Source organism: Triticum aestivum, chromosome 3A (assembly GCF_018294505.1).
Source record: "Triticum aestivum cultivar Chinese Spring chromosome 3A, IWGSC CS RefSeq v2.1, whole genome shotgun sequence".
NCBI lineage: Eukaryota > Viridiplantae > Streptophyta > Magnoliopsida > Poales > Poaceae > Triticum > Triticum aestivum.
This window is the reverse complement of record NC_057800.1, coordinates 585024659-585096747: the sequence shown is the minus strand read 5'-3', so window position 1 is coordinate 585096747 and position 72089 is coordinate 585024659.

The following is a 72089-nucleotide window of genomic DNA, read 5'->3' as shown; positions in this document are numbered from 1 at the left end:
CATCCGGTAATAGCCCTACATGTTGTTTATGGCTAGATCTCATTATGCTTCATGAGAGAGTCGCCGCATAAGCCCCCCCTTGTGTCTAGCCATAGAGATTATTGCTTGTTGCCTGTCCCTCTTGGGGTGCCCTGCCCCTCCTTATATAAGTTGAAGGGGCGGGTTACATGTGGAGTCCTATTAGGATTAGGACTAGTCTATTACAAGTGAAATCCTAGTCTGCCCCCTTAAGGGAAAACTTCTTATGCCTTTCCTCGTAAACCGGCCCCCAATAACACAAGCCGACCTTCTGGGCCTTGGGCCTAGTCTTCTATCTGACCCGTCGTTGGGGTCATCAGTAAATCACCAAATACGTGACGGGTCTCTGTGAGCCGCCAAGTCCGGCCGGGTCATACCGCGGGGTATATCCCCGACACGTTCCCTCCTTCCTTCTCAAAGGAATACATAATTTTGTTCATGTCACCTATAATCATCCATGGCATATCATATTTCAGCTCTCTCAATATCTCCCAGGATTTGTGTTTATCTTTCCACCTGGGTTCACCATAAAACCCAGTCAACCTCCAGAGATTTTCAGCTCCACTACCCACAAACACGCCAATAAATTATCCTTTTGTCTCTTAGAGAGACATCAACCTCCTTTCTCCACAACAGAATCAAACCACCACTCCCGCCATCACTCCAGACAAGTTGTGATCCATCTTAGTCTGACGACGTAAACACTCTAATGGGAACTCATCTAGGTGTGTTTCCATTAGACAGATCATGTCTGGACTTCTCCGCTTCTGCACGTTGATGACCCACAAGTATAGGGGATCAATCATAGTCCTTTCGATAAGTAAGAGTGTCGAAGCCAACGAGGAGCAGAAGGAAATGACAAGTGGTTTTCAGCAAGGTATTTTCTGCAAGCACTAATAGTTGGTAACAGGTAGTTTGATAGCAAGATAATTTGTAACGAACAAGTAACAGTAATGGTAACTAAAGTGAAGCAAGGTAGCCCAATCCTTTTGTGGCAAAGGACAGGCCAAAACGGTCTCTTATAATAAGCAAAGCGTTCTTGAGGGTACACGGGAATTTCATCTAGTCACTTTCATCATTTTTGTTCGATTCATGTTCGCTACTTTGATAATTTGATATGTGGGTGGACCGGTGCTTGGGTGCTATTCTTACTTGAACAAACCTCCCACTTATGATTAACCCCCTCGCAAGCATTCGCAACTACGAGAAAAGTATTAAGATAAAATCTAACCATAGCATTAAACATTTGGATCCAAATCGGCCCCTTATGAAGTAGCGTGATGTCGCTTAAAGCTACGTCGATATTTCCCCAAAGAGGAAGGGATGATGCAGAACAACGGCGGTAGGTATTTCCCTCAGATATGAAACCAAGGTTATCGAACCAGTAGGAGAACCAAGCAACACAACGTAAACAGCTCCTGCACACAGATAACAAATCCTTGCAACCCGACGTGTTAAAGGGGTTGTCAATCCCTTTCGGGGTATGGCGCCTCAAGATAGGCAAACAGACGTGTGATAAATTTGTAGTAGATTGATAGATCGAACGCCAAATAAAATAAATAAGGGAAAATTGCAGCAAAGCATTTTTGGGGTTTTGGATTAGTAGATCTGAAAATAAATGCAAGAGAAAAGTATATCGCAAAGGCAAATATATGAGAAGAAAGACCCCGGGGCCGTAGGTTTCACTAGTGGCTTCTCTCGAGAAACATATCAACGGTGGGTAAACAAATTACTGTTGGGCAATTGATAGAACCTCAAATAATTATGATGATATCCAGGCAATGATCATTATATAGGCACCACGTCCAAGATTAGTAGACCGGCTCCTGCCTGCATCTATTACTATTACTCTACACATCGACCACTATCCAGCATGCATCTAGTGTATTAAGTTCATGGAGAAATGGAGTAATGCAATAAGAACGATGACATGATGTAGACAAGATCTATCTATGTAGAGATAGACCCCATCATTTTATCCTTGGTAGCAACGATACATATGTGTCGTTTCCCTTTCTGTCACTGGGATGAAGCACCGTAAGATCGAACCCACTACAAAGCACCTCTTCCCATTTCAAGATAAATAGATCAAGTTGGCCAAACAAAACCCAAATATCAGAGAAGAAATATGAGGCTATAAGCAATCATGCATATAAGAGATCAAAGAAACTCAAATAACTTTCATGGATATAAAAAGATAGATCTGATCATAAACTCAAAGTTCATCGATCCCAACAAACACACCGCAAAAGAGTTACATCATATGGATCTCCAAGGGACCATTGTATTAAGAATCAAGAGAGAGAGAGAGAGAGATATGAAGCCATCTAGCTACTAACTACGGACCCAAAGGTCTACAAAGAACTACTCACGCATCATTGGAGAGGCACCAATGGAGGTGGTGAACCCCATCCGAGATGGTGTCTAGATTGAATCTGGTGGTTCTGGACTCTGCGGTGGCTGGATGAATATTGCGTCGACTCCCCTGAGGTTATGGGATTTTTGGGGTATTTATAGAGCAAAGAGGCGGTCCGGGGGGCACCCGAGGTGGGCACAACCCACCAGGGCACGCCTGGGCCTCCTAGCGCGCCCTGGTGGGTTGTGCCCCCCTCGGGGCACCCCCAGGTGCAGCTAGGGCCTGTTGTGTTCCTTTTGGTGCATAAAAATTCTTCGTAAAGTTTCGTGGCATTTGGACTCCGTCTGATATTGATTTTCTGTGATGTAAAAACACGGAAAAACAGGAACTGGCAGTTGGCACTATGTCAATAGGTTAGTACCAAAAATGATATAAAATGACTATAAAATGAATATAAAACATCCAAGATTGATAATATAGCAGCATGGAACAATCAAATATTATAGATACGTTGGAGACGTATCATAGCGCATAAACTAGGGTTTAAGCTTCTATCACTCTAGCAACCCATCATCTAATAACTACTCCACAATTCATTCCCTTAGGCCCAAAGATGGTGAAGTGTCATGTAGTCAACATTCACATGACACCACTAAGGGAATCACAACATACATATCATCAAAATATCGAACACATATCAAGTTCACATGATTACTTGCAACAAGGTTTCTCCCGTGACCTCAAGAACAAAAGTAACTACTCACAAATGATAATCATGCTCAAGATCAAAGGGGTATTAAATAGCATAATGGATCTGCGCATATAGTCTTCCACCAAATAAACAATATAGTAATCAACTACAAGATGTAATCAACACTACTAGTCACCCACAGGTACCAATCTGAGGTCTCGGTACAAAGATTGAACACAAGAGATGAACTAGGGTTTGAGAGGGGATGGCAGTGTTGAAGATGTTGCTGGAGATTGGCCTCCCAAATTGGAGAGGGTTGTTGGTGATGACGATAGCTTCGATTTCCCCCCTTCGATAGGGAAGTCCCCCCCGCGGAATCACTCCACCGAAGGGCAAAAATGCTCCTGCCCAAGTTCCGCCTTGAGATGACGACGCTTCGTCCTGAAAGTCCTCTCCTTATTTTTTTCTAGGTCAAAATGACCTATATACCAGAAGATGGGTGCTAGAGGTGGGCTAGGCTGAGCACAACCCACCAGGGCGTGCCTGGGAGGCCTGGCGCGCCCTGGTGTATTGTGCTCACCAGGTGGCCCCCCTCCGGTAGTTATTTGCTCTAGTATTTTTTATATATTCCAAAATAATTCTGCGTAAATTTTCAGCTCATTTGGAGTTGTGCAGAATAGGTAACTTTGACATAGCTTTTTCAGGTTCATAATTCCAGTTGCCGACATTCTCCCTCTTTGTGTAAACCTTGCATATTACGAGGAAAAAGGCATTAGAATTACTCCATAAAGCATTATCATGCATTAAAACATTATAAATAACAGTAGGAAAACATGATGCAAAATGGACCTATCAACTCCCCCAAGCTTAGACCTTGCTTGTCCTCAAGTGAAAACCGAAAATCAAAAAACATGTCCACATGCTTAGAGAGAGAGAGAGAGAGAGGTGTAGATAAAAACAAAATACGGACATAGAAGTGGCATGCATATTATTATAACAACAACAAACTTTATCATATAACTTCTCATGAATAAGTAAATATTCATCACAACATTGAAGTAAAAAGCATAAACTTTATTGAAAACTAACAAACTATGTTCTCAGTCAACTTTGCAACTACAATTCATCATCTTTTCAGGAAGGGTCTCGTACCGGAGCCTTTTTGCAGGTCCACATACTCAACCATCATTTAATCTTCTATGATTGCTAACACTCACTGCATACACATGACCAAAAAGTTTGAACCGGACACATAGAAAGATAAAGACTTATAGTTTCGCCTCCCAACTCATTCACATCAAGGATGATGTCAACAATAATAATAAATGTCTACTCATATTCAACTGGATATATGTGCCTAGATCTTTCCCCACCACATGATGCTTGCCAAAGAGAAAAATAAAAAGGAATAGAGGAAAATAATTTGACTCTTACATAAAAGTAAATACATGAAAGTGAAAGATAGGCCCTTCGTAGAGGGAAGCAAACATTGTCATGTGCTTTTTGGTTTGTATGCCAGATCCCTTAATGAAAAAGAATGTCACGTTATATTGCCCCTTATGATGGCAACCTTTATTATGCAGTATGTCACTTTTATTACTTTGCCATCACAAGTTCGTACAACGCTCAATTTTCTCTTACACTAAATGATCAAACACATTTAGAAGCAATTTTTATTGCCTTATTGCACCGATGACAACTTACTTGAAGGATCTTACTCAATCCATATGTATGTATGGTCGACTCTCAAAACATGAGTTTGGGTTTAAGGGTTTTTGGATGCACAAGTAGTATCTCTACTTAGTGTGGGATTTTTGGCTAGCAAAGATATTGGGCAAGCACCACATGTTGAAGGATCTATGACAATATAACTTCTATGTGAATATGAACAAACATAAATCATTACGTTGTCTTCCTTGTCCAATGTCAACAATTTTGGCATATAATATTTTTATGGGGGCTCACAATCATAAAAGGTGTCCAAGATAGTGTTTTTCCATGTGAATCTTCTCTTCCCTTATTAATTTTTCATGAATTGCATCATTGACCAATGCTATGTTTGTCAACTTTCAACAAATTTTACCACTTGTACTTTTCTTTATGTAATGTCATTACTTAACATAAGATTAGCATATGATCTTTTTCATTGTTTTCTTTTGTTTTGTTGAAACAAAAAGGTAAAGAAACAAAACTCAAACTAAACTTTAATAAATAACTTCCACTCGATTACATGGAAAGAAAGATCATTAAACTAATACTCGAGAATAGATCGAACTAAACTTTTATTCAACTAAATCACATGATAACCAAAGATCGAACTAATATAGATAAAAGCAAAGAAAGTGGTGGTGATATGATATCAGGGCACCTCCCCCAAGCTTGACACAAGCCAAGGGGAGTGCCCATACCTGTTACTCAAGTCTCCTTTGGTGGGGAAGATGATGATGGTGTGGACTTGTCCCCCAATATATCCATGAGTGCTAATGACCCACAAGTATATGGGATCAATCATAGTCCTTTTGATAAGTAAGAGTGTCGAACCCAATGAGGGGCAGAAGGAAATGACAAGCGGTTTTCAGCAAGGTATTCTCTGCAAGCACTGAAACTATAAGTAGTTTGATAGCAAGATAATTTGTAACGAGCAAGTAACGATAATAGTAACAAAAGTGCAGCAAGGTAGACCAACCCTTTTTGAGGCAAAGGACAGGCCAAAACGGTCTCTTATGATAAGAAAAGCGTTCTTGAGGGTACATGGGAATTTCATCTAGTCACTTTCATCATGTTGGTTCGATTTGTGTTTGCTACTTTGATAATTTGATATGTGGGTGGACCGGTGCTTAGGTGCTCTTCTTACTTGAGCAAACCCCCTACTTATGATTAACCCCCTCGCAATCATCCACAACTACAAGAAAAGTATTAAGAATAAATTCTAATCATAACATTAAACTGTTGGATCCAAATCAATCCCTAACGGAATAGTGCATATACTAGGGTTTAAGCTTATGTCACTCTCGCAACCCATCATCTAAGAACTACTCCACAATGCATTCCCTTAGGCCCGAATATGGTGAAGTGTCATGTAGTCGACGTTCACATGACACCACTAAGGGAATCATAACATACATACCATCAAAATATCGAACACATATAAAATTCACATGATTACTTGCAACAAGATGTCTCCTGTGACCTCAAGAACAAAAGTAACTACTCACAAATGATAATCATGCTCAAGATTAGAGGGGTATTAAATAGCATAATGGATCTGAACATATAATCTTCCACCAAATAAACCATATAGTAATCAACACTACTAGTCACCCATGAGTACCAATCTATAGTTCTGGTACAAAGATTGAACACAAGAGATGAACTAGGGTTTGAGAGGAGATGGTTCTTTTGAAGATGTTGATGGATATTGCCCTCCCCAAGATGGGAGAGTTGTTGGCGATGATGATGACGATGATTTCCCCCTTCGGGAGGGAAGTTCCCCCGACAGAATCGCTCCGCCGGAGGGCAAAAGTGCTCCTGCCCAAGTTCCGGCTCGAGACGGCGGCGCTTCGACCCGAAGTCCTCCTCTTATTTTTTCTAGGACAAAATGACTTATATACCAGAAGAGGGGCACCAGAGGTGGGCTGAGGAGGGCACAACCCACCAGGGCGCGCCTGGGCTCCCTGGCGCGCCCAGGTGGGTTGTGACCACCCGGTGAGCCCCCTCTGGTACTTATTGGCTTCAATATTTCTTATATATTCCATAAAATTTCCCCGTAAAGTTTCAGCTCATTTGGAGTTGTGCAGAATAGGTAGCCTGTCGTAGCTTTTTCAGGTCCAGAATTCCAGCTGTCGGTATTCTCCCTCTTTGTGTGTACCTTGCATACTATGAGAGAAAAGGCATTAGAAATACTCCAAAAAGCATTATTATACATAAAAAATATAAATAATAGTAGGTAAACATGATGCAAAATGGATGTATCAACTCCCCCAAGCTTAGACCTCGCTTGTCCTCCAGCGTAAACCGAAACCGAAGAACATGTCCACATGCTTAGAGAGAGAGAGAGGTGTCGATAAAAACAAAATACGAACATATAAGCATCATGTATATTATTATAATAGAAACAAACTTTAACATAAAACTTTTATCATATACTTCTCATGAATAAGTAACAATTCATCACAACATCGAAGTATAAAGCATAAACTCTATTGGGAATCAAAAAACTATGTTCTCAGTCAACTTTGCAACTACAATTCATCATATTTTCAGGAAGGGTCACGTATCGGAGGCTTTTTGGCAAGTCCACATACTCAACCTTCATATAGTCTTCTATGATTTCTAACACTCACCGTATACACATGAGCAAAATGTTTCAACCGGACACATAGAAAGATAGGGGCTTATAGTTTTGCCTCCCAAAACACATTCACCTCAAGGGTGATGTCAACAATAATAACTGATGCTACCCACATCCAATTGGATATATGGGCCTAGATCTTTCCTCACCACATGATGCTTGCCAAAGAGAAAATAAAAAGGAATAGAGAGAAAAACTTTGACTCTTTGCATAAAAGCAAATACATGAAAGTAAAAGATAGGCCCTTCGCAGAGGGAAGCAGAGGTTGACATGCAATTTTTGTTTGTATGCTCAATCTCTTAGTGCAAAAGGACGTCACATTATATTGCCCCTTATGACAGCAACCTTTATCATGTAGTCTGTCACTTTTATTCTTTGCCATCACAAGTTCGTACAACGCTCAATTTTCTCTTACACTAAATGATCTAACACTTTTAGAAGCAATTTTTATTGCCTTATTGCATCGATGAGAACTTACTTGAAGGATCTTACTCAATCCATAGGTAGGTATGGTGGACTCTCAAAACAAGATTTGGGTTTAAGGGTTTTTGGATGCACAAGTAGTATCTCTACTTAGCGCGGATATTTTTACTAGCAAAGATAGGGGAAAGCACCACATGTTAAAGGATCTATGACAATATAACTTCTATGTGAAAATGAACAAACATGAATCATTACATTGTCTTCCTTGTCCAACGTCAATTTTGGCATATAATAATTTGATGGGGGCTCACAATCACAAAAGATGTCCAAGATAGTGTATTTGCACGTGAATCTTCTCTTCCTTGGTTAATTCTTTCATGAATTGCATCATTGACCAATGCTATGTTTGTAAATCTCCAATGAAATTTTCTACTTATACTCTTCCTTATGTGATGTCATTACTTACCATAAGATTAGCATATGATCTTTTTCATTTATTTCCTTTCTTTTTATTGAAACATGAAAGTAAAGAAAGCAAAACTCAAACTAAACTTTATTATATATCTCGCACAAACGATTACAAGGATAGATCATGATACGTCTCCAACGTATCTATAATTTTTGATTGTTCCATCCTATTATATTATCTGTTTTGGATGTTTAATGGGATTTAATATGTTCTTTTATATTATTTTTGGGACTAACCTATTAAACGGAGGCCTAGTGCCAGTTTCTGTTTTTTTGCCTATTTTAGAGTTTCACAGAATAGGAATACCAAACGGAATCCAAACGGAATGAAACCTTCGCGATGAACTTTCTTGGACCGAAAGCGAACCAGGAGACTTGGAGTAGAAGTCTAGAACTCCATGAGGCAGCCACGAGGCAGGAGGGCACGCCTAGGGGGGTAGGCGCGCCCCACCCTCGTGGGACTCATGTAGCTCCACCGACATACTTCTTCCGCATATATATACTCTTATACCCTAGATCGATCGCAGAGAGCTATGAAACCACTTTTCCACCGCTGCAACCTTCTATACCCGTGAGATCCCATCTTGGGGCCTTTTCCGGCGATCTGCCGAAGAGGGAATCAATCATGGAGGGCTTCCACATCAACACCATAGCCTCTCCGATGAAGCGTGAGTAGTTTGCCACAGACCTTCGGGTCCATAGTTATTAGCTAGATGGCTTCTTCTCTCTCTCTTTGATTCTCAATACAAAGTTCTCCTCGATGTTCTTGGAGATCTATTCGATGTAATACTCTTTTGCGGTGTGTTTGCCGATATCCGATGAATTGTGGGTTTATGAACAATATTATCTATGAATATTATTTGGTTCTTCTCTGAATTCTTATATGCATGATTTGATATCTTTGCAAGTCTCTTCGAATTATCGGTTTAGTTTGGCCTACTAGATTGATCTTTCTTGCAATGGGAGAAGTGCTTAACTTTGGGTTCAATCTTGCGATGTCCTTTCCCAATAATAGTAGGGGAAACAAGGCATGTATTGTATTGTTGCCATCGAGGATAAAAATATGGGGTTTATATCATATTGCTTGAGTTTATCCCTCTACATCATGTCATCTTGCTTAATGCGTTATTCTGTTCTTATGAACTTAATACTCTAGATGCATGCTGGATAGTGGTCGATGTGTGGAGTAATAGTGGTAGATGCAGAATTGTTTTGATCTACTTGACACGGATGTGATGCCTATATTCATAATCATTGCCTAGATATTCTCATAACTATGCACTTTTCTATCAATTGCTCGGCAGTAATTTGTTCACCCACCGTAGTACATGCTATCTTGAGAGAAGCCACTAGTGAAACCTATGGCCCCCGGGTCTCTTTATTATTATATTGCATCTCTTTTATTTACATCGCATCTCATTTACTATTTTGAAATCTTTACTTTCCAATCTATACAACAAAAATACCAAAAATATTTATCTTACTATCTTTACCAGATCTCACTTTTGCGAGTGACCGTGAAGGGATTGACAACCCCTTTATCGCGTTGGTTGCAAGGTTCTTGATTGTTTGTGCAGGTACTAGTTGACTTGTGCGTTGTCTCCTACTGAATTGATACCTTGGTTCTCAGAAACTGAGGGAAATACTTACGCTACATTGCTGCATCACCCTTTCCTCTTCAAGGGAAAACCAACGCATGCTCTAGAGGTAGCAGATCACTAAGCAAACTCTCAAAAAAGGAAGGATTAATGAAACCTATGAGAAGTATTAATGATGTTCTTATTGTTGCAAATAGGAATTATGTGCCCGTAGATTTCATTGTTCTTGATATAGATTGCAATCCTACATGTCCTATTATCCTTGGTAGACCTTTCCTTAGAACGATTGGTGCAATTATTGACATGAAAGAAGGAAATATTAGATTCCAATTTCTGTTAAGGAAAGGCATGGAAAAATTTCCTAGGAACAAAATTAAATTGCCTTATGAATCTATTATGAGAGCCACTTATGGATTGCATACCAAAGATGACAATACCTAGATCTATTCTTGTTTTTATGCCTTGCTAGGGGCGTTAAACGATAGCGCTTGTTGGGAGGCAACCCAATTTTATTTTGTTAATTACTTTTTATTCCTGTTTAGTAATAATAATTCATCTAGTCTCTGTTATGATTGTGTTTTTATGTTTTAATTAGTGTTTGTGCCAAGTAAAGCCTTTAGGATCTTCTTGGGTGATTGATTTTTGATCTTGCCAATAAAAACAGAAAGTATGCGCTCATGAAAATAATTTTCATTTTTTACCAAAGAGCGATAAAATGCCAAATCCAAATGCAGTAGATCAATATACAAATTTTACTGGTTGTCCTAACTTTTCAGAATTTTTGGAGTTAAATAAGTATTAGAAACCTACAGATTGCTACAGACTGTTCTGTTTTTGACAAATTCTGTTTTTCGCGTGTTGTTTGCTTATTTTGATGAATCTATGGCTAGTATCGGGGGGTATGAACCATAGAGAAGTTGTAATACAGTAGGTTTAACACCAATATAAATAAAGAATGAGTTCATTACAGTACCTTAAAGTGGCGGTTTAGTTTCGTATACTAACAGAGCTCATGAGATTTTCCGTTGAGTTTTGTGTTGTGAAGTTTTCAAGTTTTTGGGTAAAGATTTGATGGATTTTGTAATAAGGAGTGGCAAGAGCTTAAGCTTTGGGATTACCAAGGCACACCAAGGTAAAATTCAAGGACAACCAAAAGCCTAAGCTTGGGGATGCCCCGGAAGGCATCCCCTCTTTCGTCTTCGTCTATCGGTAACGTTACTTGATGTTATATTTTTATTCACCACATGATATGTGTTTTGCTTGGAGAGTCTTGTATGATTTGAGTCTTTGCCTTTTAGTTTACCACAATCATCCTTGCTGTACACACCGTTTGGGAGAGACACGCATGAATCAGAATTTATTAGAATACTCTATGTGCTTCACTTATATCTTTTGAGCTAGATAATTTTGCTCTTGTGCTTCACTTATATCTTTTTAGAGCACGGTGGTGGTTTTATTTTATAGAAATTATTGATCTCTAATGCTTCACTTATATTATTTTTAGAGTCCTTTAGAACAGCATGGTATTTTGCTTTGGCTATAAAATTAGTCCTAATATGATAGGCATCCAAGATGGGTATAATAAAAACTTTCATATAAAGTGCATTGAATACTATGAGAAGTTTGATTCCTTATGATTGTTTTGAGATATGAAGATGGTGATATTAGAGTCATGCTAGTTGAGTAGTTGTGAATTTGAGAGATACTTGTGTTAAAGTTTGCGATTCCCGTAGCATGCACGTATGGTGAACCGTTATGCGATGAAGTCGGAGCATGATTTATTTTTTGATTGTCTTCCTTATGAGTGGCGGTCGGGGACGAGCGATGGTCTTTTCCTACCAATCTATCCCCTAGGAGCATGTGGATAGTACTTTGTTTCGATAACTAATAGATTTTTGCAATAAGTATGTGAGTTCTTTATGACTAATGTTGAGTCCATGGATTATACGCACTCTCACCCTTCCACCATTGCTAGCCTCTCTTGTACTGTGCAACTTTTGCCGGTACCATAAACCCACCATTTACCTTCCTCAAAACAGCACCATACCTACCTATTATGGCATTTCCATAGCCATTCCGAGATATATCTCCATGCAACTTTCCACCGTTCCGTTTATTATGACACGCTCCACCATTGTCATATTGGTTTGCATGATCATGTAGTTTGCATAATATTTGTGGCAAAGCCACCGTTCATAATTATTTCATACATGTCACTCTTGAATCATGGCACATCCTGGTACACCGCCGGAGGCATTCACATAGAGTCATATTTTGTTCTAAGTATCGAGTTGTAACTCTTGAGTTGTAAGCAAATAAAAGTGTGATGATCATCATTATTAGAGCATTATCCCATGTGAGGAAAGGATGATGGAGACTATGATTCCCCCACAAGTCGGGATGAGACTCCGGATGAAAAATTAAAAAAAAGAGGCCATAAAAAAGAGAAAAGGCCCAAATAAAAAAATTGAGAGAAAAAGAGAGAAGGGGCAATGCTACTATCCTTTTTCCACACTTGTGCTTCAAAGTAGAACTATGATCTTCATGATAGAGAGTCTCCTATTTTGTCACTTTCATATACTAGTGAGATTTTTTTCATTATAGAACTTGGCTTGTATATTCCAATGATGGGCTTCCTCAAAATTCCCTAGGTCTTCGTGAGCAAGCAAGTTGGATGCACACCCACTTAGTTTCTTTTTGAGCTTTCATACACTTATAGCTCTAGTGCATCCATTGCATGGCAACCCCTACTCACTCACATTGATATCTATTGATCAACATCTCCATAGCCCATTGATACACCTAGTTGCTGTGAGACTATCTTCTCCTTTTTGTCTTCTCCACAACCACCATTCCATTCCACCTATAGTGCTATGTCCATGGCCCATGCTCATGTATTGCGTGAAGATTGAAAAAGTTTGAGAACATCAGAAGTATGAAACAATTGCTTGGCTTGTCATCGGGGTTGTGCATGATTTAAATATTTTGTGTGATGAAGATAGAGCATAGCCAGACTATATGATTTTGTAGGGATAACTTTCTTTGGCCATGTTATTTTGAGAAGACATGATTACTTTATTAGTATGCTCGAAGTATTATTATTTTTATTTTAATATTAAACTTTTGTCTTGAATCTTTCGGATCTGAACATTCATGCCATAGTAAAGAAAATTACATTGATAATTATGTTAGGTAGCATTCCACATCAAAAACTCTGTTTTTTATCATTTACCTACGAGAGGACGAGCATGAATTAAGCTTGGGAATGCTTGATACGTCTCCAACGTATCTATAATTTTTGATTGTTCCATGCTATTATATTATCTGTTTTGGATGTTTAATGGGCTTTAATATGCTCTTTTATATTATTTTTGGGACTAACCTATTAACCGGAGGCCCAGTGCCAGTGCCAGTTTCTGTTTTTTTGCCTATTTTAGAGTTTCGCAGAAAAGGAAGACCAAACGGAATCCAAACGGAATGAAACCTTCGCGATGATCTTTCTTGGACCGAAGGCAATCTAGAAGACTTGGAGTAGAAGTCTGGAACTCCGTGAGGCAGCCACGAGGCAGGAGGGCACGCCTAGGGGGGTAGGTGCGCCCCCACCCTCATGGGCCCCACGTAGCTCCACCGATGTACTTCTTCCACCTATATATACTCTTATACCCTAGATCGATCGCAGAGAGCCACAAAACCACTTTTCCACCGGCGCAACCTTCTGTACCCGTGAGATCTCATCTTGGGGCCTTTTTCGACGATCTTTGAGAGGGGGAATCGATGACGAAGGGCTTCTACATCAACACCATAGCCTCTGCGATGAAGTGTGAGTAGTTTACCACAGACCTTTGGGTCCATAGTTATTAGCTAGATGGCTTCTTCTCTCTCTTTGATTCTCAATACAAAGTTCTCCTCGATGTTCTTGGAGATCTATTCGATGTAATACTCTTTTGCGGTGTGTTTGCCGAGATCCGTTGAATTGTGGGTTTATGAACAAGATTATCTATGAATATTATTTGGTTCTTCTCTGAATTCTTATATGCATGATTTGATATCTTTGCAAGTCTCTTTGAATTATCCGTTTAGTTTGTCCTACTAGATTATCTTTCTTGCAATGGGAGAAGTGCTTAGCTTTGGGTTCAATCTTGTGGTGTCCTTTCCCAGTGATAGTAGGGGTAGCAAGGCACGTATTGTTGCCATCAAGGATAAAAAGATGGGGTTTATATCATATTGCTTGAGTTTATCCCTCTACATCATGTCATCTTGCTTAATGCGTTACTCTGTTCTTATGATCTTAATACTCTAGATGCATGCTGGATAGCGGTCGATGTGTGGAGTAATAGTGGTAGATGCAGAATCGTTTCAATCTACTTGACACGGACGTGATGCCTATATTCATAATCATTGCCTAGATATTCTCATAACTATGCACTTTTCTATCAATTGCTCGGCAGTAATTTGTTCACCCACCGTAATACATGCTATCTTGAGAGAAGCCACTAGTGAAACCTATGGCCCCCGGGTCTCTTTCTTATTATATTGCATCTCTTTTATTTACATCACACCTCGTTTACTATATTTCAATCTTTACTTTCCAATCTATACAACAAAAATACCAAAAATATTTATCTTACTATCTTTATCAGATCTCACTTTTGCGAGTGACAGTGAATGGATTGACAATCCCTTTATCGCATTGGTTGCAAGGTTCTTGATTGTTTGTACAGGTACTAGGTGTCTTGTGCATTGTCTCCTACTGGATTGATACCTTGGTTCTCAAAAACTGAGGGAAATACTTATGCTACTTTGCTGCATCACCCTTTCATCTTCAAGGGAAAACCAACGCATGCTCAAGAGGTAGCAGATCACTAAGCAAACTCTCAAAAAGAAAGGATCGAACTAAACTTTTATTCATCTAAAGCAAAATATAACTATGGATCAAACTAAGATAAGTAAAAGCAAAAGATAGTGGAGGTGATACGATACCGAGGCACCTCCCCCGAGCTTGGCACAAGCCAAGGGGAGTGCCCATACCCGATACTCTATTTTATTTTGTTGATGAAGAAGGAGGTGGTGGTGGTGGTGAAGTAACGATCTTATCCTCGGGTTTCCATGGCAGAGGCTCGCCATCATAAGAGGAGGAGTGAGTCTCACGGGTCCTGCAACTGGCAGCCAAACTCATACCTTTAAACCTTGCCTCATATTCAAAGACTTGGTTTTGGAGATCATAGATCTGAGACACTGTAGTTTGCCATCGAGGTTTGCTCATGCATGGTCCTTTCGCTAATAGCACATTATTATGTAGTTGCACGAATCATTCTAATATTTAGGTTTCTTACAATTTGGTCTTGCACATGTAGGTCCTGTTGTCAGAGGCTTATACCCACTGTTCGACCCATTTTGCATATGGGGAAATGAGATGTCCACAAATATCAGTCAAGTCAAGAAACTCAGAAAGATTGTTAGGATGAAGAAACCTGCGACGAATAACATCAAGATCTTTGTTTGCACAATGAAGAAGACATTAATAAACTATAGGATGGTTCTAACTCTTTTACCTTGTCTTTACCCCTTGCATCATTTCAAAATTTATAACAGTGATTTATGCATATCTTTGTTTTCAGTACTTTTGAAAGCAGTTCACCGATGATTAGCTCTCAAACCACCTGCATGGTCAAGAGGCGAGGAAGGTATTCATTCAACACCCATGGTACAATATTGAAGTCTTCCTGGAGAGGACGAAGGTTGGGCGGGCAATTATCCATAGCCATTACCCTAAAGTTGCAAGGACATTCAACATCATTGAAGGCTCAATATTTGCCTTCCGCTTCTGCAGTTTCCTAGATGAGATTCACCTGTCTATTTACCGTATATGATGCTACTTTCCAAAGGTTTCGATGTTGCATGTGAAACTTGGTGTTGTTGTGTAATGGCGTAACTGAGTGCCGAAGCTATCTCATATAATTCGGTTATGAAATCCTGGTTGTCCTTATATGAATATGATATATCTGGTGTGGTTTATAAGAAATATCAATTTGATTACTACATGGATTATCAATAATAGGCTAATTATCCTACTTATTGGGGTTTTCTATTGCAGTCGGTTACTCAGACAACACTGTGGGCGATGAACTCAAACAAACCACATGGTTTCTAGAAAGTATGCGTGTTCGATCAACTAACAATCACACACAGCTTTTGGCAGAGAACAGTTTGCGTTAGGCCACCTTGCACAAACGTTTCCACACACAAAAATGTGTGTGATATACATACGAACGAAAATGTTTTTCTGGGATTCACCGTGTGGGATGTACATACGAATGAAAACGGTTGGGTTTCGATGCCTCGCTAGATCGCACACGAGCTCATTTTGCCCCAGCCTGTGTGCTAGGAGGGCCTATCCCCGACGGTTTCTGGGTCGTGTAGGAAGGACCCCCCTATCTCCCACACTCACTTGGTGACGGTTCCAAACGCCGTCGCGGATAGGGGTTAAAAACCATTTGTATATAGCAGGTCTCTACACCAGTGTAAGACAAACGATAAAGGTAAAGATGTGATGGTGGTACGATACTAGGGCACCTCCCGCAAGCTTGGCAGTTGCCAAGGGGAGTGCCCATACCCATGTATTTATGTATCTTTCTTCGGAGGTGGTGATGAGGGAGTTGTTGATGTAGTAGGCTTGTCATCCATCTCCAAGGCATAGGCTCACCATCATAGAAAGATGAATGAGTCTCCGGGATCCTCAAATCTGCAGCCAAACTCATCCTCTTAAATCTGTATTCATACTCATAGTTTTGGTTTTGCAGGTCATAGATCTGGGCTTGGAGATGCTCGATTTTCTCATGAAGTTTGAAGATGGCCTCCCAGATGTTCTTGGCATCCAGCTTGTGATTGTTGGTGAACTCTGTGATCATCAAGTCATTGGCGTTGAGTCCATGTTCCACCATCCCTTGACACTTGAAAACTTGTTGCTCCATTGCTTCGAGCCTTATCTCCACGCTTCCGGTCTTCTTCAACCCCTCAACATCGCGGATGTGCAACACCCTCTCACGCATCTCAATGGTTTGAGGGTGTCGCAGCACCTCCGCAAGGTAGGGGTTGTTGACCTTCTCGAAAAACTTATCCTTGGGGGCGCTTGGAGATGTCATGGCAATCTAGATCTGTCAGAAAAACAACTCGAAACAAGAATAGAGGATTTTATCATGGTACGGTGGTCAAAACCTTTGGGAGATTATATAATGAATTTTTACCAACCAAAAGAAGTATTGTGCAAGAAAACAGAGTCCGGAGGGCACACGAGCTGGTGACAAAGCATAGGGGCGCGCCCAGGGGGGTAGGGCGCACCCTCCTCCCTTGCCGCTTCCTCGTGCACTCTTCGAACTGCTTTTAATTTTCCTAATTTTTTAAATATTATAAAACGGAGAAAAATTGCCATTAGAACAGTTTTGGAGTTGGTTTACTTACCGTACCACATACCTATTCCTTTTTGGAGTCTGAAACGTTCTAGAAAGTATGCCTTATGTACTCCTCCGGTGTTATGGTATTAATTATATTGGTCTCAACATTCATGGGAGTACCTGAGATATAATGTTGTATTCTTTGACCATTTACCACCTTCGGATTTGTGCCTTCGGAGTTGTTGATTTTGATGGCACCAGAATGATAGACCTCCTCGATAATGTAAGGACCTCCCCATTTAGAGGGAAGTTTTCCTGCAAAAAAAATCTTAAATGAGATTTTATAGCAAAACATGATCACCTATATTAAACTCACGCATTTGTATCCTTTTGTCATGCCATCTTTTAACTTTTTCTTTAAACAACTTGGCATTCTCATAGGCTTGGATTCTCCATTCATCAAGTGAGCTAATGTCAAATAAACTCTTCTCATCGGCAAGTTTGGAATCATAGTTGAGCTCTTTAATAGCCCAATAAGCTTTATGTTCTAGTTCAAGAGGTAAATGGCATGCTTTTCCATAAACCATTTTATACGGAAACATACCCATATGATTTTTATAAGCAGTTCTATAAGCCCATAATGCATCATCAAGTTTCTTAGAACAATTATTTCTAGATCTATTAACAGTCTTTTGCAAAATCAATTTAATCTCTCTATTGCTCAATTCTACTTGACCACTAGACTGAGGGTGATAAGGAGATGCAATTATATGGTTAACATCATATTTAGCAAGCATTTTACGGAAAGCACCATGAATAAAATATAAGCCACCATCAGTCATTAAATATCTAGGGACTCCAAACCTCGGGAAAATAACTTCTTTAAGCATCTTAATAGAGGTGTTATGATCAGCACTACTAGTTGGAATAGCTTCTACCCACTTAGTAACGTAATCAACATCAACTAAAATATGTGTATACCCATTAGAGGAAGGAAAAGGTCCCATATAATCAAAGCCCCAAACATCAAATGGTTCAATAACAAGTGAATAATTCACAAGCATTTCCTGACGTCTACTAATATTGTCAATTCTCTGTCATTCATCACAAGACAAACTTACGAGCATCCTTGAAGAGAGTATGCCAATAAAAACAAGATTGTAATACCTTGTGTGTAGTTCTATCTCCAGCATGGTGTCCTCCGTAAGCCTTGGAGTGACACTTGTGTAGGATATGTTCCTGTTCATACTCAGGTACACAACGTCTAATAACACCATCTACTCCTTTATAAAGGTGTGGTTCATCCCAAAAGTAATGTCTTAAATCATAGAAAAACTTTTTCTTTTGTTAGTATGTGAAACTAGGTGGTATAAATTTAACAATAATGTAATTAGCATAATAAGCATACCATGGAGTATTATGAGAAGCATTTATGACAGCTAATTGCTCATCAGGAAAGCTATCATCAATAGGTAGTGGGTCATCAAGAACATTTTCTAACCTAGACAAGTTGTCTGCAACAGGGTTCTCAGCTCCCTTTCTATCAATAATATGCAAATCAAATTCTTCTAACAAGAGAACCCATTTATAAGTCTAGGTATAGCATCTTTCTTTTCCATAAGATATTTAATAGCAACATGATTAGTGTGAATAGTTACTTTGGAGTCAACAATATAAGATCTGAACTTATCAAAAGCGAATACAACTGCTAAAAATTCTTTTTCAGTAGTAGCATAATTTCTCTGGGCACTGTCTATAGTCTTACTAGCATAATGGATAACATTTAATTTCTTATCAACTCTTTGCCCTAGAACAGCACCAACAACATAATCACTAGCATCACACATAATTTCAATCAGGTGGTTGAACAAAAGGTGTAGAAATCAAGGCTTTCTTAAGTATTTCAAATGCTTCTACACAATCATCATCAAAAACAAAAGGAACATCTTTTTGCAAGAGATTAGTGAGAGGCCTAGAAATTTTAGAGAAGTCTTTAATAAACCTCCTATAGAAACCAGCATGACCAAGGAAACTTCTTATACTGTTGGGGATATAACTATTAAGTATAAATCGCCCACGAGGGGCCAGATTATACTTATGGTAAGCTATTCCTATTAAAGCCCACAAAGGCAAGGCTCTAGGCCCGAAGGCGGATTAGGGACCGTAGATGTAAACTGCCATAAGATGTATAACTTGTATTGTAAGATAAGAAAGGGTAGAAACCGAGCCATACATGATTATGAGCCGGCCGGGATTCTGTAAACTGCCAGGTGTCAACCGGTGTATATAAAGGGACGACCCGACGACGGTTTAGGGACATGAAACAGAAGATTGAGAGCCAGGCAAAGCAGATTCGCTCCCTGATCATAGAAACCTTGGCAATTCCATTACAACTGGATTACACTTTACCTTCACCGCAAGGGGCCGAACCAGTATAAACTCCTTGCGTCCTTCGTCCCGCTTTAACCCCTTTAAGCTAACTACGTTGCGATGGCTCCACGACTAAGTCCTCACACTAGGACATCTGCCGTGACAAAACCACGACAGTTGGCGCCCACCGTGGGGCTATCCCACAATGGTTTCAAGTTCTTAAAGGGCAGTTTCGAAGGGCTCAAGGGATACGTTGTGGGCCGGATGACTAGGAGTCATCGCGGCAAGCTCTACATCGACGATGCTGGCTGGGCCCCCGAGGCCGGCTCTATTGAGTACGGGTACCGGGTCCCCTTCGGAGGAATTCACGTCTTCATCGGCAAGATCGGCGAACCGGGCCCTGAGCCGGACATCTACACCGGCATCATCGAGATGGCTCAGCGTGCAAGACCCGCCCGAGTTCAGCCCGCCATGAATCGTGCTTTTGTGGGATTCATCAACAGTGCAGAGTCTGAACCGGTGTCTAACGGTGAGACGGTTATCTATTCAGATGATGAATCATCCATCGGAGAGACCGAGTCAATGTACCAGTTACAAGATGGCCGGTTTGGGGGCTGTTCCGATGGCGACAGTATTTCGGACCCCCTTGAACCGCCGAACTGGGTTGCAATTTTCATGGCCGGTACACAGCCCGTGCTACAGTCATCAACGACAGCAGAATTGATTTCCGGGTCAGTGGCGGCGACGGCTGCCGGGGCAGGAGGCCCTGTGCGCCCATCGACCCAAGTTTTGACGGACTTGGTGGACAAATTAACCACGTTGGTGAGACGGTGGTTAACCCGGCTGATCAGGATCAGCATAATGCGGCAATTGCGAAATTGTGTCATGAGATAGCGCAGGCCAAGGAAGAGCTAAACGCGGAAAACACCAGGATGGCTGAGGAGCGGTCCGCTTTGGATGCTTAGGCACAACGGGTTCAGGCGGAATCTTATCGGCTTATGCTAGATCAGAACACGTCAAATGATATCATGAGGAGAAGGCATCTGTCCCGTCTACCTTTGGTTTATGAAGCGAGAAACCTGTTCAACACGCCTGGAGCAGGGACCAGTAACCAGCCAATAATAAACCGGACTGAAGTACCAGGGACAGGACCGCCGGTTCAACCGCGCATGACGAACCCACCTCGACAGGATAACAACCCGCCGCAGCGTGTGATAACGCCGTAGCATGTGCCAACACCGTCAGGACATTCTAACCCCCTGGATAACATGGTCACAGATATGTCTCTGTCGTATCTATAATTTTTGATTGTTCCATGCCAATATTCTACAACTTTCATATACTTTTGGCAACTTTTTATACTATTTTGGGACTAACATATTGATCCAGTGCCCAGTGCCAGTTCCTGTTTGTTGCATGTTTTTTGTATCGTAGAATATCCATATCAAACGGAGTCCAAACGGGATAAAAATTGACGGAGATTTTTTGGAATATATATGATTTTTGGGAAGAAAAATCCACGCGAGACGGTGCCCGAGGTGGCCACGAGGCAGGGGGCGCGCCCCTGACCCTCGTGGGTCACCCGTAAGGCGGTTGGTGCCCTTCTTTTTCTGCAAGAAAGCTAATTTCCGGATTGAGATCGTATCAAAATTTCAGCCCAATCGGAGTTACGGATCTCTGGGAATATAAGAAACGGTGAAAGGGTAGAATCTGGGAATGCAGAAACAGAGAGAGACAGAGAGACAGATCCAATCTCGGAGGGGCGAGATGCCATGGAGGCCATGGACCAGAGGGGAAACCCTTCTCCCATCTAGGGAGGAGGTCAAGGAAGAAGAAGAAGAAGGGGGCGGGGGCTCTCTCCCCTCGCTTCCGGTGGCACCAGAGTGCCACTGGGGGCCATCATCATCACCGCGATCTACACCAACACCTCCGCCATCTTCACCAACATCTACATCATCTTCCCCCTCTATCTACAGTGGTCCACTCTCCCGCAACCCGCTGTACCCTCTACTTGAACATGGTGCTTTATGCTTCATATTATTATCCAATGATGTGTTGCCATCCTATGATGTCTGAGTAAATTTTCGTTGTCCTATCGGTGGTTGATGAATTGCTATGATTGATTTAATTTGCTTGTGGTTATGTTGCTGTCCTTTGGTGCCCATCATATGATTGCGCGCGTGGATCACACCCTAGGGTTAGTTGTATGTTGATAGGACTTTGTATTGGAGGGCAAGAGTGACAGAAGCTTCAACCTAGCATAGAAATTGATGCATACGGGATTGAAGGGGGACCAATATATCTTAATGCTATGGTTGGGTTTTACCTTAATGAACATTAGTAGTTGCGGATGCTTGCTAATAGTTCCAATCATAAGTGCATAGAATTCCAAGTCAGGGATGACATGCTAGCAGTGGCCTCTCCCACATAATACTTGCTATCGGTCTAGTAAAGTAGTCAATTGCTTAGGGGCAATTTCGCAGCTCCTACCACCACTTTTCCACACTCGCTATATTTACATTATTGTTTCTTTATCTAAACAGCCCCTACTTTTTATTCATGTACTCTTTATTATCTTGCAAACCTATCCAACAACACCTACAAAGTACTTCTAGTTTCATACTTGTTCTAGGTAAAGCGAACATCAAGCATGCTTAGAGTTGTATCGGTGATCGATAGAACTTGAGGGAATATTTGTTCTATATTTAGCTCCTCGTTGGGTTTGACACTCTTACTTATCGAAAACTGTTGCGATCCCCTATACTTGTGGGTTATCAAGACCTTTTTCTGGCGCCGTTGCCGGGGAGCAATAGCGTGGGGTGAATATTCTCGTGTGTGCTTGTTTGCTTTATCACTAAGTAATTTTTATTTGCTGTTCTTAGTTGTTTTCTATCTTTACTTATGGGTGTCGGATTTCGGGTTCCGACAGACCCTTGAGGTTTGAACACTGGGGTGCGCGTGGAGATCTCTCCCCTATCGATCTACGTCCAATCTCCTCGCGTGATCTAAGCTGGAAACAACGAACAACACAAGGGACACGAGATTTATACTGGTTCGGGCCACCGCTGTGGTGTAATACCCTACTCTAGTGTGTGGTGTGGTGGATTGCCTCGGGGGCTGATGATGAACAGTACAAGGGAAGAACAGCCTCACGAGAGGTGTTCTTGAGCTGGTGCGATGAACTGCTTGGGTGAGTTCAGTCGCCTCTCTCTTTCTCTCTGCTGGGTTCTATCAGATCTCTAGCCGTCTCTCTTTCATCCCCCTAGGTGTCTCCTTCCTTCTGTGGTGGCTAGCTCTATTTATAGGGGGCCTGGGCCTCTCCCCAAATAATGAGCGGGAAGGGCGCCAACAATTGGCCATTTTGAAGGGGAATGTCTAGTACAAGTTATCCTGACCAAAGGTGGTCTTCGGCTGCCAAAAGCTCTGGTGATGACGCCGTCTTGGGCTCCACGGTGACCTCCGTCCTGCCGCTCTGCTGGTCTTGGTATCGTTGCACCGGAATGGTAACCTTTGCCCGATGCCTTGGCCTGTGCTTTCCCCCTTTGCACCAAAGGGGAAACAAGGACACCGCGCAGGCCGGCGCCCGCCGGGAGCCCGCATGGTCTCGATCATCATGGCTTGCATCATGGGCTCCTCGCGAGGTACCCCTGCCTTGATCTCTCCGCCTCCTCGCGAGCCTGCCTGATGAGGCTGCCTCTGAGGAAGCTTTCTGTCGTCTGCACCGCGAGGCTTGGCCCCTCGCGAGGGTCTTGAGCTTGAGCTGATGAAGAGGGGCCGTGCTAGGCTCCCCACTTGAGCCACACCGCAGACAGGCAAGTCTGGGGACCCCCGTTCTGAGAACGCCGATAGTAGCCCCCGAGCCCAAGGCGCACCCGGGCTTGGCCTAGTAGGGAAGCGAAGGGGCAAGTGCGAAGCACCGCGGGCCCCAACAGCCTGCGGCCTTGGGCGCCGCGTGGCAATTGATTGAACGTGGGCGTCTATGCTTCCCACGATGCTTCGGCAACTGTCAATCTGACAAAAGAGGTGCCCGGTCCAGACTTACTTGCTTTGTTCTCGTTTGCCTCGCCCCAGACTCCCTTTCTCGCTCTCCTCCTTCTTGCTTCCGAAATCCTCCAGATTTGTCTCAATCCTTCTCGCCCGGCACGCCATGGCGCCTCGCAAGTCCCCGACCGAGGCCTGGTACTCGCCGTCCCTGGATTCCCCGAACTTGCCGGAGAAGAACCTCGCCCTCACGCGCCTGATGACGATGGTGCAGGGCAGCAAGGGGGCGACTGTGCTCAAGGCCGGCTCCGACCAGCCTAAAAGCAGGGGGAGCACCTTCTATCCGCTTTTTGTGAGCGCCATCGTCGCCGGTCTGGTGCCTCCTTTCTCTGAGTTCTTCTTTGCTGTTCTCCGCCAGTACAACTTGCAGGCTCTGCATCTCCACCCCAACTATGTTCTTCTCCTGGCGATTTTTGCTTACTACTGTGAGGCTCATGTCGGGGTAAAGCCCTCGGTGGCCTTGTTGCACCACTATTTTTCCCTCCGGGTTTCTGGTGGCCATGTCTCCGCATGTGCGAGCTTCATCGCATACTCCATTTCCAATGCTATCTCGAAGCCTGGGAAGAGAATCGAAGGCTTCCGGAGCAAGTGGGTCATGGTGTACGTCGGGCGCCTCCACCCCCGTCTGGTGTTGCTTACGGGGCAGCCCAAGGCTGTCGACGCATGGTCCCACGCGGAGCTCGTCGACCCTCGTGCGAGGGCGGTGCTGAAGAGGATGAACGTGGACCTGAGGCCGAGCAACTTGGGGACGACGAAGCTGACTGGAGCCACACTCCTGAGGGAGTTCTTGGAGCACCGGGTGGCTCCACTCCAGGAGCACTCGCTCCCGTTGTGGAGGCTTGGGGAAGCGGACGCCACCTTGCGCCTAAGCTCTGAGGCCCTGACCGATGAGAATCTGGTCGCGACCCTCCATTCCTTGGTTGGGGGAGACGTGGCAAAGCCGGTGGGTGCCCCCGTCCCCCTGTTCCTTCGCAACGACTGGGAGCGGGTGGTGAACGCCATGCCCACCTTTAATGGCGATGGGCTGATGCCCGCGGAAGCTCCCGAGGGTCTTGCGGCGCTGGCGATGGTGAACGTGTCCTCCGACAGCTCCAGCGAGAGCGAGGGGGAAGAAGAGGCGGAGGAAGAAGAATCTGACTCTGAGGCGACTGGCGAGGAGTCGAGGGAGTCTTTCCCTCGGCGCAGGTCCCAGGTCCTCCGCTCCATGCCGGACGATGACGAGGCCGGCGCTAGGCGAGGAGGGGAGGACTCTCCCTTTGTCGCGAGGAAGGGCAGGTCGAGGCTGGTTCCCCCAGGGTCTGCTCTGGTCCCTGAGCGATCCGAGGCCAGCTCCAGCCCTCCTAACGTGCCTTCTGCTTCCGGGCCTCTCGAGGCTGACCCCAGCTGCAGGCTCTCGGGCTTCAAGTTTGGCCGGAGGTTGCTTGGGTCCGCGAGTGACGACCAGTAAGTGCTCGATTCGTGCTTTGCTTGGTTTCTGCCGCCGAGGCTTGACGTCCATATTCTTTTGTCAGGCTGGCGCCTGCGGCGAAGAGGTTGAAAGGGGCTTCTGCGGCCCAGCTTGGGGCGAGTCCACCTACCGGGATGGCGCCTTCGTCCACTGAGGGGAAAGACAACGCGGCTCGCGCCTCCCCTGCCCGGTCGTCCTCGCGAGGCCGACCTAGACGCCTCGGCGAGGAGTCAGCCCCCGTGGCTCCGCTGACCCTGGAGTCGACTGCGCTCGATGCTGCAGCCGGGGCAGCCAAGGCCCAGGGGGTTCCTTCCTGCCAAGCCGTGATCACGCTGCTGTCTTCTTCACCTGCTTCACCGGTTGCTGCTTCTTGTGTTCCCTTTGCCGCCGTCCTGGACCAGGTCACCAGCGAACTGAGTCAGCTGCGGGAGGATCTTCTGAGTGCGGACCCTCGCCTAGCAGTCGGGCGCCTGGAGTTAGCTTTTGGCTGGGCCCGTTTCGCTGCCTCCATCCGAGCAGCGCTGAGCCAGGCCGTGGCGGCCTCCGATGGGGAGAAGCAGGCCGCCAACCAAGACAAGGCCGCTCGCAACGCTGCCCTGGGCGACGCTGAGGCTGCCAAGGCTCGCTACGAGGCGCTGGAGACCAAGCTGCAAGGCCTGCGCGACCAGCTCACCAAGGAGGTCCACGGCCGCTAGGAGAAAGAGAAGGAGATGAAGGCTCGGGAGGCTGCCGTCAAGGACCGGGACGTCAAGCTTGATGACCGCCACGACCGGTTGGAGACGCTGGAGCGGTCGTTGAAGGCGGAGAGGACCGAGCTAGACGCCAAGGCGAAGGTCCTATCGGAGGATCGGGTGGCCTTCGCGAAGATGAAGAAGAGGGCTCGTGCCGCGCTGAAGACGCTTTATGAGAGCGGCTTGGAGGAGCCGCTGGCCGGTGCAGAGGACGGCCCCGCCGAGCTACTTCCCTTCCTGGTCCGTGCGCTTGAAGATGCCGTAGATGGCCTTGGCCCCACGGCAGAGGCCGAGGCGCGTGCCCTGTCTTCTGCGGTGCTGATGCATGTCCTCAGCCACGTCTACCTGCACGACCCCGACGTCGACTTCGGTAGCCTGCTGGAACCCGTGAGCGGCGACCTTGCCGCCGCTGCCGCTGAGGCCGTGAAAGGCCGATTCAAAGCTTTGCTGGGGAGGTTCCGTGCCTTCAGCATCTTGCCCGGGCGCGGTGCCGCTAGCTCCGCAGCCCCAGGAGGCAGGGTCGCCCAACACGACTCCACCACAGGCGGCGACGCCACTGGAGTGTGATCCCTTCGCGGCTTCTATCCTGTTTTTATTCCTGCAACATGCACCATGCCTCACGGAGGCGTTTAAACTTGTGTTTGACGTTGTGAAACAATCTATGGCTTGTAATATTTGCTTTGAATTTCCTGGAATTTGCATTTTTCTCCCCTACTTGCTCGTGCTCTACGTCGGCTGGGCCCGGCCCCGCGCATACCTCACCCAGCGTTAGCCCCGCCGGAAACCAGGACGGGACTAAGGAGTGAGGGGCTACGTGGCAAGTTAGGCTCCTGAGTCGCGATGCTCAGGAGTCCCCCTTGACGCATAAGCAACTAGTAGAAAAGGGGGGAACGAGGAGTGGATTGATCATTCTGCGTCGGCAGGGCCCGGCCCCGCGCATACCTCACCCAGCGTTAGCCCCGACCGGAAAGTAGGACGGGACTACGGAGTGAGGGGCTACGGGGCAAGTTAGGCTCCTGAGTCGCAATGCTCAGGAGTCCCCCTTGACGTTCAAATGGGTTTCCATACCTTGGCTTCGCTCGAGGAGGGGCGCGTGACGACCAGGTCCGAGGGACCTGGCTAGGTGGCGTGCGCTCGGGCAAGACCCGGGCGTAGCCCCTGTGTCCAGCCCCCTCGCGCGGCGCTCCCGAGGGGAGGCATTGCGATGGTGCCGAACACTGAGCTCTGGGCTCCCTGAGGTTGGTACGGTCGTAGGCTGCCCTCAGTTGTTTATCGCCAGCGCGGAGCATAGCGCTTCCTTATGTGTACGGGCATAGCCGCTCCTCGGTAGTGTCGTCAGCCAGCGCGGAGCATGGTGCTTCCACTGGTACGTGGGAGGGGGCTTCCCTCCGGGAGGAGCCCCCGGGGCGTGTACATCCCCGCCCTGACACGTGGCCGGCACGGTAGGGCTAGGAGAGGTGTATCTGGGCACTCGTGAGCTAGCGCGGGACTCACGAGGCCATACTTTGAGGCGGGTTGCGCCTGGCTCTGGGCCTTTATCAATGGTGTGTTCCTGCAGGGTGGTTAGAATGCAAATGCTCTATGTCCTCAGGTCCCGGCCCTCGAGCGAGCTCAGCCGCCGCTGGTATGACAGGTCACGATGCCATGGGTCAAGGCCAGTGGGTGAGGGCTGGAGAGCCAGTAGGAGCCCATGAGTCGCGATGCTCAGGTACCCCCTTTTAACGTGCAAGCGTTTTGCATGAAAGCGGAGAAGTCCGCGATAAGTAGTAGGTGACAATTAAGCGCGAAAGAGCAAATTCATATTAAGTAGACGCGGGAAAAGCAAACGCCGCAGGGCCAGGCCTGAGCAGCTCGGGGATGATGCAGCCCGAGGGGCGCCCCCAACAAGGTAAGTAAAGAGCGTAAGCAAAACGGATACATGCCGCAGGGACGGACCCACGCGACCTGGGAATGATGCGGCCCTGTGGGCGCTCCCAGCTAAAAACGGAACTTAGAGAGATGTCACCTGGCGTCGTTGAAGTTGAAGTGATGCTGAAGAAGCGGTTGATGCGCGATGAAGACGTCGATCCTTACGAGCCCCCAGGCCCAGGAGCCTCGGGACGCTCCGGGGGCACTGGTGGGTTTCCGAGGGCCTTCTCCATCTCCGCCAAGACCGCACCATGTCTGACCTCCTGAGCCTCCAGAATGCTCCTCAGCAGGCGCTGATGAGCGGCGACCGCGTTCGGCAGGCCGAAAGGCGTGCGAACATAGCTGTGAGGTGGACCCTCGCAACGCCCCGCGCGCGAAGGCTAGAGGCGCTCCAGAGACGCGGCTCGGTTGAGCCCTGGCACGTCAATGCAGACGCGCAGCCCACCATCCTCGCCTGGATGTGGGGTTACAGTGGGCAGGCGGTGGCTACCGCGCATGACTCTCGATTCCTGTAGCTCCTGGGTGTTTCTTGCGATGAACTCCTAAGGGTTTGGTTTTCCTTGCCTTGTACCTTCCTGAGGGAAACGTGTCTCGAAGCACCCCTCCAAGTGGTGCCCGAGCGCCTCCCTCGTGACCTCGGCAAGGTCGGTGGCTCTCCAAGAAAGAGCCCCCGAGCCCTGCCCGAGGAGGGCGTCGGGCGCGCCTTCCTATGCGAGAGAGGGTGGCGCTCCCTGATTGGGCGCAGATCCTGACGCAACACCTCCAGAGGCGCCTGCCTCCTTATGGCTTGGGCCAGGCGAAAACTTCTTCTTCTTAAGGGTCGCCTCGAGAAGTCTTCCGTTTTTGTGGTCCGGGTCTTTGATTGCTGCGGCTTGGAACACGCGCCCAAGTGAACACACTGCGTCCCTTTCTTCACAGGGTACGGTGATGACTCTGCCGCCTCCTGGCATCTTGAGGACATTGTACCCATGGTGAGTCACTGCCATGAACTTGGCCAGGGCTGGGTACCCGAGAATGGCGTTGTATGGCAGACAGATGTGGGCGACGTCGATGTCGATGAGCTCGGTGTGGTAGTTGTTGCGCTGCCCGAAGGTGACTGGAAGGCGAACCTGCCCTATCGAAACAGTGGAATCATCAATGACTCCGGAGAAGGGCTTGGTTGGCTGAAGCTGATCGTACGACACTTGGAGGTTGTCGAACGTCTCGACGGATAAGACGTTGAGTCCTGCTCCGCCGTCAATGAGGGTCCTGGTGACCTGCACGTAGCTGATGACTGGGGAGCAAAGCATAGGGAGGACTCCGGCCGTTGCCGCACACTTGAGCTGATCCGCTGAGCTGAACGTGATAGTGCACGCAGACCACCTGAGAGGGCGCGTGGCCTCAAGCTTGGGGAGGACTGCATTCACCTCGCGAGCGAACTGCTTGAAGATGCGCTGTGAGGCTGGGGCCTGCGCGCCACCCAAGATGCAAGCGATTGCGTGCGGCTCCTGGAAGCCCCCAGCCCCCTCGTCTTGATGTTGGTCTTCGTTCCTCCTTGGCAGTGGTGGCAGAGGAGGAAGGCCTGCGTTGCCGTGCGGGCGATCCTCACGAGACTGGTCTCTCCAGCCTCCCTCGCGAGGCTGGTCCTGCCAGCGATCCTCGCGAGGTCGGTCTCGCCACCCTTGGCGAGGGCCACGGTCTTCCCATCGTCCGCCACCTCTTCCTCCTCCTCGGCCATAGCCCCTGTCGTTGCGCTCGGGGCGACGGTCGGCACGTCCATCCCTCACGGCCCTGAGCTCTTAACATTCGTTAGTGTTATGGGTGTGGAGGTCGTGGTACACTCAGTACCGACTGCCCTTGGAAGACTCGGGCTGATCCCTGCCTCACTTGGTGTCTGGTTCCGCTGCAAGCACGGCAGCCCCCTTGCGCTTCACGTCCTTGGCCTTGGGTTTCTTCTCTTCTGGGTCGGCAGCCGGGAGTTCGAGGAGGGAAAGGCGCCCTTCCTCAGCCCTGGTGCACTTGGTCGCCAAGTTGAACAGCTCCAGGGATGTGCACATGTCTTCATGGATTGCTAGCTCCTCCTTTATCTTGATGTCGCGTACGCCATTGGAGAAGGCCGAGATGATGGCTTCTTCAGTCACCTTGGAGATCTTGAGGCGAGCGTTGTTGAAGCGCTGGATGTATTTCTGCAGGGTTTCCCCTTGCTGCTGCTTGATGCGGTGCAGATCGCTCACGGCCGGGGGCCGATCGCGAGTGCCCTGGAAGTTGGCGATGAAGCGAGTGCGCATCTCGTCCCAGGAGGAGATTGTGCCAGGAGCCAGGTTCAGGAGCCAGGTGCAGGCCCCGTCCTAGAGCGCCATGGGGAACCAGTTCGCCATGACCCTTTCATCTCCGTTGGCGGATTCGATACATAGCTCATAGAGCTGCAGGAACTCCGCAGGGTCCGCCATGCCATCGTAGCGAGGGGGCAGGTCAGGCTTGAACTTGTCTGGCCATGCGACGCCGCATAGCTCGGGGGTGAGGGCACGGCAGCCTGCTGTGGCCACCGGTGCCTTTTGCTGGTATTGAGCTTGCTCTTGGGGATTACCGCGCGCCGCCGCTTGGAGCAGTGCGGGGTCTTGGCGTGGAGGTGCAGGGACGCGATCTTGGCGTGCCGGCGCTGGGAGCGCGCGAGCACCTTCTTGGGGACGAGGGATCTCTTGGCAGCTCCTTTCTTGCTGCGCAGGCGCCGGGCGGAGAGGGTCTCGCCCTGGGGCTGCGCGCCTTGGAGCCAGGGCGCCTCCTTGGGAAGGAGGTGGTGGAGGCACCTCCTGATCCTCGCCTCCTACACGGAATGGAGGGCGAGGCAACGAGAAGGACGGCAAGGGGGAGCCCCCTGCGGCCCTAGCAAGCTCGGTGATGTGGGCGAGCCAGTCTTCGTAGAGGTCGTCGACGGGGCGGTAGTGCAAGAGCTCTCTTGCCAGGAGCAGCGCAGCGTGCGCGTCCGTGGGGGCGCGACGGGCGTGGGACGACGAAGCGGCTGGAGTCAGTGGCAGTGTGGCAGTGTGGCCCTCCCACCGTACCAAAGGATGCTAGGACGAGGCCTGCTGCTCGTTCCCCGCCGGGCCGGTGGCGGCTTTGGCGGCAGGCGACGGGGAACGACGAGGGCGTCCGCCGACGGGCGTCGTCTGGGTGACGTGGGTGGCGAGAACAGCCCGGCGCTCGGCGCGAGCCCAACGAGCGTCAGCCATGGACACGACGGAAGATCACACGCGAACAGCGGAAGAAAGATTCCGCCGCACCCCTACCTGGCGTGCCAAATGTCGAATTTCGGGTTCCGGCAGACCCTTGAGGTTTGAACACTGGGGTGCGCACGGAGATCTCTCCCCTACCGATCTACGTCCAATCTCCTCGCGTGATCTAAGCTGGAAACTACGAACAACACAAGGGACACAAGATTTCTACTGGTTCGGGCCACCATTGTGGTGTAATACCCTACTCCAGTGTGTGGTGTGGTGGATTGCCTCAGGGGCTGATGATGAACAGTACAAGGGAAGAACAGCCTCGCGAGAGGTGTTCTTGAGCTGGTGCAATGAACTGCTTGGGTGAGTTCAGTCGCCTCTCTCTTTCTCTCTGCTAGGGCTCTATCAGATCTCTAGCAGTCTCTCTTTCATCCCCCTGGGTGTCTCCTGCCTTTTGTGGTGGCTAGCTCTATTTATAGGGGCCCTGGGCCTCTCCCAAAATAATGAGCGGGAAGGGCGCCAACAATTGGCCATTTTGAAGGGGAACATCTAGTACAAGTTATCCTGACCAAAGGTGGTCTTTGGCTGCCAAAAGCTCTGGTGATGACGCCATCTTGGGCTCCACGATGACCTCCGTCCTGCCGCTCTGCTAGTCTTGGTCTTGTTCCACCAGAATGGTAACCTTTGCCTGATGCCTTGGCCTGTGCTTGCCCCCTTTGCACCAAAGGGGAAACAAGGACACTGCGCAGGCCGGCGCCCGCCTAGTCTCGATCGTCATGGCTTGCGTCACGGGCTCCTCGCGAGGTACCCCTGCCTTGATCTCTCCGCCTCCTTGCGAGCCTACCTGATGAGGCTGCCTCTGAGGAAGCTTTCTGTCATCCGCCCCACGAGGCTTGGCCCCTTGCGAGGGTCTTGAGCTTGAGCTGATGAAGAGGGGCCGCGCTGGGCCCCCCACTTGAGCCACGCCGCAGGCAGGCAAGTCTGGGGACCCCCGTTCCCAGAACGCCGACAATGCGTAGGAAACGCAAAATACCAAAAAATTAGTTGTACCTACTAAACCAATGGTTGAAGAACCACTCAAAATCTATCACACTGCTGAAGCTTATTACTTGGATCATCTTCGATCCCTATGTGCTCGTGCTGAAACCCCAACTAGCTTAGTTTAGGGAAAATCTTTAGATGAGCATGCTTGTTATGTGCGACACCGAATATCTGAAAAAGGGAAAATTTTACTGGGTCAAATTCATCGTTTGCAATGCTATGCTTGGAATTTATGTGAAATATATGATTTTACTTGTTGTTCTGAAAACCCTAAGAAACACCTTCCCTATCAATGTGAGTTTAGTGATAATGGAATCGTATCCTCTTATGCTAAGGGTGTTTATAGTTACTATGATGTTAAACAAATTGAAGAATTTGTTGCTTTTAAGGGTGCTTACGAAATTGCTTCTTTGATCGAAAAGTATGATGCTACTCTTTACAAATCTGAAAATTTTGCCATAGTTAAATATTGCTATGATAATTATGCTTCTAATGCCTATGTTGAACCATATATTGAGGACTACTCCGCTGTTCAAGAAGAGACTAATATTTTGCAGGAGTCTATGGAAGAAGAAATTGATGAAACTGTGAGCTCATTGGATGAAAAAGATGATGAGAAGAGCAAAGAACAAAAGGAGGAAGAGCGGATTAGCTACCCGTGCCCACGTTCTAATGAGAGTAACTCTTCAACTCATACATTGTTTAATTTCCCTTCGTGCTTACCGAAGGATGATTGCTATGATGATTGTTATGATCCCGTTGATTCTTTTGAAATATCCCTTTTTGATGATGCTTGCTATGCTTGTGGCCAAGATACCAATATGAATTATGCTTATGGAGATGAACTTGCTATAGTTCCTTATGTTAAACATGAAATTGTTGCTATTGCACCCACACATGATAGTCCTATTATCTTTTTGAATTTTCCAAACTACACTATATCGGAGAAGTTTGCTCTTATTAAGGAATAAATTGATGGGTTGCCTTTTACCGTTGCACATGATGATTTTGATGAATATAATATGCATGTGCTTGCTGCTCCTACTTGCAATTTTTATGAGAGAGGAACTATATCTCCACCTCTCTATGTTTCCAATATGATAAAATTGCAAGAAGCTATTTATACTATGCATTGGCCTTTACTTTGTGTGCATGAATTGTTCTTTTATGACATGCGGATGCATAGGAAGAGAGTTAGACTTCGTTGTTGCATGATATATGTTACCTTTTGCTCACCACTAAATTACAAATCATTGTTAATTAAAATTGGCTTTGATATGCCTTGGGATCCGGGTGGATTCATTACTTGAGCACGATATGCCTAGCTTAATGGCTTAAAGAAAGCACTGCCAGGAAGACAAACCGGAAGTTTTAGAGAGTCATTTATTTCTGTTGTGTGCTTTTATAAAGTTTACAAAATAAAAATAATGTGCCAAGGTTTGCCTTTAGGATATTTACATTTGCTTGATGGTTTGTACGGTACAGGACAAAAACTTTGGCTGTAGTGCGCGATTTTACATTTTTAGCTGGAACGTCAAATGGTTCTGATTCTTTTTGCACTATCTTACGATGAACATTGTTTATTTTTCCTAATTTTGGTAGAATTTTTCAAGTATCGGAAGTATGGTGAATGTTTAGATTATTACAAACTGTTCTGTTTGCTTGTTTTAATAAGATGGTACGAACTCAGAAAAAAGCAAATAAGATATCTGGATGTTCAGAAAACATCACCTACATATGCATGTAATTTTTATTCATGAAAAAAATATTGTTTATACCTTTTTATTTTTAATAATGTTAATAACATTAATTACTTCGGGTTGTTTAAAGGGCGCTTTTGTCCTGAATGCAAATGATATGCACATAAAGGTAATGTTTATCTGAACATTTTGATATTTTATTTGCATTTTTCTGAGTTAATATGAATTAGTTATGAATTTTCAAAGTTTTGGTCAAATGGTCAAAGGGCATTCGAGGGACCTCGATAGAAAAAGTAAGGGCAAAACTGAGCAAGCTTGAAAAGTAAGGGCAAAACTCGTGGGTAGGAATGAACTAGGGGTAAAAATGCAATTGTCCCTAAAGTATATGCCTCGAACGGCAATCAAGTCCCAGGCACTTGTAGATTTCATCAATGATTGGACAGAATTGCAGACACCAGAGGAAAATCCGGATAAAACATGTTGGACTCTTCACTTTGATGGGTCCAGTCAATTGGAGGGCTCGGGGGTTGGAGTTGTGCTAGCTTCCCCTCGAGGTGATAAATTTTGTTATGTTCTCCGTTTAATGTTTCCTTGCACTAACAATGCAGCTCAATATGATGATTTGCTCCACGGTCTTCGAGTGGCTAAGGAGATGAACTTGAGCCGGGTTAGGTGCTTTGGTGACTCAGATTTGGTAGCTCAACAAGTATCAGGTACTTGGGACTCTAAGGATCCACTCATGGCGGCTTATCGACGGGAGGTGGATATTATCACTGGTCATTTCAAGGGTTACCAGGTTGAGCATGTGGACCGGAGGAAGAATGAAGCGGCAGATGCTTTAAGCCGGTTGGGTTCTCAACGTAAACTGGTGCCGCCCAACATTTTTCTTGATGTCCTTCATAACCCATCGGTCAAGTTACCCATAGAGGAGGATTTGGCTATTCCTGACCCGGAGGCTCAATTGGTGGTGGCTCTTCATGTTATCCCGGATTGGACGGTTCCCTATTTGGCGTATTTGACCCGGGGCGAGTTACCTGAGGATGAGGTTTTGGCCAGACAGATAATTCGGCGGTCCAAGTCAATGACTATTGTCAACGGAGAGTTGCATCATTGCAGTGTTACAGGGGCGTTTCAGCGTTGTGTGTCTCTGGAAGAAGGCTGTGAGATCCTCCATGAGATCCATGAAGGGGACTGTGGTCATCATGCCAGTTCAAAATCTCCGGTAGCCAAAGCTTTTCGTCATGGTTTTATTGGCTGACGGCTCATGCTGATGCCGAGGACTTGGTCAGAAGGTGTGACGGTTGTCAGAAATTTGTACGTCGGCTCATGTTCTGGCTCAGGAGTTAAGGATGATTCCAATTACTTGGCCATTTGCAGTCTGGGGGCTTGATATGGTGGGGCCCTTTAAAAGATCCAAGGATAAGAAGACCCACCTCTTGGTGGCAGTTGACAAGTTTACTAAATGGGTAGAGGCCGAGCCAGTGAGCAAATGTGATGCAGTGACAGCGGTTCAATTCATGAAGAAGGTGATCTTCCGCTTTGGCTTTCCACATAGCATTATAACTGACAATGGTACTAACCTTTCAAAGGGAGCTATGGAAGATTTTTGTCAACGTGAGAATATCCGGCTTGATATATCGTCAGTGGCTCACCCCCAGTCTAATGGTCAAGCTGAGAGAGCCAATCAAGAGATCTTATGAGGTATCAAACCCCGTATTATGGTTCCTTTGCAGAGGACGCCGGGTTGTGGGGTCGAGGAGTTACCTTCCGTGTTATGGAGCATTAATACCACCCCAACAGGTCTACGGGTTATACGCCCTTTTTCATGGTTTACGGAGCAGAGGCAGTTCTCCCTAGTGACATCCGTCATGACTCGCCCCGTGTGGCGGCTTATGTTGAAGCTGAGAATGAAAAAGCACGTCAGGAAGCACTTGACCTGTTGGATGAAGAGCATGACATTGCAGCGGCTCATTCGGCGATTTAACAGCAAGACCTGCCGTTACCACAGCCGCCGGGTTAAAACCAGAACTTTTCAAGAAGGTGATCTGGTGCTCCGGCTCATCCAGGATCAGACTGATATGCACAAGTTATCCCCACCTTGGGAAGGACCCTTTGTGGTCAGCAAGAATCTAAACAATGGGTCATATTACCTTAATGATGTTCGAGACCACAAGGACTCACGCACGTCGGAGGAGGAGACCTGCCGGCCCTGGAATATTGCTCAGCTTAGGCCATATTACACGTGAGCCACAGGCTCTCCGTATGTACATATTTAAACAATGTATACATTATGATTGATATAATAAACCTACATCCTTGCTAAAGCGGTGCTTCTGTCATTCCCTTACATGAGTCTCTATTACCTTGGTAATTCGGCTATCAAGCCCATATTATAAGAGCACAGCTCTGTTACCTTGGTAATCCGGCTATCAAGACCATATTATAAGAGCACAGCTCTGTTGCCTTGGTAATTCGGCTATCAAGCCCATATTATAAGAGCACAGCTCTGTTAGCTTGGTAATCCAGCTATCAAGCCCATATTATAAGAGCACAACTCTTTTACCTTGGTAATCCGGCTATCAAGCCAATACCACAACTTCATATGAGCAGGGCTCTGATCTACTTAAGGCTTAATGCCCGGATTAAAGGGACCAAAGAGAGTCTGATGCATAGCACAGCTCAAACATAGGTATCCCTTGGGCACAGCCCACATAATCACTTGGGGCTTGGTTGTATTCGAACCATAGCTACACCTCTTGATAGGCATAAGGCCACCAGGGAAATCACTTGGGGGCTTGGTTGTATTCGAACCATAGCTACACCTCTTGATAGGCATAAGGCCACCAGGGAAATCACTTGGGGGCTTGGTCGTATTCGAACCATAGCTACACCTCTTGATAGGCATAAGGCCACCAGGGAAATTACTTGGGGGCTTTGGTTGTATTCGAACCATCGCTTCCCCTCTTGATCATTGCAACACCACAATTATAACTATTTCAAACTTTTTTGTTTTTTTAGGTTTATAATGCTTTATGAGTTTAATTTATCTATGATATTTAAACCTGGTCTGGGCCCGTAAACCAGCAACAACTAAGTAATATCAATATTCAGGTTATGGGTTATCACCCTTATTATACTACCTTGCTGATCCAGTAGTGTGATAAAATATCACAGGTATGGTATGTTTTACATTATATATGGTTATTTTTATGCCTAGCCATGGTTATAAACTATGTTATTTGGCAAGATAACTCGTCCAGCGGTACACCGCTAGGCGTTTTTTGTTTTCTGCAAAAGCAGATTCCATGGTGCTAAAGTATCATAAGCAGACACAACACATATCAAAATGGTGGATGAACAGTGTCATGCAAAGTACAAATACATGATGGCATAGCAGATAAGGAGTTATCACTAGCCTATTACAAGGCGCTTTGATGCCTAAAAGGATAATTGTTTTCAACAAGTGTTGCAGAATGCAGAAGGCTAAACCGGCCTCCGGATCATGAGTCCTCGCCGGGCTGACTTGACGGCTATGGATCATCCTGCGCCGATTCATCGTCCTCCTCTCCACCCAGCGGCTGGAAGTCAATGGTTGCCCAGTCGATTCTAGTTAGGGCCTTGAATACAGCTTCATCGCTTATAAGTGTGGATGGTTCAACATCAGGGGCATAGGTATGCTTATGGATTGGCGGGACAAGATTTTCCACATCATGAGTCGGCGCATTAACCCGTTTGTTGTCAGCGTCATAAATCGACTGGTAATGAGAAAGATCTGTCTCTTCAGCCAATTTGCTCGCTAATGGACGCATTTCCTTCGTTAAAGCTCAGAGATCATCATTGTCAAAATTCGACCCGTCCTCCTTTATGCTTGGACAGCCGCTTCCTACATCAGCCGGGTCAAGATCTGGTATCCATGCTTTAGCCCGGATTAGTGCAGTTAGAGCACCTGCCCTTGCAGCTGATCTTTTTAACTCCTCAAACCGGGCAGGCAGCATTGACAACTTCTCTAATGTTTCCTTGATCAAGGTTGGGGGCGATTTGTTATGAGAGGCAGTACAAATGATCCGTTGCGCGCCGGTATATAATCGCTCTATAAGAGTATAGGCAGCCATCAATTTCTTTTGCATATCAGAGCCCAGATGGGTAATGCGAGATCCTGCATCATTACATACATCGATAAACCGGCAGTTCGTAGGATAATACATATTAACAACTTATAATAAGGGTACTTACCAAACACAGTAGTGGTCATGGCATTTATTTGCCGCTTCAAACCAGTCAGCTCCTCTACCACCAGGTTAAGGGCTGCTTCTGCATCCTCAGCCCTCTTTTGTAGTGTGGTTTTTTCTATGTCCCCATCTGCCTGCTCCTTCTTGAAGTTTTCCTTCAATTTCTCCATGGCTACTAAGGCACTGGTCAGCTCCTCTTTGCCAGATGGGGGCTTGTTGGGACTTGATGTTTTCTTGAAGATCAGCAATTTGAGATTCCTTTTTACTCATCTCAGCCTGTAAGAGACATACATGTTATGAGTTGGCAGCATTTTGAAGTACCAAGCACATAACAAGTTATACACTTGGCACTTGGGGGCTAATGCCTATTGCTTCTTATCAAATTTCTCTTATAAATCCCAAGATCAATTCAAGTATTATTCTTGGCACTTGGGGGCTAATGTATATTTGCTCAATAATACAGTCCCGATTCATCTTGAAGAGATAAACCGGCCCTTGGGGGCTACACAAACAAAAGTTACAAGATTAATACTCTAAAGTTCCGGTTCATCCTAAAAAGATAAACCGACCCTTGGGGGCTACGCAGGCAAAGTTGAAGTATTACAAAGTCCCGGTTTACATTGATATCATAAACCGGCCCTTGGAGCTACTGGAGTTGATATTAGAAATCGGATACAAGAGAGAAACAATTATGCAGAGTTAACATTATTTACCTCATATCGCTCTTTCATCAGGTTCACTAAACCGGCTTCATAATCATGGCTTGTGTAGAGATGGTTTAAAAACCCAGGGTGGATATCCTGGGCGCTGAGGTGGGCATAGCTTTCCAAATCTGTTTTCCACTTACCTTTATCCATAGCAGCAAATTTTCCTTGGCACTATGTTTTGATAAAGCAATGGGATTACCAGGAGTTGTGTAGCCTAAACCAGTAACAATGACATCATCCGATTGGTCATCAGCCGCTTTGACTGGGCTTGGCGGTTTATCTGCAGTTTTAGCCGGGCTTGGCGGGTCAGTAGCATGGCCTGTGGGATCATCTTCCATCTGTTCAGCAAAGGTTTCATGATGTTACGGTGGCGGATCATCAAGAATAGCGTCAACATTTGGCTCAAACTGTTCTGGGATCTGTTTCGATACAGTGGCCAGGTTATCATCAGCTGTTTTATTCAATTTGGCCTTTTTGCTGGGCTTGGCCTTGGCTCTGAAAGGAATGAACATAAAGGTCAGTATGAGAAGCAAGCACGAGGTATAAAGGATTAGTTTAATATACTTACCCAGGAATAGTTTTTAGAGGTGGAAGCTGTGTCCCTGTTGACTCGCCAGATGATGAATGGGAAGTTCCCGGATAGTTTGAGTCAGATGGATTAAGAGGTTGCCGGAAATAACCAGCCTTGGGATAAGATGTGTTAGGAATAGATGAAACCTCTGGTCGGCGTTTACGAATAGGCGTGTTCGGTAAACCGGATGAAGTAACCATCTGGCCACTATGCCAAGTTGTGCAGCGAGCTTCATGCTACTGTTTCTTCAAAAGAAAGTTTGGATCCAGATAAGCTAGAGGGTGTGAAAATTTTACTCTCCGGTATGCTTGACGGGTTTTCTGTGTTGGCAGAGGATCTGAACCGGAGGAAAGAGTAATTACCTCTACATCATCAGCCCGGCTAGCTTCAGCGTCATCCTGATAATAGTCATTGTCAATGAGGTGTATGAAAAAGGAACCAAGAGAATCAAGTTCTACCTCTGATTCTGGGTTGTCAAGATCCTTGTCGATGTTCAGCTTGGCAAACTCAACCGCTTTCTTCTTGGCGGGCCTTTTGATGACCTTTGTCTTGGGTCGAGGGGTCTTGGCCGGTTTATCCTAAGCCTTCTTCTTCCAAAATGGGTCGCCACCCTGTTAAAAGATTGACAAAGGTTATAAGGAAGGGTTAAGAATATCAGGTTCAAACAGGGGTTAGGCGATTCTTACAACTGGCGGTTTATTTGAAACACAGAAGTGACTTAGCCCTGTTTTGCTACAGACAGCCACCGATTCATCTAGTATCTTTTTGACAGCCTCAGTGATTTCATCATCAGTTAACTGAATGCCAGTGTGCCGTTGAGGGTCTTTCAAATCCCCTGTGTACTCGCACATTAAACTGGGGCGACGGCTTAAAGGCAAAATACCCCAAGATATCCAGCAACGGACAAAGTCAATTCATGTTAAACCGTTAGCCACAAAGGCTCTGAGCTTTACAAGCTGTGGTGCATATTTGGACCTTTCTTTTGCAGTCAACCTTTGAGGAAATGTATGTGTATTGGTGAGCCAGTGAGCATGATAACCCGACAAGGATTCTCGTCATCTGGGCAAGTATCTTTGCAATAGAACCAAGTCTGGTTCCAATCCTTAGGGTGACTATGGTGCTTGGCGTGAGGGAAGCTGACGTCTTTCCTTTTCTGAATTGAAACGCCGCCAAGTTCAGTATTGGGCCCGTCTGTAAATTCAGTATGGCGGTTTAAATAAAAAAAAATCCCTGAACAGTTCAACGGTCGGTTCTTCTTGCAGATAAGCCTCTCAAAACACTTGAAAATTACAAATATTGGACACAGAGTTAGGTCCAATATCTTGAGGGTGGATCTGGAAGCTAGCAAGCACATCACGAATTTTTTTGATCTGGGAGGTTTAAAACCACGACTCAGATGATCAACAAACACAACTATCTCACCATCCTTGGGCTCAGGAGGATTTTCTGGACCGGCAGCTTTCCAATGGATTTCACTCTGTTTTGGTAAAGCGCCGGTTATAATGCATCCGTTCAGATCTTCTTCTGTAATCCGGGATGGAACCCAATTACAAGCGTAAAAAGACTTGGCCATTTCTTTGACAACCTAAAGTAAGGTTTATTCTGGTTTAAGATTCATGGTTGACAAGCATGAAGTGTTGCAGGTTAAGGGATGAAAGGTATTCAAGCGTGTAAAATTATTAAACCAGAGGATGATGCTACCAGAACTACAATGATAAATCAATTGGCGGTTTACGAGGGGACTAATGGTACCTGGCGGGTTATTATTTTCTAAAAGTGAAACCGCCTATATTGGTATGGAAGGTATAGATCTTAATTAGCTAAGTAAGGGGAAAACATGTTTCACAAGTTGGCATTATAATTTCGGATCTATCACGAGTCGGAAAACGAAAATATATTCAGACCTAAAACATGGATACCGAAGCAGTGGATTAAGGTTCAGATTGGATTCAGATTGGATTTTTCTGCTTAAACAAGATGTACTAATGGAAAAAGAACTATGGCCATTGCTATACAGGTTGAATACCGAAGTTTCAATCAAAGGAACTACAACGCAGTGATGAGTGCTGACGAACACCGACGGACAGCGAGGAATGTTCGAACCCTAGAATTGGATCTACTGTGAAGGAAAGGGAGGTTTACTCGCCATGATTCTTTGGTATGTTCAGGGTGATGCAGCGGCCAAAGTTGATGTAGAGGCAAGGTTCGATGGCACCGGCTGAGCTTGAGGTGCTGGGGCGACGCGAGGAAGACGATGAGGCTGGGAGGCATGAGGGAAAAGGTGAAAATGACCCCGACCCTATTTATAAGGTGAAGGGATAAGCGGCAGGCACGGGAATCGAGGAGGTTGAAAAACAGATCTATAGACTTGCAGACGCCTCAATTTTAGAAAGTTCATTAAAGAAGATACATTTAAAGATTTGGGATCTGTGTAAAGCTAATGGCAGATGACGTCACGATGGATTATTATGGCCTCAGAGATGATGTCACGGCGGTTTACAAGGTTTTTCAGCAGGTGTCGAAGAAGGAATTTTTCTAAGTATTGATAATTGACATGAACCAGTTCAAATCAATTTGGGGCCTAATGTTGGGGATATACCTATTAAGTATAAACCACCCAAGAGGGGCCGGATTATACTTATGGTAAGCTATTCCTATTAAAGCCCACGAAGGCAAGGCGCTTTACGAAAGGAGGTTTAACAAGAAGGCCCAAGGCCCAAAGGCGGATTAGGGCCCATAGATGTAAACCGCCATAAGATGTATAACTTGTATTGTAAGATAAGAAAGGGTAGAAACCGAGCTGGACATGATTATGAGCCGGCCGGGATTCTGTAAACCGCCGGGTGTCAACCGGTGTATATAAAGGGACGACCCAGCGGCGGTTTAGGGACAGGAAACAAAAGATCGAGAGCCAGGCAAAGCGGATTCGCTCCCTGGTCATCAAAACCCTAGCAATTCCATTACAACTGGATTAGGCTTTTACCTTCACAGCAAGGGGCCGAACTAGTATAAACTCCTTGCATCCTTCGTCCCGCTTTAACCCCTTTAAGCTAACTACGTTGCGATGGCTCCACGACTAAGTCCTCACACTAGGACATCTGCCGTGACAAAACCATGACATATACCTTTGATATCTTTTGGACATGGCATCTTTTCAATAGCATCTACTTTAGCTTTATCCACTTCAATACCTCTTTCAAAAATTTTATGCCTCAAGACAATACCTTCATTAACCATAAAGTGGCACTTCTCCCAATTCAAAACAAGGTTAGTTTCTTCACATCTCTGCAAAACTCGATCAAGGTTGCTTAAGCAATCATCAAAAGAGGTTCCATAAACGAAGAAATCATCCATGAAAACCTCAACAATCTTTTCACAAAAATCATGGAATATAGCAGTCATACATCTTTGAAAGGTAGCTGGTGCATTGCATAAACCAAAAGGCATACATCTATAAGCAAAAGTACCGAAAGGACAAGTAAAAGTGGTCTTTTCTTGGTCCTATTTTGACACAGGTATTTGAGAGAAACCAGAATAACCATCTAGAAAGCAAAAATGCATATGTTTGGATAATCTTTCTAGCATTTTATCAATAAAAGGTAGAGGGTAATGATCTTTTCTAGTAGCTTTATTTAATTTGCAAAACTCAATTACCATTCTATAACCCTTAACAATTCTTTGTGGAATCAATTCATTCTTATCATTAGGAACAATAGTAATACCTCCCTTCTCAGGGACACAATGAACAAGACTTACCCATCTACTATCAGCAATAGGATAAATTATACCTGCCTCCAGAAGCTTTAGTATTTCATTTCTTACAACTTCTTTCATCTTAGAATTTAACCGTCATTGATGATCAACAACTGGTTTAGTATCAGGCTCCAAATTAATTTTGTGCTAACATAGAGTGGGACTAATGCCCTTAAGATCATCAAGAGTATATCCAATAGCTGCACGGTTCTTCTTTAGAGTTTTCAATAATTTCTTTTCTTCATGCTCTGAAAGGTTAGCACTAATAATAACATGATATATCTTATTTTCATCGAGATAAGCATATTTCAAAGTATCAGGTAATTGTTTAAGCTCAAACACAGGGTCACCCTTGGGTGAGGAGGATCCCCAAGGATTTCAACATGCAAATTGTGTTTCAAAACAGGCCCTTGATTAAAGAATATTTCATCTATTTACCTTCTTTCATTCATAAACATATTATTTTCATGGTCTAGCAAATATTGTTCTAAAGGATCAGTAGGAGGCATGGCAATAGAAGCAAGACCAATAATTTCATCCTTACTAGGCAATTCTTTATCATGGGGTTGTCTATGAAACTTAGAGAAATTAAAATCATGAGACACATCCCCAAAACTGATAGTAACAATATCCTTGTCGCAATCTATCTTAGCATTAACAGTGTTCAAGAAAGGTCTACCAAATATAATGGGACAAAAATCATCTTGTGGGGAACCAAGAACAAGAAAATCAGTAGGGTATTTTATTTTCCCACACAAGACTTCAACATCTCTAACAATCCTAATTGGTGATATAGTATCTCTATTGGCAAGCTTAATAGTAACATAAATATCTTCTATCTCAGCAGGTGCAATATCAGTCATAATTTCTTGGTATAAGGTATAAGGAATTGCACTCACACTAGCACCCACATCACATAAGCCATGATAACAATGATCTCCTATTTTAACAGAAACAACAAGCATGCCAACAACAAGTCTATGTTTATCTTTAATATTAGGTTTAGCAATTCTAGCAGCTTCATCACAAAAAATAAATAACATGCCCTTCAATATTATCAACCAAGAGATCTTTAACCAAAGCAATAATAGGTTCAACTTTAATTTTCTCAAAGGGTGTAGGTGTTCTAGTATAACTCTTACGAACCATAGTTGAAGCTTTAGCATGATCCTTTATTCTAACAGGAAAAGTGGTTTCTCAATATAAGCAGTAGGAACAATAGGATCAACATTATAAGTAATAGTTTCTTCTTCAACTTTAATAGGTTCTACTACTTTAACTTCAATGGGAGGATGATATTTAAACCACTTATCCTTACGGAGATCAACCTGAGTAGCAAAAGATTCACAAAAAGAAGCTACTATCTCAGAGTTAAGTCCATATTTAGTGCTAAAATGATGAAAAGCATCGGTATCCATAAAAGATTTAACACAATCAAACTTAAGGTTTATACCTCACTCATTAACTTCGCCAAGTTTCCAATCTTCAGAGTTCATTTAATTCTTTCCAATAAATCCCATTTGAATTCAATATCATTCTTCATAAAAGAAACAGTACAAGAAGTATCGAGCATGGATTGCTCATTACGAGAAAGCCGAGAATAAAAATTTTGAATAAAAATTTCTCTTGAGAGCTCATGATTGGGGCTTGAATATAACATTGACTTAAGCCTCCCCTAAGCTTGAGCGATACTTTCTCCTTCATGAGGCCAAAAATTATATATATAATTCCGATCACGATGAACCAGATGCATAGGATAAAACTTCTGATGAAATTCCAATTTCAGTCGGTTGTAGTTCCATGATCCGATATCATCACATAGCCTATACCATGTCAATGCCTTTCCCTTCAAAGATAAAGGGAAGACCTTCTTCTTGACATCATCCTTGGGCAAACCTGCAAGCTTAAATAATCCAGAAACTTCATCCACATAGATTAGATGCATATCAGGATGTAACATTCCGTCTCCTGCATAAGGATTAGCTAGCAGTTTCTCTATCATACCCAAAGGAATTTCATAATAAATATTTTCAGTAGGTGCAGTAGGTTGAGGAGAAACTCTTTTCTCTTCCAGTTGAGGTGAAGATACCGCGAACAAACTCCTCAAAGGATTATTTTCCATAGTGACAAGTGACAGTAAATTTCAGCACACTATATAAATGTTTCCTTACCAAATTCCACTCACCAAAGGCGCTTCACTCCCCGGCAACAATGCCAGAAAAGGGTATTGATGAACCACAAGTATAGGGGATCTATCATAGTCCTTTCAATAAGTAAGAGTGTCGAACCCAACGAGGAGCAGAAGGAAATGACAAGCAGTTTCCAGCAAGGTATTCTCTCCAAGCACTAAAATTATCGGTAACAGATAGTTGTGTGATAAGATAATTCGTAATGGGTAACAAGTAACAAAAGTAACTAAGGTGCAGCATGGTGGCCCAATCCTTTTTTTTAGCAAAGGACAAGCCTGGACGAACTCTTATATAATGTAAAGCGCTCCCGAGGACACATGGGAATTACTGTCAAGCTAGTTTTCATCATGCTCATATGATTCACGTTCGTTACTTTGATAATTTGATATGTGGGTGGACCGGTGCTTGGGTGATGCCCTTCCTTGGACAAGCCTCCCACTTATGATTAACCCCTCTCGCAAGCATCTACAACTACGAAAGAAGAATTAAGATAAATCTAACCATAGCATGAAACATATGGATTCAAATCGGCCCCTTACGAAGCAACACATAAACTAGGGTTTAAGCTTCTGTCACTCTAGCAACCCATCATCTACTTATTACTTCCTGATGTCTATTACGCAACTTTATTCTTGTAGACACGTGTTGGGCCTCCAATCGCGGAGTTTTGTAGGGCAGTAGCAATTTTCCCTCAAGTGGATGACCTAAGGTTTATCAATCCGTGGGAGGCGTAGGATGAAGATGGTCTCTCTCAAACAACCCTGCAACCAAATAATAAAAATTCTCTTGTGTCCCCAACACACCACATACAATGGTAATTTGTATAGGTGCACTAGTTCGGTGAAGAGATGGTGATACAAGTGTAATATGGATGGTAGATATTGATTTTTGTAATAAGAACAGTAAAAAACAACAAGGTAGCAATTGATAAAACGGAGCACAAACGGTATTGCAATGCTTGAAAATGAGGCCTAGGGTCCATGTTTTTTCCTTGTTTTTGAGTTTCACAGGAAAGGAATATCAAACGGAGTCCAATTGACCCAAAACTTTACGACGATTGTTTTTGGACCAAAAGAAGCCCACGGAGTACCGGAGATGCACCAGAGGAGTCCCGAGGCCACCACAAGGGTGGGGAGGGTGCACCCCTGACCTTGTGGGCCCCTCGTGGACTCACCTGACTTGTTCTCGATGCCAACACCTCTTATATATCCGCAAACTTCCAGAACATAACCTAGATAGGGAGTTTCGCCGCCGCAAGCCTTTGTAGCCACCAAAAACCAATCGGGACCCTGTTCCGGCACCCGGCCGGAGGGGGGAATCATCACCGGTGGCCATATTCATCATCCCGGCGGTCTCTATGACGAGGAGGGAGTAGTTCACCCTCAGGGCTGAGGGTATGTACCAGTAGCTATGTGTTTGATCTCTCTCTCTCTCTCTCTCGTGTTCTTGATTTGGCACATTTTGATGTACCACGAGCTTTGCTACTATAGTTGGATCTTATGATGTTTCTCCCCCTCTACCCTCTTGTAATGGATTGAGTTTTCCCTTTGAAGTTATCTTATCAGATTGAGTCTTTAAGGATTTGTCGGTGCACAAAAGTAGGGGCTCTATTTTGTGCCCCTTTACCTATGCACGGGCAGTCAGAGCTGCACCCGCGACCACACTTAGCAGGGCAGAGGAGGGAAGCAGAAGTGCAAGGCTACCGAAGCAGCGCTCCAACCAAGGGCGCAGAAGAAGGAGCAATCACACAGGCTTCCTCCCGGCAAGACCCTTGCCGGGGCGGCCTACACAGCACCGGCAAGAGCCTTCCCGGGGCAGCTCGCCCAACACCAACATCGCAGCCACCCTTGAGCCTGAGAGTTGCGACACCATTGACAATATTGAAACCAAGGCTCGGGAAGTGTTTGCATGGTGGCAAGCAGATCTTTGTGAAGACGGAGAGCCTACAAATCCTAGATGAGGACCAGAAGGCAAGACAATCACAAGACTCCTTGTCGAGGATGCCCATGAGGCCCCGGCAAGGCTCCTTGCCGAAGACGCTCGTAAGGCCCCGGCAAGACTCTTGCCGAGGGCTCTCACAAGACCCCGACAAGACCCTTGCTGGGAATATACGCGAGACAGCAACAAGACCTTGTCGCCCCATCTCCGCCCCAGCTCAGCGGCTAACCCACCAACTGAAGCAAGTACCCACGTGGCGGTATGTGGGTACTAATCCAACTAGCCAAACACCTGTGTGGTGGTGTAAAGATCTTCGTGAAGACCCTACCACCACGCCAACTCAGCAGCCTGCCAGCCTACATGGTGCTGCATGCCTCGTTGGCCTAGACGCGTGTCGGAGCAAGGCGGAGCGGCGACGGACGGGACGGGCCTCGTTACCGCCCCTGATAAAGCAAGTGGGCACCTAAGTAGTGCATTTAATGCACTTTGTCCTATAATGACAGGCGATAAGCTTGTACACTGTATACCTTTCCACCTCCTGTGTGCCAATGTGGCAGCCCCTTTCGACTATAAAAGGAGGCCCGAAGCGTACTGAAGAAGGATTCAGATCTTTTGGACGATACACGCATCATAACTAGTTCAAGAACTCAAGAACACTCAAATATACAACAAAGCAGGACTAGGGTATTACGCATCCTCACAGCCCGAACCTGGGTAAACGATCCTCGTGCTGGCTTCTAGACTCGCTCTTTGCACAACCTTGCGCCAGCCAACCGTAGCAAAAGGGATCCTAATGATCCCATAGGTGTCGTTTCCCCCAACATCTCTAGCGCGCCAGGTAGGGGGCGCAAGCCGTGGAAATCTGGTTTTGGAACCGACGCGGCGATTCTTTCATGGGGATGGCCCGAAGGGAGAAGGTGACGTCGATCGGCCACCCTCTGGTACCGTCCGCAGCTTCGACAGCCATCCGCGTGGCCCCAAAAAGCTAAGTCATCTAAAATTTTGGCTAATTTCATTTATATGAGTCTATTCTCCTCGAAAGATCTCTTTCCTTGTATGGGAAACCTACACGCAATGGGACCCTTCCGCTATTGGCAACGCCCTTGTCTCTATCTCGAGTCCGCTTGACAGTTTATGCGGCCGCGCTGAGAACGACAAGGTGGCCTACCCGCTACTAGTTGCGCTCTTGTCCTATTTCAAGTCCGCTCGACAGTTCAAGCGACCGCGCTAGGAGCGGCAAGGTGGTTTGCCCGACAGCAAGTGCCCTCCCGACAGGGTGCTAAGGATCCATCCTCAAAGCAGCATGGCATGGGTTTACGCGTCGACAACCTTATCTCACCAAGCATAGGGTGCAAACATACAAAGAAAGATCTAACGGGAAGATAGCATGCATGATATTGAAGTACTGCAGAGTTATATTACATCAAATAATCGCAGCGGTTCTAACTTAAGATAAAACTGTCTTGGTCTTGAACTCGCAGCGGCAACGAGAAATGGGGTGCCTAGTCCCCGCGCTGGCCCTCCACCCTCTCAACTCCATCGACGCAGTTGATGATGGGCTTGATACGCTCCTTGAGCACCGCGAGGTTTGCTTCCTCCGGAAAGCTCTCCAACACGTCGGCAAAGTTGACGGAGGGGTTCCAAAATGCCATCTTGGTGAGTACCTTGGTCAGGGCGCCCCGGCAGAGCCTCCGTGACTCGTTCGCCAGATAAGTTGCACGGTTGGAGCGGAGCTGCTCCAGGGCTCCAAGAATGCCCTCGAAGAACAGGGTCAGTCTGGCGTTGGGACTCACGTTCGACTCCGGGAGGTACCTCACATTCGGCATCCCCATGGCAGCCAGCTTCATGGTGATCCTGCCGACGACGTCAGCGAGGCGGCTAACTCAATGGTTTATGCTCTCCGCTTACTCCTTGTGTTTAGCAGCATCATCCCTTCGCAGCTGCCTCTCCTCCTCCAGGCCCTTGGTCAGGGCCTCTTCCCGGGCCCTGACCTTTGAAAGCGTCCCTCAAGGCCCTCCAGCTTCAGCTTCAGGTCATTGATGGCGTCGTTGGCCTTGGAGAGCAGCTCGGCCTTGCCAAGGGTTGTGGCCTGCGCCTCCGCCAGAGCGCCATTGGCCACATCCTTCTCCTCCGTCAGCTTTAGGACCCGTTCCTTCATCCCATCCCGCTCCACCTCCAGCTTCGCCACCTTGGCGGCATGGACCAGGGCTTGAGCATTGAGTGCCTCTTTGTGCCTCTGCTCCAGCTCCTGGGTCCGCTGCGGACGAGCTTCTCGACCTCCTCATCCTTGCCACGGAGTGTGGCGGCGAGCACTGAAGGAAATATGCCCTAGAGGCAATGATAAAGTTATTATTTATTTCCTTATATCATGATAAATGTTTATTATTCATGCTAGAATTGTATTAACCAGAAACATAATACTTGTGTGAATACATAGACAAACAAAGTGTCACTAGTATGCCTCTACTTGACTAGCTCGTTAATCGAAGATGGTTATGTTTCCTAAACCATAAACAAAAGAGTTGTTATTTGATTAACGGGATCACATCATTAGGAGAATGATGTGATTGACATGACCCATTCCATTAGCTTAGCACCCGATCGTTTAGTATGTTGCTATTGCTTTCTTCATGACTTATACATGTTCCTATGACTGTGAGATTATGCAACTCCCATTTGCCGGAGGAACTCTTTGTGTGCTACCAAACGTCACAACGTAACTGGGTGATTATAAAGGAGCTCTACAGGTGTCTCCAAAGGTACATGTTGGGTTGGCGTATTTCGAGATTAGGATTTGTCACTCCGATTGTCGGAGAGGTATCTCTGGGCCCTCTCGGTAATGCACATCACATAAGCCTTGCAAGCATTGCAACTAATGAGTTAGTTGCGGGATGATGTATTATGGAACGAGTAAAGAGACTTGCCGGTAACGAGATTGAACTAGGTATTAAGATACCGACGATCGAATCTCGGGCAAGTAACATACCGATGACAAAGGGAACAACGTATGTTGTTATGCGGTCTGACCGATAAAGATCTTCGTAGAATATGTAGGAGCCAATATGGGCATCCAGGTCCCGCTATTGGTTATTGACCGGAGACGTGTCTCGGTCATGTCTACATTGTTCTCGAACCGTAGGGTCCGCACGCTTAAGGTTTCGATGACAGTTATATTATGAGTTTATGAGTTTTGATGTACCGAAGGAGTTCGGAGTCCCGGATGAGATCGGGGACATGACGAGGAGTCTCGAAATGGTCGAGACGTAAAGATCGATATATTGGACGACTATATTCGGACATCGGAAAGGTTCCGAGTGATTCGGGTATTTTTCGGAGTACCGGGTAGTTACGGGAGAAGCAATGGGCCTTGATGGGCTTTAGTGGGAAGAGGAGAAAGGGCCAAGGGGCTGCTGCGCCCCCCTCCCCTCTAGTCCGAATTGGACTAGGGAAAAGGGGGCCGGCCACCTTTCCTTCTCCTCTACTTCCTTCTCCCTTCCTCCCCTCTTGGTGGACTCCTACTAGGACTTGGAGTCCTAGTAGGACTCCACATCCTGGCCGCACCAATTGCCCTGGCCGGCCTCCTCCTCCTCCATCCTTTATATACTGAGGCAAGGGGCACCCCATGAACACAAGTTGATCTTCGTGATCGTTCCTTAGCCGTGTGCGGTGCCCCCCTCCACCATATTCCACCTCGGTCATATTGTAGCGGTGCTTAGGCGAAGCCCTGCGACGATAGAACATCAAGATCGTCACCACGCCGTCGTGCTGACGGAACTCCTCCCCGACGCTTTGCTGGATCGGAGCCCGGGGATCGTCATCGAGCTGAACGTGTGCCAAGAACTCGGAGGTGCCGGAGTAACGGTGCTTGGATCGGTCGGATCGTGAAGACGTACGACTACATCAACCGCGTTGTCACAATGCTTCCGCTGTCGGTCTACAAGGGTACGTAGATCACACTCTCCCCTCTCGTTGCTATGCATCACCATGATCTTGCGTGTGCGTAGGAATTTTTTTGAAATTACTACGTTCCCCAACAGTGGCATCCGAGCCTAGGTTTTATGTGTTGATGTTATTTGCACGAGTAGAACACAAGTGAGTTGTGGGCGATATAAGTCATACTGCTTACCAGCATGTCATACTTTGGTTCGGCGGTATTGTTGGACGAAGCGGCCCAGACCGACATTACGCATACGCTTACGCGAGACCGGTTCTCCCGACGTGCTCTGCACATAGGTGGCTTGCGGGTGACAGTTTCTCCAACTTTAGTTGAACCAAGTGTGGCTACGCCCGGTCCTTGCGAAGGTTAAAACAACACCAACTTGACAAACTATCGTTGTGGTTTTGATGCGTAGGTAAGATTGGTTCTTGCTTAAGCCCGTAGCAGCCACGTAAAACTTGCAACAACAAAGTAGAGGACGTCTAACTTGTTTTTGCAGGGCATGTTGTGATGTGATATGGTCAAGACATGATGCTAAATTTTATTGTATGAGATGATCATGTTTTGTAACCGAGTTATCGGCAACTGGCAGGAGCCATATGGTTGTCGCTTTATTGTATGCAATGCAATCGCGCTGTAATGCTTTACTTTATCACTAAGCGGTAGCGATAGTCGTGGAAGCATAAGATTGGCGAGACGACAACGATGCTACGATGGAGATCAAGGTGTCGCGCCGGTGACGATGGTGATCACGACGGTGCTTCGGAGATGGAGATCACAAGCACAAGATGATGATGGCCATATCATATCACTTATATTGATTGCATGTGATGTTTATCTTTTATGCATCTTATCTTGCTTTGATTGACGGTAGCATTATAAGATGATCTCTCACTAATTATCAAGAAGTGTTCTCCCTGAGTATGCACCGTTGCGAAAGTTCTTCGTGCTGAGACACCACGTGATGATCGGGTGTGATAGGCTCTACGTTCAAATACAACGGGTGCAAAACAGTTGCACACGCGGAATACTCAGGTTATACTTGACGAGCCAAGCATATACAGATATGGCCTCGGAACACGGAGACCGAAAGGTCGAGCGTGAATCATATAGTAGATATGATCAACATAGTGATGTTCACCAATGAAACTACTCCATCTCACGTGATGATCGGACATGGTTTAGTTGATTTGGATCACGTAATCACTTAGAGGATTAGAGGGATGTCTATCTAAGTGGGAGTTCTTAAGTAATATGATTAATTGAACTTAAATTTATCATGAACTTAGTCCTGGTAGTATTTTGCAAATTATGTTGTAGATCAATAGCTCGCGTTGTTGCTTCCCTGTGTTTATTTTGATATGTTCCTAGAGAAAATTGTGTTGAAAGATGTTAGTAGCAATGATGCGGATTGGATCCGTGATCTGAGGTTTATCCTCATTGCTGCACAGAAGAATTATGTCCTTGATGCACCGCTAGGTGACGGACCTATTGCAGGAGCAGATGCAGACGTTATGAACGTTTGGCTAGCTCAATATGATGACTACTTGATAGTTTAGTGCACCATGCTTAATGGCTTAGAATCGGGACTTCAAAGACGTTTTGAACGTCATGGAGCATATGAGATGTTCCAGGAGTTGAAGTTAATATTTCAAGCAAATACCCGAGTTGAGAGATATGAAGTCTCCAACAAGTTCTATAGCTAAAAGATGGAGGAGAATCGCTCAACTAGTGAGCATGTGCCCAGATTGTCTGAGTACTACAATCGCTTGAATCAAGTGGGAGTTAATCTTCCAGATAAGATAGTGATTGACAGAATTCTCTAGTCACCATCACCAAGTTAGTAGAACTTCGTGATGAACTATGATATGCAAGGGATAACGGAAACGATTCCCAAGCTCTTCGTAATGCGGAAATTGACGAAGGTAGAAATCGAGAAAAACATCAAGTGTTGATGGTAGACAAGACCACTAGTTTCAAGAAAAGGGCAGAGGGAAGAAGGGGAACTTCAAGAAGAACAGCAAGCAAGTTGCTGCTCAAGTGAAGAAGCCCAAGTCTGGTCCTAAGCCTGAGACTAAGTGTTTCTACTGCAAAGGGACTGGTCACTGGAAGCGGAACTACCCCAAGTGATTGGCAGATAAGAAGGATGGCAAAGTGAACATAAGTATATTTGATATACATGTTATTGATGTGTACTTTACTAGTGTTTATAGCAACCCCTCAGTATTTGATACTAGTTCAGTTGCTAAGATTAGTAACTCGAAACGGGAGTTGCAGAATAAACAGAGACTAGTTAAGGGTGAAGTGACGATGTGTGTTGGAAGTGGTTCCAAGATTGATATGATCATCATCGCACACTCCCTATACTTTCGGGATTAGTGTTGAACCTGAATAAGTGTTATTTGGTGTTTGCGTTAAGCATGAATATGATTTGATCATGTTTATTGTAATACGGTTATTCATTTAAGTAAGAGAATAAATTGTTGTTCTGTTTACATGAATAAAACCTTATATGGTTACACACCCAATGAAAATAGTTCGTTGGATCTCGATCGTAGTGATACACATAATCATAATATTGAAACCAAAAGATGCAAAGTTAATAATGATAGTGCAACTTATTTGTAGCACTGCCGTTTAGGTCATATTGGTGTAAAGCGCATGAAGAAACTCCATGCTGATGGGATTTTGGAATCACTTGATTATGAATCACTTGATGCTTGCGAACCATGCCTCATGGGCAAGATGACTAAGACTCCGTTCTCCGGAGCGAGCAACTGACTTATTGGAAATAATACATACTGATGTATGCGGTCCGATGAGTGTTAAGGCTCACGGCAAGTATCGTTATTTTCTGAACTTCACAGATGATTTGAGCAGATATGGGTATATCTACTTGATGAAACATAAGTCTGAAACATTTGAAAAGTTCAAAGAATTTCAGAGTGAAGTGGAAAATCATCGTGACAAGAAAATAAAGTTTCTACGATCTGATCGCGGAGACAAATATTTGAGTTACGAGTTTGGTCTTCAATTAAAACAATGTGGAATAGTTTCACAAACTCATGCCACATGGAACACCACAGCATAATGGTGTGTCCGAACGTCATAACCGTACTTTATTGGATATAGTGCAATCTATGATGTCTCTTACCGATCTACCACTATCGTTTTGGGGTTATGCATTAGAGACAGCTGCATTCACGTTAAATAGGGCACCATCTAAATCCGTTGAGACGACACCATATGAACTGTGGTTTGGCAAGAAACCTAAGCTGTCGTTTCTTAAAGTTTGGGACTGCGATGCTTATGTGAAAAGTTTCAACATGATAAGCTCGAACCCAAATCGGAGAAGTAATCTTCATAGGATACCCAAAGGAAACTATTGGATACACCTTCTATCACAGATCCGAAGGCAAGACTTTTGTTGCTAAATTCGGAACTTTCTAGAGAAGGAGTTTCTCTCGAAAGAAGTGAGTGGGAGGAAAGTAGAACTTGATGAGGTAACTGTACCTGCTCCCTTATTGGAAAGTAGTTCATCACAGAAATCTGTTCCTGTGACTACTACACCAATTAGTGAGGAAGCTAATGATGATGATCATGTAACTTCAGATCAAGTTACTACCGAATCTCGTAGGTAAACCAGAGTGAGATCCGCACCAGAGTGGTACAGTAATCCTGTTCTGGAAGTCATGTTACTAGACCATGACGAACTTGCGAACTATGAGGAAGCGATGATGAGCCCAGATTCCGCGAAATGGTTTGAGGCCATAAAATCTGAGATATGATCCATGTATGAGAACAAAGTATGGACTTTGATGGATTTGCCCGATGATCGGCAAGCCATAGAAAATAAATGGATCTTCAAGAGGAAGACGGACGCTGATAGTAGTGTTACTATCTACAAAGCTAGAATTGTCGCAAAAGGTTTTCGACAAGTTCAAGGTGTTGACTACGATGAGATTTTCTCACTCGTATATATGCTTAAGTCTGTCCGAATCATGTTAGCAATTGCCGCATTTTATGAAATCTGGCAAATGGATAAACAAAACTGCATTCCTTAATGGATTTCTTAAAGAAGAGTTGTATATGATGCAACCAGAAGGTTTTGTCAATCCTAAAGGTGTTAACAAAATATGCAAGCTCCAACGATCCATCTATGGACTGGTGCAAGCATCTCGGAGTTGGAATATACGCTTTGATAAGTTGATCAAAGCATATAGTTTTATACAGACTTACGGTGAAGCCTGTATTTACAAGAAAGTGAGTGGGAGCACTACAACATTTCTGATAAGTATATGTGAACAACATATTGTTGATCGGAAATAATGTATAATTTTCTGGAAAGCATAAAGGAATATTTGAAAGGAGTTTTTCAAAGAAAGACCTCGGTAAAGCTGCTTACATATTGAGCATCAAGATCTATAGAGATAGATCAAGACGCTTGATAAGTTTTTCAATGAGTACATACCTTGACAAGATTTTGAAGTAGTTCAAAATGGAACAGTCAAAGAAAGAGTTCTTGCCTGTGTTGCAAGGTGTGAAATTGAGTAAGACTCAAAGCCCGACCACGGCAGAAGATAGAAATAGAATGAAAGTCATTCCCTATGCCTCAGCCATAGGTTCTATAAAGTATGCCATGCTGTGTACCAGATCTATTGTATACCCTACACTGTGTTAAGCAAGGGAGTACAATAGTGATCTAAGAGTAGATCACTGGACAGCGGTCAAAATTATCCTTAGTGGAATAAGGAAATATTTCTCAATTATGGAGGTGACAAAAAGGTTCGTCGTAAAAAGTTACGTCGATGCAAGTTTTGACACAGATCTGGATGACTCTAAGTCTCGATCTAGATACATATTGAAAGTGGGAGCAATAAGCTAGAGTAGCTCCGTGCAGAGCATTGTTGACATAGAAATTCGCAAAATACTTACGGATCTGAATGTGACAGACCCGTTGACTAAAATTATCTCACAAGCAAAACATGATCACACCTTAGTACTCTTTGGGTGTTAATCACATAGCGATGTGAACTAGATTACTGACTCTAGTAAACCCTTTGGGTGTTGATCACATATCGATGTGAACTATGGGTGTTAATCACATGGTGATGTGAACTATTGCTGTTAAATCACATGGCGATGTGAACTAGATTATTGACTCTAGTGCAAGTGGGAGACTGAAGGAAATATGCCCTAGAGGCAATAATAAAGTTATTATTTATTTCCTTATATCATGATAAATGTTTATTATTCATGCTAGAATTGTATTAACCGGAAACATAATACTTGTGTGAATACATAGACAAACAAAGTGTCACTAGTATGCCTCTACTTGACTAGCTCGTTAATCGAAGATGGTTATGTTTCCTAACCATAAACAAAAGAGTTGTTATTTGATTAACGGGATCACATCATTAGGAGAATGATGTGATTGACATGACCCATTCCATTAGCTTAGCACCCGATCGTTTAGTATGTTGCTATTGCTTTCTTCATGACTTATACATGTTCCTATGACTATGAGATTATGCAACTCCCGTTTGCCGGAGGAACACTTTGTGTGCTACCAAACGTCACAACGTAACTGGGTGATTATAAAGGAGCTCTACAGGTGTCTCCAAAGGTACATGTTGGGTTGGCGTATTTCGAGATTAGGATTTGTCACTCCGATTGTCGGAGAGGTATCTCTGGGCCCTCTCGGTAATGCACATCACATAAGCCTTGCAAGCATTGCAACTAATGAGTTAGTTGTGAGATGATGTATTACGGAACGAGTAAAGAGACTTGCCGGTAACGAGATTGAACTAGGTATTAGATACCGACGATCGAATCTCGGGCAAGTAACATACCGATGACAAAGGGAACAACGTATGTTGTTATGCGGTCTGACCGATAAAGATCTTCGTAGAATATGTAGGAGCCAATATGGGCATCCAGGTCCCGCTATTGGTTATTGACCGGAGACGTGTCTCGGTCATGTCTACATTGTTCTCGAACCGTAGGGTCCGCACGCTTAAGGTTTCGATGACAGTTATATTATGAGTTTATGAGTTTTGATGTACCGAAGGAGTTCGGAGTCCCGGATGAGATCGGGGACATGACGAGGAGTCTCGAAATGGTCGAGACGTAAAGATCGATATATTGGACGACTATATTCGGACATCGGAAAGGTTCCGAGTGATTCGGGTATTTTTCGGAGTACCGGGTAGTTACGGGAGAAGCAATGGGCCTTGATGGGCTTTAGTGGGAAGAGGAGAAAGGGCCAAGGGGCTGCTGCGCCCCCCTCCCCTCTAGTCCGAATTGGACTAGGGAAAAGGGGGCCGGCCACCTTTCCTTCTCCTCTACTTCCTTCTCCCTTCCTCCCCTCTTGGTGGACTCCTACTAGGACTTGGAGTCCTAGTAGGACTCCACATCCTGGCCGCACCAATTGCCTTGGCCGGCCTCCTCCTCCTCCATCCTTTATATACTGAGGCAAGGGGCACCCCATGAACACAAGTTGATCTTCGTGATCGTTCCTTAGCCGTGTGCGGTTCCCCCCTCCACCATATTCCACCTCGGTCATATTGTAGCGGTGCTTGGGCGAAGCCCTGCGACGATAGAACATCAAGATCGTTACCACGCCGTCGTGCTGACGGAACTCCTCCCCGACGCTTTGCTGGATCGGAGCCCAGGGATCGTCATCGAGCTGAACGTGTGCCAAGAACTCGGAGGTGCCGGAGTAATGGTGCTTGGATCGGTCGGATCGTGAAGACGTACGACTACATCAACCGCGTTGTCACAACGCTTCCGCTGTCGGTCTACAAGGGTACATAGATCACACTCTCCCCGCTTGTTGCTATGCATCACCATGATCTTGCGTGTGCGTAGGAATTTTTTTGAAATTACTACGTTCCCCAACAAGCACCTCCTCACGAGCGGCAAGGTCCTCCTCCTGAGAGTTCAGCTCTGCCTGGTGCTGGTGCCGGGTGGCCTCGTCCTTGGCGGCCTGTTCCCTCGCCGCCTCCTGGGCTTTCTCGATGTCAGCCTGCTTCAGGTGAGCTCCTATCTGTGCTCAACCAAGAGATCCTGAGCGACCTTTAGTTCATCGTGGGATTGGCAGAACCAGGCCTGCATCTCAGCGACACGCTCCTCGAGGTCCACCTTCGCTTTTTCCACCGCCGCCATCCTGGACTTCGCCTTGTCCAAGCGGGCACGGTGAAGCGCCTGGAGCTTTTGGAAGTTGACGCTCATGGACCAAAGGAGCTGCTCCTCTTGGGAACCACCGCCACCGGTGTTCGGTTCGTCAACAACCTCAAGCCCAGCGGCAGCGAGCGCCTCGTCATCGAACACCTCCCCCTTGGTTGGCACCCTAGTGCTTGCCGTTCCTCGGAGGTGGATGAACAGGTCGTCGCCCACCTTCAAATACTTGCTCGAGCCAGAGGCAGCCGAGGAGGAAGGTTGATCATTGACCAACCCCTCCCCGGTAGGCCCCTTGGCGGCCTCTTCAGTGGCGGTCTTGGCAGCCTCCTTGGCGGCAATCTTGTTGGCCTCGTCCTCCGCGTCCCTGGCGACTTCCTCGATGACGGTATCGATATCCTCCTGGGTCTCCGAGGAAGGGCCTGGATACCAAGAAGGGGAATGCGACGGAGCGAAGACCAAGATTCAAAAAGAAGGAGAAGGAACAACGATGAGAAGCAAACCGCTTACCCGCACTGGGCCAGGAAGAAGTGGCACCTTCCCCGCCAACGTTCGTTGCCGGGACAGAACCACCGGCACCCAAGCTCACTTCCTCCTCCTCCATATGTATGGGCTCGGTTGTCGATGCCCTTGTCGAGGATGCCCCTCTTGGTGGTGTAGTCGAGGGGGGCGGCATGTTGGGGGTGGCCCTCGGCGACTCCTCCTGCTGCCGTTCTCCTCCTGCAAACTCGGCAAGGTCAGCATCAAAGATTCACACCCCAAGGCTCATCAGTGAAGGAGTGAGTGGGAGACTCACGCTGGGGGCTGAAGCGAGGGCTGCGTCTGGGGCTGCTGTCCGGGCTGCTCTCCACCAACATCGGTGTATGCGGAGTACCCGCCGGGGGCTTGTCGCCTGCTAAGGCCTTGGCCCTCTTCGCCACCCTCTGCGCCAGCGTCTCCATGTCCCTGTGAAAATGACACCAAATCAAAGTAAGATAACACATGCGTAAGGTCAGGAAGTGATGGGGGGCAGAATACTTACTCATCCTCCACCTCCTCCTCCGCTAGCTTCCTCTTCCTTGCCGGGCTGAAGGACCTGAGGTCGAACTCGACCTCCAGGGTGCCGACCGAAGGAGGAGGAGAAGGGGACGGGGTCCGGTACCGCTTGGACGAGGAAGAAGCAGTTGTTATCCTCTTCGCCACCGCGACCTTCACCACCTTCTTCGTTGCCGCGGCCTTCATCGCCCTCGTCTCACGCACATGCTATCCCTGGATCGGTTGCCGCTGCGTGATCCTGCCGGGCCGGACCGACTCACCAGAGGAAGCCCGCCGCAGGACGCGCCGCCTCCCTGTGGCCGGTGGATCGTTCACCTCGACCTCCTTTTCGGACGACTCATCGCCCATGTCTTCCATGAGGGGAGCCTCATCGTCGGCGCCGCTGGCCTTGCCGGCAAACTCCGCCCACTGGGAGAGCTCCTTCTCCTCTGCGGCCGCGTCGGCCTCATCCTCCACGCCACCAGCGCTACCGGCCTCCCTGGCAAGCGCCGCCTCTGCCGCCCTGGCGGCGATGTAGTCCAGCTCCGCCTTGGCGGTGTCCTGGATGAGCAGTGGCTCGTCACGAACATAAGCCTCCGACAAGGTGTCGAAGAACTCCTGCACCCTCTCCACTGGTGGCTCGGCCCAGGCCGGGTCAAGGCCATGTGCGTTGAAGTCTGGCATCATCGCAATGATGTCGGACTGGTGAGAGTTGTTGCTCAGCGGGACCACTCCTACCAGCAACCCAAACATGGGCCCCTTGACGGCCTTGCCGGCCTTCGCGGCCCTGACGGTCCTCTCAGCCCTGCCGTCGCTGCCCACGTCGAGCTGAAAGAGCCTTTGACAGAAATGGCCATGCCCCATCACTATGAAGTTATGCTTCAGGCTTGGGCAGAGCCTCATGACATCGGCCGCATTCCTGAAGTCCCAGGCTGGCCTCCCCTTGTTGTGCAATGGGGCGATTCGGCGATGGATGAAGTCCGCCCCAATCATCTCAAGGGTGAGCCCGACCGCGGTGAGGCGATGGATCCTGGTGGTTGATAAGTCTCCAATGTATCTATAATTTTTGATTGTTCCATGCTATTATATTATCTGTTTTGGATGTTTAATAGGCTTTAATATACCTTTTTATATTATTTTTGGGACTAACCTACTAACCAAAGGCCGAGCGCAAATTCCTGTTTTTTTGCCTATTTCAGTGTTTCGCAGAAAAGGAATATCAAATGGAATGAAACCTTCGGGAGAGTTATTTTTGGAACAAACGTGATCCAGGAGACTTGGAGTTGACGTCAAGAAAGAAGCGAGGAGGCCATGAGGCAGGGAGGCGCCCCCAGGGGGCAGGAGCGCCCCCACCATTGTGGGCCTCGCAGCTCCACCGACACACTTCTTCCTCCTATATATACCCATGCATATACCCTGAAAACATCCAGGAGCACCATGAAACCCTATTTCCACCGCCGCAACCTTCTATACCCGTGAGGTCCCATCTTGGGGCCTTTTCCGGCGCTCTATCGGAGGGGGAATCGATCACGGAGGGCTTCTACATCAACACCATAGCCTCTTCGATGACGTGTGAGTAGTTTACCGCAGACCTTCGGGTCCATAGTTATTAGCTAGATGGCTTCTACTGTCTCTTTGGATCTTAATACAAAGTTCTCCTCGATTCTCTTGGAGATCTATTCGATGTAATTCTTTTTGCGGTGTGTTTGTCGAGATCCGATGAATTGTGGGTTTATGATCAAGATTATCTATGAACAATATTTGATTCTTCTCTAAAATCTTTTATGCATGATTTAAATATCTATGCAAGTCTCTTTGAATTATCAGTTTGGTTTGGCCTACTAGATTGCTCGTTCTTGCAATGGGAGAAGTGCTTAGCTTTGGGTTCAATCTTGCGGTGTCCTTCCGCAGTGACAGCAGGGGCAGCAAGGCACGTATTGTATTGTTGCCATCGAGGATAAAAAGATGGGGTTTATATCATATTGCTTGAGTTTATCCCTCTACATCATGTCATCTTGCTTAATGCGTTACTCTGTTCTTATGAACTTAATACTCTAGATGCATGCTGGATAGCGGTCGATGTGTGGAGTAATAGTAGTAGATGCAGAATCGTTTCGGTCTACTTGTCGCGGACGTGATGCCTATATACATGATCATGCCTAGATATTCTCATAACTACGCGCTTTTCTATCAATTGTTCAAGAGCAATTTGTTCACCCACCGTATAATTTGCTATCTTGAGAGAAGCCACTAGTGAAACCTATGGCCCCCGGGTCTATCTTCCATCATATTATTTTCCTATCAACTTGCTATTTCTATTACCGTTTATTTTGCAATCTTTATTTTCCAATCTATTCAACAAAAATACCAAAAATATTTATCTTATTATCTCTATCAGATCTCACTTTCGTAAGTGACTGTGAAGGGATTGACAACCCCTTTATCGCGTTGGTTGCGAGGTTCTTGTTTGTTTGTGCAGGTACTAGGGGACTTGTGTGTTACCTCCTACTGGATTTATACCTTGGTTCTCAAAACTAAGGGAAATACTTATGCTACTATACTGCATCACCCTTTCCTCTTCAAGGGAAAACCAACACAAGCTCAAGAGATAGCAGTGGTGGCGACCGAGAGCTTCTTGTCATTGGCGTCGTGGTCACTCCAGTCCGCGCGGCGGGTCGGCGGGCTCTGACGAACCAGGCAAAACTCCTGCGGGTCCTCCTCCTTGATCCAGCACCACCGGCCCCGCCACTCCTCCCACCTCTCCTTCTGGGCACCCTCTAGGTATGTGCCTTTCTCCTGGGTCCTCGTGATCCAGGCAATACTCCCAGAGATGGCGCCCCCTGGTTGGATGCGAGGAGAGAAGTAGTGGCGGAAGAGCACCGTGCGAGGGAGCACCCCGACAAAGCCCTCACAGAGGTGGGCGAAGAGAGCCATGCACGCCACTTCGTTCAGCGTGAGTTCCAAAAGATGGAAGCCGTAGGTGTGCATGACATCATTGAAGAAGTTAGATAAAGGGGGGCAGAGCCCACAAGATAAGAAATTGACGAAGAAGGGGTACCAATTTGGGCCCTCCTCGGCAAAATCGGCGGGGACGATGCACGTGGCTGGGTGCCCCATCGTCTTCCTCCCCCACAAGGGCAAGAAGAAGTTCTTGAGGTGCACCGCATCGATCGTCAACGGGAAGTAGGCGAGCTGCGTCCGCCGCGCCGCCGACACGCTCTCCGGCGCCTCTTTCTCCCCGGCATCCTTGGCCGGTCCCTTTCCCCTGCTGGTTTTGGGCGACATGGCAGCTGGGAGGGGGTGAAGGATCAAGAGCAATGGGGGCGCAGCGGCAGCGAGCAGAGGCGAGAACTTCGAATCTTTCGCCTGAGGAGGAAGAGAGGAACGGGGTTCCGAAATTAGAGAGACGTGGATGGTAAGTGAGCAGCACGCCCGTGGTTTCCCCATTTTATGGGGAGGGCGCGGACCACCACTTTACCATTTACCATGATATGACGCACGAGGGCAGAAACTGCCACATGCACGACCCCCATGTCATGCATTCAATGCGGGTCATGGGGAAGCGCTACCAATGGAGAGGTTACCGCAGTAAAACTCCGCCCCGCGTGCCCGCGCGCCGTTTTGGCCCTAGCCCAACAACGCGTCGCGCTTATGTGTGGTCCAGGACCAGGGGCTCCTGTTGATGCACAAAAGTAGGGGCTCTCTTTTGTGCCCCTTTACCTATGCACGGGCAGTCAGAGCTGCACCCGCTACCACACTTAGTAGGGCATAGGAGGGAAGCAGAAGTGCAAGGCTACCGAAGCAGCGCTCCAACCAAGGGCGCAGAAGACGAAGCGATCAGACAGGCTTCCTCCCGGCAAGACCCTTGCCGGGGCGGCCTACACAGCCCCGGCAAGAGCCTTGTCGGGGCAGCTCGCCCAACACCAACATCGCAACCACCCTTGAGCCTGAGAGTTCCGACACCATCGACAACATTGAAACCAAGGCTCAAGAAGTGCTTGCATGGTGGCATGCAGATCTTTGTGAAGACAGAGAGCCTACAAATCCTAGATGAGGACCAGAAGACAAGACAATCGCAAGAATTCTTGCCGAGGATGCCCAAGAGGCCCTGGCAAGGCTCCTTGCCGAAGACGCTTGCAAGACCCCGGCAAGACTCTTGCCGAGGGTGCTCACAAGACCCCGGAAAGACCCTTGCCGAGAATATACGCGAGACCACGGCAAGACCTTGCCGCCCCACCTCAGTGGCCAACCCACCAACTGAAGCAAGTACCCACGTGCCGGTACGTGGGTACTAATCCAACTAGCCAAGCACCTGCGTGGTGGCGTACAGATCTTCGTGAAAACCCTACCACCACGCCAACTCAGCAGCCTCCCAGCCTACATGGCATTGCATGCCTCGTTGGCCTGGACGCGTGTCGGAGCAAGGCGGAGTGGCGACGGACGGGACGGGCCTCGTTACCGCCCCTGATAAAGCAAGTGGACACCTAAGTAGCGCATTTAATTCACTTTGTCCTGTAATGACAGGCGATAAGCTTGTACACTATATACCTTTCCACCTCCTGCGTGCCACTTTGGCAGCCCCTTTTGACTATAAAAGGAGGCCCGAGGCATACTGAAGTAGGATTCAGATCTTTTGGACGACACATGCATCGTGGCTAGTTCAAGAACTCAAGAACACTGAAATATACACCAAAGCAGGACTAGGGTATTACGCATCCTCGCGGCCCGAACCTGGGTAAACGATCCTCATGCTGGCTTCTAGACCCGCTCTTTGCACAACCTCGCGCCCGCCAACCATAGCAAAAGGGATCCTAGTGATCCCATAGGTGTCGTTTCCGCCGACAGGATTTGAGAATACTTGATGTATGTCTTGCATGTGCTTATCTGTGGTGACAATGGGATATTCACGTGATCTACTTGATGTATGTTTTGGTGATAAACTTGTGGGTTCTGTGACCTTGTGAACTTATGCATAGGGGTTGGCACACGTTTTCGTCTTGACTCTCCGGTAGAAACTTTGGGGCACTCTTTGAAGTTCTTTGTGTTGGTTTGAATAGATGAATATGAGATTTTGTGATGCATATCGTATAATCAAACCCGCGAATACTTGTGGTGACATTGGAGTATCTAGGTGACATCAGGGTTTTGGTTGATGTGTGTCTTAAGGTGTTATTTAAGTACGAACTCAAGGGCTGTTTGTGACACTTATAGGAATAGCCCAATAGACTGATCAGAAAGAATAACTTTGAGGTTGTTTTCGTAAACTACAATAATCTCTTCGTTTGTTCTCCGCTATTAGTGACTTTGGAGTGACTCTTTGTTGCACGTTGAGGGATTGTTATATGACCTAATTATTTTATCATTGTTGAGAGAACTTGCACTAGTGAAATATGAACCCTAGGCCTTGTTTCCAAGCATTGCAATACCGTTTTCGCTCACTTTTTGTCAGGACCCCGACTTGATGACACATCGATCTAGCCTGTAACACCTCATATCACCTTGCGGCCTCACGCACGGTGTCCCCACGGGTGTCGCCTTACCTTTGCCCGGGACCGTTTGCGCCTTTTGGCTCACGTATATGATAGTGTCGCTAGCATCCATATGTTAAGGAGCCCGGGCTGACATGGCTAGTCGTAAACCCAAAGTGGCACAGACTTACAGGGACAGGCATCCATGACCCAGCATCGAACGTGTCGGTCATCAGCGAGTGAATCCAGGCTGTAGCACTGGGCTAGCAGGACTCCGGTGAACCGGGCTGTAGCAGGCTAACAGGACTCCGGTATTCATCGCGTGACATTTCCCCGAAGGGACAGACACAGGAACGAAGAAGGACACATGCCGGCCAGCCTAAGTGTTCCGGAGCAGTAGCGAGCTACCATGGCTCGGTGGAACACTAGGAGACATTTCCCGGTAAGAGAGGCTACTAAAGATAAACAACTAGATGGTCAGATCCCACACATACCAAGCATTTCAATAACATACACACAATATGCTCGATATGTGCAAATACAACATGGCATCACAACATGACTCTATGACTCAAGTAATTTATCAATAGGCTCCGAGGAGCGAGATATTACAAACATGGGTCTCATGACCCAACATTCAGAGCATACAAATCAAAGCACAAGCGGAAGCTATCATGTCTGAGTACAGACATCTATAAATGAAAAAGGCCGAGAAGCCTGACTATCTACCAGATCCTGCCGAGGCACAAGATCGTAGCTGAGGTAACAAGCTAAACGTCGAAGTCCACGCGGAACTACTAGCGAGACCGAAGTCTCTCTGCAAAAACATAAAATAGGAAAACGTGAGTACAAATGTACCCAGCAAGACTTACATCAGAACTAACTACATATGCATCATTATCAACAAAGGGGATGGTGGGGTTTAACTGCAGCAAGCCAGCTTTGACTCGGTGGCTATCCTGAACTACTACTGCAATGTAACTCTTTTGAGGTGGCGCACACAAGTCCACATATTCACCATATCAATACACCACTATGGATCCGCTCCCGTCTCCCTACGAGAACGCCATCCATAGCACTCACGCTTATCTTGCGCATTTTAAAGTATCCACTTTCACTTGTCTATGAACTGATATAAGCAACCCAGAAGTCCTTTACCGCGGACACGGCTATTCGAATAGATGATGTTAACCCTGCAGGGGTGTACTTCTTCACACACGCTCTCACCACTTACCGCCGTTTACAAGACATGTACTCGGCAACCTTCAAGCGGAAGCCCAACGTGGGTGTCGGCCACGGCCTGCCTAAACACTCGAGTCTCTAGTCCAGGTTTATCGCCTATTCGGGTTCCATCCATGAGGAGATCCGGCCGGAGTTTCGCTCAAAGCCCCAAACGATGTGAACAGGGTTCCCGAGACACCAAACGGGCGCCCGGTACACCGTGCCACGTGCCTACCGCATCATAGCCCACCCCTCCGGTCAGCGCTGCCCACGGCCTCCAGCATACTACAAACACCAGAAACTACTTGCAACTCCTGGACAGAGGACAAGGGTGATCAAGAAGCCGAGAGGGTCCATTGGTTTCAGGCCCAATGCGTGGTAGTAGCTGAATCATGGATCACAAACACAGAACTCAGTTCCTGAGGACGGCTGCAATGAGACAACCCACCATGTACTCCTACATGGCCTCTCACCGCTACCTTTACCAAATCATATTCACACACTTAGCTCACACACAGTAGGACAGGTTCACACGCCTCTGATTCATCCCCGATGAATCAGACCCGACTCAACTCTAAGCAGTAGCAGGCATGACAAACAAACATAAATGAGTAGGCACATCAGGGCTCAAACAACTCCTACTCATGCTAGTGGGTTTCATCTATTTACTGTGGAATGACAGGTCATGCAGAGGATAAAGGGGTTCAGCTACCGCAGCAAGTAACGGTTGAATCGTTGTTGTCCTAATGCAGTAAAAGAGAGCAGGAGCGAGAGAGTGGGATTGTATCGGAATGAACAAGGGGGTTTTGCTTGCCTGGCACTTCTGAAGATAACATTGAGTCTTCATCAGTGTCAACGATCACATCATCGGTATCACGTCTATCGAGAGGGGACAAATACCGGCAACACAGAAGGGAACACAATCAATGCAATGCACAATATGATGCATGATCATGACATGGCAAAATGAATGTGTTTTGGGCTAATGCAACTAGCAACAGATTAAATGAAGTTGGTTTGAATACAAGATTCAATTTCCAACTCCATATATGATTATTTAAATGCCCTTTATTTGTTTTGTCCAAAACAGAGGACAAACATTGTTCAAACATGCATGAAAATGGTACAGATGAATTCCTTGAATTTTTCTGATAATTTTTCATATATAAATTATTTAATTTGGAGTTACGGTTGAATTTCTATGAATTTTAGAAGTTTTAGGCATTTTCTGGAATTTCCTGAATATTTAGAATTAAAATAATTCCAGAAAATGATTTATGGCGTCAGCACCACGTCACTGTGACGTCAGCAGAGTCAACTGGGCTGGTCCGGTCAAACCTGACCAGTGGGGCCCACTGGTCAGTGTCTCAGGTCTGGATTGAGTGAATGACAGGTGGGACCGGTCAACGGCCACATCAGCTAGGTCAACTCCGACGCGTGGGGTCACTATGGTTAACTTAAACTAAACAGGGGTTAAACCGTGGTTAGTTAAGGGCGTGGGGCCCATATGTCATCGACACGCGACACTGACTAAACGTGATTAGCACCTAAACTAATGGTGCCACGTCAGCCACCGGAGACCAGCCGGCGGCGACCACAGGACACGGCGGCGAGCTTCGGAAATCGCCGTTCGGCGACGATTTGGTGCGCGACTAGGCTCTACGGAGAGCTTGGAGTGCTCCGCGTCCAGCGGTGCAGGTGGTTGAGCGTGTGGTGGCCGGGAACGACGCCGGCGAGCGTTTGGGCGGCGGCCGGCGTTCGGATGAGTTGCGGGTTTGGTGTTGCAGCGCGCAAACGAACCAACTAACGCGCTAGCCATGCTCTGTGTGCAGCCTCGAGTTCGTTGGACGCTGGTGCGCGACCAAATGGTCACCGGAGTGATGCCGGCGTCGAGCTCGTGCGGCGGTGGGTTTCGGCCTTGATGGAATCGGCGGCCAGAGCGAGCAAAAGAGAACGGGGGTAGGGGTGAACGATGGCGGGGCTTACAGGGGGTCGATTGGAGGGCCCATCGGCTCGGGGGAGACGTCGGAGGTGGCGAGCGGGCGCCGGCGATCTCGGGCGGCCGGAGATGGGGAAGACGGCGTGGGCGGCGATGCAGGGCTCCCGGCGTTGCGTAGCTCCATGGAGAGGTCGGGGGCGTCGAGGCGGAGCCTTTGGTCACTCTGGTGGGGTGGAACGACGGTGGTGGCTACGACTGCGACGAGCGGCGGCGGCGGCGGTTCTCGGTCGCGCGAGTGAGAGAGCCAGAGAAGAGAGAAGAAGGAATGGGAGAGAGTGAGAGCGGTCCAGGGGGTGCGTGGCATCCTCAGGGCGACGGGGAGACAGGCAGAGAGGCAGGAGGTGGCCTGGGCGTGTGCCCGCGCGCTCCGGCCACGCGCCTGCGTCCTACTGTCCGAGGAGGAAGACGACAGGGATGGCTGCGGTGGTGGGCTGGGCTGCTACAGTAGAAGGCCAGGTAAGTGGGCTGCCAGGTGAGCGCCAGGTAACTTCCTTCTCTCTCTCTCTCTTTTATTTTCTTTTCTATTTATCTATTTTGTTCTGTGTTGTTTTAGTTTAGTAAAATACTAAACCATTTTATAAAATCCTGAAAATAGTTATGTGGCTAGAGTTAAAATATACCAAACCGCATAAAATGTTCCAGTAATTATTGGACATATATTATTTATATATCAAATATATATCCAATGCAAATAGCTATTTATTTAATTCAAAGGCCCAAAATAATTAACTCTGAGATACCAAAAATATTGTTTTGAGTTTTACCTCTTTGCAATATTTTCAGAGACTAAGAGGAACATTTTCTTGGACTTCTTTGAGGAGATTTTAATGTTGATCATTTTTAGAAGGTTTCTGAGGCTTTGAAAATTCCTCAATTCAAATTTCATTTGAATTAAAACATGATGCTCACATGAGGTCTAGCCTAGTGCATAACAGGACCAGGGATGTGACAACTCACCCCCACTAAACAAAAATCTCGTCCCGAGATTCAAGCGTAGGGTAAGGTGAAGGGGAAACACAAACTAGTATAATCTTCACGATCCAGTTGCACTCCAATTGAACGTTGATTCGTTCACCATTATTGTCTCGAAGTCTTGTTCTGAGAACTCCAACTAACATGACAACGAGAGGAAAGGAAAGACCCTAAAAGAATCGTTCTTCTCGGAGGTCGAACAACTCAGGAGTAACTCTCGGGATGAGACATAGCAACATCTCTTGAGCTGAGAGACGAAGCACAGATCTGAAGAAATGGAGTGAGACAGATGACGAGGGTTCACTAGGTAGACAACAACTTCACGCTTAAGGTGGTAATCGGTTGTCAACGTAGCGAGGAGTTGAATTGCCATGATACCATAACGATGCACCTTAGGGAAGGTGACTCGTAGATATATCCCCTTAAGTGGCAAAAAGAATTACCTTTGATTCAAAGATCATTGAAACTCTTTATACCAGCCTAAGGCAATCACGAGCGATCATTTGGAGGGGGTCGGTAGAATGGCATACTCGGACTTGGATGATGTGGATTACCTTGTTGGAGACAACGCAATGGATGATTTTTGCTTATCACCGAAAATGGAAGAGACCCATGGTAGAATGGCACATTGGCGGTGCAAGCTGGGAACCAAATGCAAATGCTGGGAATGATTCTGGTAACTGGGGAAGAACCCAACAATAGAGAGTGAATTCACTGTTGGAATGGTTATAGCATAACCGAGGAAATTGAGAGCGCTATACAGTTAATGCCGACGATCAAACCTAACACTTGCACGTGCTCTCAAGAACTTGAGCAATTCCATAATCATTAAGGTTTTACCAACATCCGTGTCAAGGGTCCGGTAACACAACTTACTACCATGATGAAGGGTGATGGAGGATGCAGATGCAAGGAAGATAACACCTTCTCAGATTTCACCCTTGGCGGGGCCAAGGAAATAAAATCTGGATGATCGACCGAGAGACATTTAGCCCTCCGCTTCTAATGTTCTCCTTGATGTGCTAGTGTAACCCATTCATAGAAATGGTCTGGTATCTAGAACATCAAGTAAAAAGGTCGGACTTCGGGATCTCAGAAATCCATAGGGGCAACTAGGGAGTAAATCCTACGAAATCCCTATGGGGGGGGTGGCCAACTTCCTCAAACAAGATACTATAATAATAGGTCTACCGGATGGGTGTGTTGGCCACAACATCCACCTTACCGGTTATCGAGAGACCAATATTATAGTTCTTGGGGAAATGTTCCAACCATCATATCTGCCTGAGATTCAGATCTGGTTGGTGTCAGGATATTCTAGGCTCATCGAGTCTAGGAAGAAAAAATGAAAGTTTGCAACACAAATCGACGAGATGATGTTGCGAGATTCTCGGGGAATGAACTACGATAGCAAGCTCCAAAACATGAGCTGGTTCTGCTACAAACATGTGAACACGTTCTCCCAGACAAGCATGCCCACATGGTAGTCTTACAATAAAACACTACCGAGTTCTGGTTGGGAACCATCAGCGAGGGTATCGAAATCCCTACATAAGTCCGGATTAGCTCTTATGAAGGAACTCCTTCTCCTTGAACAAATCAATCAGTGGCTTGGTGTGCTCGGGACACATATAGAATAGAGGTTGCAAGTCTCCGAACCACAGAATACTTCGCACCTATGCATGACTGATTTGGGATGATTCCAAAGGGAACAACATTGACTTTCTCGAATCCACGGTGGCAACTTGCATCAAATGCACATGAACTGGAGGAAGTCACTTCTTACGTCTGAACATATGCTTCATGAGCTAGCATGAACAAATGCTTTCAAAAGTTTCCAACACTAGCTTAATGTTCAGCAAAATTATGGAGAAGACAAGGATGTTGTCGATGGGCTCAACAACAATTCATCCAGATTCCCATGGAGATGGAATTCCATAACTATGTGAACAAGGTGATAGTATTGGTCAGACCAAAGAATATAATGGTGTATGCTCGAGGAAAAACCACGAGTAAGACAACATTACGAACATCGTTGGTTCTGACTTGATTTGAGGATATCCCACACCCAAATCAAAGGTTGGACAAGATGATAGGTCCATTAACTGATCACGAGGTTCAGTCGATGAAAATATCAACTTTCTTCAACACACACATACAAAGGGTATCCCTTTGAAATGAACTAAGTCAGGTAAGCTTTTATCTTCCAACTCTCCAAGTTGTTGCTTGGCTTAACAAACTAGCTCAGGGGTATCCAACACAGATTCTTGGAGAAAGGGTGGTTTACAGGATAAACCAACTTGATCACGAGCTCAACATAGCGGTCAGGTGACAACCTGGTAATACTCCCGAGAAGATCTTCGGAAAATCACGAACCACCGATATGTTACTAAGATCGAGAACAATCTTGCTTTTCAGGGCAAGACGATATGATCAAATGAGCGAGGACTTGACAAAATTCTAACTCATCAATCGAAATGTGCACCAGGAAGATGGACAAGGTAGCACAATCAATCTTAGAATGATGATTCAAGAACCAACACGTTAAGAATGAGGTTATTGTCCATTTAACTACCAAGCAACAAGGTTGCTAGGAGTATTGATTTCACACATCACGATTCACTTGTCGACAATCCGGTTATAACAACATGGGAACCGAGAAATGAATAATGATGGAGAGAAGTATCACTGCACCAAGAATTCATAGGATGGTGTGCAATTCCTATAACAATCCCGATATAAAGATGGTAATACTCCAAGGTAGAACAGAACAAAAGCTGGATTGGCATTTTGATCTGCGGAATACAACTACTTTGACCCAATCCTGGAAATGGATAAGGTTCTGGAGTTTGTTTCTCCTAGTCATTCTGGAATAGAATGGCTTGACGGACCACAAGAATAATAAGCATTGATAACACGAATGCACACATACTCTTGACTATCAATTGATAGACGAAGGTCAGTAGACAACTAAAGAGGGACAACTCAAAGGAACATATAACTTTCTGAGTTGTGGATGCATAGATTAGTATGTCGAACCAAGTTCAACATAATTCTTCCGGATAACCCGTGCAGAAAGGTTGAGCTGGCAGAGCCACAATATATAATGGAGAACTCATCAAGAGCACTCTTGTTGTCATCTTTTGGTTCAGAAGAACTCCTGCCAAGAATGCTTCAT